Source organism: Cebidichthys violaceus, unplaced genomic scaffold (genome assembly GCF_023349555.1).
Source record: "Cebidichthys violaceus isolate CVI_PGR_0920_01 unplaced genomic scaffold, fCebVio1.0.p SCAF_32, whole genome shotgun sequence".
NCBI classification, from domain to species: Eukaryota; Metazoa; Chordata; class Actinopteri; order Perciformes; family Stichaeidae; genus Cebidichthys; species Cebidichthys violaceus.
Genome location: NW_027176506.1, coordinates 1,993,574 through 2,065,662, shown reverse-complemented (window position 1 = coordinate 2,065,662; position 72,089 = coordinate 1,993,574). Strand labels below are relative to the sequence as shown.

The 72,089-nt window shown below is 42.3% G+C and overlaps 1 long non-coding RNA gene, 1 other non-coding gene and 2 pseudogenes across 2 annotated transcripts; all 4 read right to left on the bottom strand.

The window, feature by feature from the left end:
- Nucleotides 1–46,385: 46,385 nt before the first annotated feature.
- Nucleotides 46,386–55,499, bottom strand: LOC137882511 (endoplasmic reticulum junction formation protein lunapark-B-like; annotated as a pseudogene).
- Nucleotides 55,500–55,525: 26 nt separating this feature from the next.
- Nucleotides 55,526–57,655, bottom strand: LOC137882510 (uncharacterized). The gene is made up of 3 exons (XR_011103958.1): nt 56,443–57,655; nt 56,231–56,348; nt 55,526–55,855 (listed from the first exon to the last, which is right to left on the bottom strand). It is a non-coding gene; the product is annotated as an uncharacterized lncRNA (long non-coding RNA).
- Nucleotides 57,656–60,071: 2,416 nt separating this feature from the next.
- LOC137883050 (U2 spliceosomal RNA) lies at nt 60,072–60,277 on the bottom strand (annotated as a pseudogene).
- Nucleotides 60,278–69,716: 9,439 nt separating this feature from the next.
- On the bottom strand, nt 69,717–69,831 carry LOC137882656 (U5 spliceosomal RNA). The gene has a single exon (XR_011104085.1). It is a non-coding gene; the product is annotated as a U5 spliceosomal RNA (small nuclear RNA).
- Between the last annotated feature and the right edge of the window lie 2,258 nt (nt 69,832–72,089).

The following is a 72,089-nucleotide window of genomic DNA, read 5'->3' as shown; positions in this document are numbered from 1 at the left end:
AGAGATGTAAGAGACTTATTAGAGCAGCATTATAATAAGGAATTGCAGTAATCTAGTCTAGAAGTAACACATGCATGAACTAGTTCTTCTGCATCGCTTTGAGACAGGAAGTGCCTGATTTTTTAAATGTTACGTAGGTGAAAAATGGCAGTCCTTGAGGTGTTCTGGGCCAAGTAGAATAACTTCAGTTTTGTCTGAGTTTAACATCAGGAAGTTGCAGTCATCCAGGTTTTTATGTCCTTAAGACATGCTTGAAGTTTAGAGAGCTGGTTGGTTTCATCTTGTTTGATCGATAGATACAATTGAGTATCATCTGCATAACAATGAAAGTTTATGGAGTTTTTTCTGATAACATTGCCTAAAGGAAGCATATATAAGGTGAATAGAATTGGTCCAAGCACAGAACCTTGTGGAACTCCATGACCAACGTTGGTCTTCATCGAGGTTTCATCGTTTACAAACTGAGATCGATCTGATGAATAGGACTTAAACCAGCTTAGTGCGGTTCCTTTAATGCAAATCAAATGTTCTAATCTCTGTAACAGGATGTAATGGTCAATGGTGTCGAACGCAGCAGTAAGGTCTAACAAGACAAGAAGAGAGACAAGTCCATCATTTCATAATAGACAAGCTTATTATTCAAGAATAAAACATGTATAACTGTTGTTATGAATTGCATACTAATGAGTGTTAATGTAGGAACAATGCTTTATAAATGATGAATTAAGTGTTTACTCATACTTAACCATAATGTGTAGTTATTATAAAGTGTTACCGATCTCGGATCTGTAAAAAAGCAAGGTTCAAAGAGCTTAGCGCCTTCACTGTCCTCAACAATCTGTAGCAATAACACTCATTGGACTCATGTTCTTGTGGCTTCTGATTGTATTGTGTTCCTTGAGGCTGGTTTTTTTCATGATTAATGCTCCTTAATTGTTCTTATGTGAGTACAGGCTATAGATACAACTTTCTTCTAACAGAGGACAATAAATTCTATCAATCTTGAAGATAATGAAAGACAAGTGAGTCACTCTGCCATGCGTCAGACACCTGACTCACTTTGACTGTCACTCCAGTCTATTGTTTGACATCATTGTAGTCCTTTCACTTGTCTCTCTTTCTCTGTCCTCCTCTGCCAGTCCTTTTCTTCCTCTCGTCATTTTTCTCCCTATCTGTTGTCAGTCAGTCTTTCTTTTCCAATCTGCGACACTGAAAGCATTTGACAGAAGCTGGCATGACATCATTCCCCTGTTTCCTTGCGTTTGTCTCTCTTTTCACTGTCAGGCTCTTTTAATCTACTCTGTCTTTATGGTTCCTCCCTTTGTCTCTTATTCTCCTCTTTATCTGTAATCTCTTGAAGTGATAATAGTTAATAACAGAGTCATCTATTACCAGTAACATGGATTTGAGTGCTCTTGCTCAGTCAGGAACTTGACTGTTCACTTTTTGATATGCTTGAACTCTTTGAAAGGCTTATTTTGGTAGTTTCTAGAAGAGGTGCATCTAGGTGAGCCATGCCACTTCAAATACTTAGCTATGATTTGCTCATGGCCATGCTAGAAGTGAGACCAGTAATTTAGCATATACAATCTCAATACTGAGAGCACAGGAACAAATATGTTCAATTCCCAACCTGTCACATCCTTGGCATCACTGTTTAACGCATTGGATGCGGAATTCTACTCCACAAAAAGTCACTACATATTTAGAATCAGGCAGGCAAACTCTATGCAATAATTATAAGATCAGTGTATAGCGGCTGTGGCTCAGGTAGGGTCCCTAACTCCTAACCCATCCACTAATTGGAAGATCAGTGCTTCCCGACTCCACGAGCTTGCATGTTGAAGTGTCCTTGGGCAAGATACTGAAACCCAAATTGCTCCTGAAGGCTGTGAGTGAATGAGCATTAGTTTAGATCCTGATGAGCATTTGGCACCTTGCAAGGCAGCCACTGTCATCAGTGTATGAATGTGTGTGAATGGATGAATGATGACTTGTGAAATGGGAAAAGTGTTCTCCAAGGGACCAGAATTCACTCACAAGGGTCAAACTAGTAGATTAGAGATTAGAATGACTGATCGTTTTCACAACAATACCAAAAAAGGTAATGTTGGCTTAGTATATAAGATAATAGCTAACATTTCAGGTCACTGGACCTTGTACATTGTATACTGTTCTTTATTCATTTAGCTAAACAGCATGATAACAATACGCCATTAAAACTTGAAAAACCAGCAGATCAAATTAAAGTGATGATTTAGGTCAGTCATTGTCCTTCTGGTAAACTAAAGATTCTTCAGGAAAAGGCATAGTTGTAATTGGTAGGTGTGTTAAAGTCAACAGCCAGCAACTGACAAACAAAACAAAGTGGAGGGCAGCCAGAGAAATCAGACTATTCCTTTTCGTCATCAAAACTACGGTCTATACCATGGCTACGCCCTTGTTTGTTATGCTGTGAGGAGCTGCAGCTCTATCAGCAATTTCAAAACCAACTGGAAAAGTCTTGTAAATAATGTATATTTCAAATTCTCCTTAGAACCCTAGAATATGTGGCACCATCCCTAGCCGCTAGTCTTTTCCTGTTTCTGTCTCTCTTGGCTCTTGCTTTCTCATTTATCAGAAACCATTTCCTCTCTCCAGCCATGCTTTCAGAATGATGTGCAGCAGTTATCAATCTGTCTTTCTCTCTGAGTGGGCCCCATATAATGTGAGAAGTAGTTATCAATCTGTCTGCAACTCTCTGAATAATATGAAAATGAATGCTCTCAGTTAAATAGTTGCTATTACGTTCTCACTTCAGCAGGTTCGGACCGAAGTCATCACAAGAAATACTTTCAGAAACAAAGCCGGGTGGCCCATAAATTAAAAAAGTTTAAAAAGACGTCTTCAGCTCATCTTTCCCTGTTTCTAAATTAAAGACATTTCATAGTGACCGTAATTTGTCACATATCCATTTAGGGCAGCAACAATTCACCATTCAGTGTCTCTGAAATTTGCAAAGGCTTGTGGGAAAGTGTTATCATTGTCTCAGACTCTTGACTTAAATCACTTGTGTTACAATTTTGTTATCAATCATTTTGTAAGTGTAAATGTCAGGGTTTTTTTTCATCTGGGAAAAGCGATGTTGATTAATGTGACTGTGAGGCATTGAACATGTACATGTAGTACGGTTCTGAGGCCTCTACTACGAAGCAGGACTTGTGGAGTAACTTCAGGGTTGACCCTGGGTTATCAGTTCTATGACGGTGGGTCACTTCCCGGATTACATTGCATTATGCTCATTTTTCAGGAGGTGTGCAGCGCGTCTCTGTTGTTCTCTGTGAGCTGTCCAAAACAGCTCAAGTCCATCAAAGTCCTGCATTCAAAATCTTACTTAAGTAAAAGTACAAAAGTAGCCTCAACATACACATAAAGCACCAAAAGTTCAAGTATACACATTATGCAAAACAGTCCATTTCAGCATATGCATTATTTACAGAATAATGTATATAATATTATTGAAATATCATTTTAATGTTAAACCTGGTAAATGTGGAGCATTTTCTTACTATGTACACTGCCAGGTAGCAGTCGAAACAGTGGAACAAACACAGGAGAGCGGTGTTCGTGTCCCGTGTGAAACTAAAAGTAAACACACAGGCTACGGAAAGCTGGGTCCTGTCCTACAAGGAGAGCTCAACATACCCAGGGTAGCTTTACATTATCTGGCTTAACTAACCCTAACAACTGCTAAGTGCTTCTAAGAAGCTGGTTATCAACTTGTTAAATCAACCAGGGTTTTTAATCTGTCTGTGAGGGCCTTCACATAAAGGGACATCTGACCAATCACAAACATGGACCGGTCTGCTGTCAGCTGAGCGTCACATTTTACAAACAAAGAGAAAACTATTATATTAGATAAGTACGAAGAAGTCACACACATAACTCAGGCTGAAAGTAACAGTTTAAACATGAATAGATTTAAAAAGCTGTGCCTACGGTGTGTGAATGTTGTATGAATGTTAGTTAGTCATCAGTGTATGAATGGGTGTGAATGGGTGAATGATGACATATAGTGTTAAAGAGCTTTGAATGGTCGGAAGACTAGAAAAGAGAGAAACCAGTACAGTCCATTCACTATTTAACCATTTACAGCGACCGGCTCCTCTGCAGACGGCACGGAGTCAAACAGCTACAATAATGGAGGTTACAATGACTTGTATTATAATGCGTTCAACCTTCATGTAGTGAAAATGAGTATTGGGTGATGGTAAATTCTAACACTATCATAATGCAAGTGTAACTTTGTACAGTCCATTTATCATTTTACCATGTATTCTAATGGTTTTGTCTGAGTTCCACATCAGGAAGTTGCAGGTCATCCAGGTTTTTATGTCCTTAAGGATGCTTGAAGTTTAGCAAACTGGTTGGTTTCGTATGGCTTAATCAATAGATATAATTGGGTATCATCTGGGTAACAATGATATTTTTATTGAATAGCACAGAACCTTTATGGAACTCCATGACTAACTTTAACGTGCATAAAGGGTAATAAGACAATTAGCCTCGATGTTTTTGGATAAAGAAGATGCAAGATTTTGGGTAATCCCTGGTAGTCATGGTTTACCAGCATAGCAGACATTTACAGGCTTCTTTCAATCTTACTGGATAAATAACATGGATCATGACACAGTTAGTGTGATGTTAATTGTGAGTTCTGATATGATGAAATAAACTCGTAAGACACTATTAATTCTAATCAAAGTGCCATGTTGATTGTCATTCCAAACAAAATGGACTGATCAATAAATCATTTAAAACATATTGTCATGTGATCAGTCTTTGTGTTTGTTTGACCCATCCATTCTGCAGCAGAGGGATTTACATTGGAGTTTTAGTTGAAAGCCAGTGTGTCTCACAGACGGTAAAGGGTGCCTTGTGCATCGTGTCAGATCCTGAGGTCTTTGGAATGACACCGGACTTTGTTCCAATGAGAAGTTGTGTCCTGCTCTGGTACTTGCACGTGCCTGTGTTGTTGCAGAGAGTGGAGTTTTCTTTACCTTAGAGGCAAAGCAGCATGGCATCAACCATACAGGCACAACCAAACGTGCTGGGCAACACCCGCCGCAAAAAATCTTTCAATGTAGAAACACTCTGCAGTTCTGATACAAAATGATGCCGTTGTAGCAGCTACACTAACCACTTTAGGAGCGACCATAAGTGTTCTGAACAAACAGTCGCCTCTCTGTGTCGTCCCACCGATTGGTCCGGCCACTGGCTGGCTGGACACAAACTTGAAGCCTGAAAAGCTGGATATTCTTGTGATCTCTGATCCCACAATTCTTGCGTGATCCAGTGAGAACCCAGCTGCCGTGCTTGGTAAGCATCATCTTAATTTCCAGCTGCTTTCCACAACCCATTGTTCATTTGTCTTCAATGATTTTTTTATGAATTCCATTTGTTGATGTATAATTTGCAGGGCTCCCTCCTTGTACCAGTCAGTTGTGACTCAACCTATCAGCCAATGTATTTATCCACATGGCAAAGTATGCTGCCAAAACTGCATTTGGTTGTGCAACCTTGTGTTGTACAGTGATAATAAATGAGCCTTGAACCTTGAAATAACATTCCTGAACCCTTGAATCAAAGACAAGTGATAACCAGCAATAAACTAAATGTTACTCACCCCTGATACTCTTCGTCTGTTGGATTCATTTCAGTACTGTACAAATATGGTTAGGACTGGACTGATGTCCTTTATTTGCCAGAGTATGTTGCACATACAAGGAATGAGACCGTTGTAATAGTATTTCTAACTCACTTAGACCAAATGATTGTGAATTTACAGGGTTCATATTTGACATCTTCCTACGTATATCTGGTTAATGATGCTGTGCAGTTCAATTGAGGATGTTTTTTTTAAAAGGTCAAAAACATATGTAGGAAATGATTTTGAGGAATCATTTTAAAGGTTTACGCCGATTCAATTGAAGATTTCAAACTAATCCGTCTGATGTGGTGAGGCCAGTTATTCTCCAAGGTGTCAGTCCAGAAGGTGTTGTTAGTGCTTCCCAGAGTACAGTCAGGCACTGCCACCAAGTGGTACAGCTCTGTAGCATCACACACAGGATCCATCTGTCCACACCTGCACACACACACACACACAGGATCCATCTGCCCACACCACACACACACACATTTTCTGAGGCATTTCTCTTGTTCTGGATCTTGAGGTCTGCAGTAAATCACTGTGGATCTGTGGAGTGTGGAGTGTCTTGTCCAGTAAAAATACATGAGCAGTTAATAAAAGTATAGGTACTTAAAGTTGAACAATATTGGATATATCAGCAATGAATCAAATGACTATGTGTATAATGTGTGTATAATGTGAAAGGTGTTGCTTGTAGTGGTGAACCCACAGATGATTGCTGAACTTCCCCTCAGTTCTACGTGGCTTTTTAGTTTGTTTAGTACTCTGCTCTTCTCAGTTCTGGGATCAGCTATCAAAGCTCGGATAAATCCACTGAACACTACCTGCTCAGCACCAAACAGCACCGACACGGTTAGACATTAGGGGGAATTGAACCAGAGGTCCCGCGATACGATATTATCACGATACTGCAATAAGCTGAGTATTGCGACAACATATATTGCGATATATTGCAATTTACTACCTTTTTTCAACTGCAAATTATTCAGATTCAGATTCAACTTTATTGTCATTGTACAGAGTACAGGTACTAATACAACGAAAAGCAGTTTTAGCGTCTGACCAGAGATGCAAAAAGAAGCATTAAGGTGCAGTGGAATGTGCTAAATAGCAGATAGATAAATAACAGTATAGATACAGATAAATTATGAAAAGAAAAATAACAATATGAGTAATATAACAATATGGACAGCAATTGTAAACAAATTATGTTTTATTTATTTATGTCTGTTCATCTCACTTCAATCATTTTTATTGCCGCAAAATGGGATTGTCAAGCAGACAGACTGACCAACACTGTCATAAAAACCTGTCATAAATGTTGCACCTGACAAACTGTTTGTATTACAGTCTACATAGTCCAACTTAACTGAATGCAAACGTGTGAGGACTGCTGTACTATGACAGGTGTTAACAATGCAACTTGTACAAAAAATGCAGCACAAGAATGGGGGATTGCCGGCAAAAACCTGGTGGTTGTAAACGACAATGCTTCTAATGTGGGCGTTGCCATTCAGTTAGCGGGATACCTGCATGTGAATTGTTTCGCTCACCCGCTCAATCTGGTACTAAAAAGTTTATATAATAGAAGATCGATACTTGGCTTCCGTGTATCGATACAATATCGCCACGCAAAATATCACGATACTATGCTGTATCAATTTTTTCCCCCACCCCTATTAGACACACTAGCAGAAGAACATAATGAAGCAAGGATGACAAATATTAGTTTTCTGGTTAAAAAAACACAATTTACCAGTAGACTCACACCATCATTTCCTAAAGAAGTCTCCTTTTTTAATTCCAATGTAACACAAGTGCATTCCTAGAAGAGGAAGCTGCAGCCACTTTAAGACAGTGAATCTATACACTGTTCATTTTGTTTTATTTCATTATAGTTATGATATATGGTAGCTCTGTCTTTCAACCACAGACACACACACACACACACACACACACACACACACACACACACACACACACACACACACACACACACACACACACACACACAAGGCATTTGAGGCCATTCATGCCACAGGTTCTGAAAGCTGGAGCTGAGGCTTAAATTTCAAAATAAAAGTTAATATTATTTCTGATCATTATCCTATTCTTCTGATTTCCAGAATCATAAGTAGGGGTTAGGTCTGTTCATAGGTATCTTGCTCAAGAACACATTGACACCCTCTCTGGAGGAGTCGCCGATCCAACCAGGAACCCTCTGATTGCAGTGCCACCCCATCAGATGACCATATCAACAGTTCTATCAACTCAGATCTTCTCTAAACTGGACCAGCATGGAGACAATGTTCAGAGAGACTTGAAAAATGAAATGATGAAGACAATACTAGAATATTTCTTGCCTTGCTGGTACCTCTATGAGTCAGGTGGTCCAGGTAACCTTCTGCAAACAGTGCTATAGTTCTGCGTTCCTTCTGAGCAGTTCAAGGAGTTTGCAGGAGAATTTATTGATGCTAACAGAGACGGGTGCAGCCGTCTTTTTGGCCAGATGAGACATGAATAAAAGTCAATAGAGAAAGTATCTGGTAAGAAAGGCTTTCACTGGAAGATTTTTTAGCTCAAAGCTCAGAATTTGCAGAGCAGCAGTAGGTGTAGTTACCCCAAGAGTCCTGTGAGTCTTAGCAGGACTCAGTATGGTTTTATCAACAGTGATGGAGGAGTCAACAGATGGCTGGATCAGTGGTAGTAGTTACCACGGGCCCCAGAGCATGCTGTGTGTATGTGCCTGTGCCTGTGTGTGTGTGTGTGTGTGTGTGTGTGTGTGTGTGTGTGAGAAAGACAAAGAGAGAGCGAGAGAGGGCGGGGCAAATAAGGTTGCATTACAGTATTAAAATAAATAATACCAAAGAAAAATAAAAATAAAAACATTTTGTTTTCACGGTTCACTAATATTTTGTCCAGTTTTTTGGAGGACGCACAAAAAAACATGAATGTCGTGCAAACATGTTTAGATTATTATATATTTTTGAGTCATTATAATAATTGGATTATTGGTCGATTGATCTTTATTGAGACAATAAATCTCTTGGATGATGTTGGTTGATCTTCTGAATGGCTGACATACTGAAACATAGAAAGTGAATTTAACAGAAGCTCCATTTCACTGCTGCTGAAGTTCTTCTTCTTCTCACAGCCTTTTTTTGGTGGCATGTCCCAGGCTTGTGACAGAGTATTTGCACTCGACACAACAGCTGACTTTATATAATGTTTAGGGGGCGTTACCTATGTTAATAATAAACAATCAGGTTCAGGTTATCCAGGTTATGATCTGTTTCAACATGTCAATGTCCCCGTGATCACGTGGGACTCATCATTCAGTACACCTGGTGAGAGCACATTTAGATGGTTAAGAATGTTTGATGCATCTGGAGTTGATTTATCTTTCTCTGGACAGAAAGAAAGAGAAAATATGAAAGAAACTTAAAAGAATATTGCCGCATGAGACCCACAGTGTTTACCCTTCTTCCATTTCCACTCTACCTTCCTACACTGTCTTGTTATATTTCTTTAAGCGTGGTAGGAGGAATATGTCAACTTTTTACATCTGATTATTCAAAATATTTGTGCAAGAGTTATTAAAAACACTCCAGCTCCTCTAGAGTGAGGCTCTGGTGTTCATGGGCACTGAAAATGGGAGTGAGACAGTAAAAGCTTGAAACAAAGGAGGTGGATTGGATTAATAGATTATTTCTTTGTTTGCATTGTCAGAAATGGCACATGTGAGGAATTTAAAGTTGAAAGGCAATGTTAGTATGTTTAATAAGCACACCTAGTGGTGGATGAATGTTATAACATGTTTATTTGCAGAAGTGTTAAATCATAAAGGTATAATCATTCTATGTATTAAACTAAAAGTATAGTTGCTGAATGTTTTGAGGGAGAGAGGGACCTTTGAGACAGGCTTTTCAGATCTGAAAACGACTGTATGGTAATGAGATGAGTTGCGAGAGGCCGGCTTTAGGAATGTGAGAAGGTGTGAACCTGCGGGGGATGGAAGCGTGCTGGCCGAAGGAAGATGACCTACCAGGACAAAGGTGTCAAAGGCCAGGAGGGACTAATCGGATTACAGCCAATCACTGAGCTGATCGATAGGCAGAGGAATGTAACTTTGGGGGGACAAGAGAACTGTAAATGCGAGGAGAGGATCAGACCTCCTCCTGGCCATGGGGTAGACATAGAGTCTGTCGCGTGGACCGGACGGGGCCTCACTTTCATGAAATTGATATGTTTGTTTTGTTATTAGTAGTGTATTCGGTTTGTAACTGTTATTAAATATCTTTTGATTTGATTTTAACTTGGACCAGCTGATTTTTTTGGCCCTGCTCTGTTGACAAAAGACGCAGCAGTAGGAGCTATGCGCCCTTCCTTTGTCTAAGAGAGTTGAGACCCTAACACACATTAGACTACTATGTCATATTTCGACTAGTTGGTACATCGGTGTGTATTTATTTGTCTTTGTGGACTATTATGACCTTACACTAGAACACTTTTAAAGCTATTTAAAGTTACTGTGAGGAGTTTTAACTGGACATGAAACAGCATCGGTTTAATCCTGATAACTCTATGAGCTACATCAGGAAACGAGAGCATCAGAGAGAACATTGACTAGTTCTATAACGTTATGCTTAAAGGAACAGTGTGTAGGATTTAGGGGGATTTATTGGCAGAAAGGGTATATAATATCCACAGCTAGGTTTTCTCAGGAGATAGAGTGGTTGTCCACTTGTCGGTAGATCGGCGGTTCAATACCTGGCTCCTCCAGTCCGCATGTTGAAGTGTCTTTGGGTAAGATGCTGAACTCCAAATTGCTGCCCTACTGGTGTACATTTACATGTACTGGTGTACATCTCATCAGTACACCCTGCTGGTGTAATGATGAGAGGTTTCCTGCTCGGAAACACAACCACTTTTGTCTACAGGATCCGACAAAATCAACAACAAGCTAACGTTCCTCGTACTAGCTTTACAAAATCGTTTTCTACATTTGAAAGTTAGTGGTAGAGTGGAGACACAATTAAGATATGGCCTTCGAAGATGATGCACTCAGCACAGCAGAGTACTGTGTAATAGGGCAGTGGTACAGTACAAGTACAATAGTGCAGTCACATCCATCTCCTATATATCTGCATGCACTGCACTTCTAACAATGTATCTTAAAAATGAAAGGTTTGAGTGATTCTAACTTACACTTACACTCTGGGTATAATAGCAAAAGTAAAAGTGAGTTGTTCCAGCTTCATATTGGTTCCAACAATGGAGGACAAAAATCTCTCAATCTGACTCCACCTGTCTGTGACACGACCTGTGTGTGTGTGTGTGTGTGTGTGTGTGTGTGTGTGTGTGTGTGTGTGTGTGTGTGTGTGACACACTGTACTGGCAAAACTCCTAAATGTGATTGTCCCTTTAACCCCTTTGTGTTTTGTCCTATACGGTTTTGCCACTATGTGGAGTTCAGGTGCCTTACGTCAGACTCGCAGCCTTTCCTAAAAGAATCCCCAGAAGGACCTGATGGTTCACTATTGCTTTTCTTTTACTGCAACATAAACAAAAAAGGGAACATAAGATGCTGCTTTTTTGGGGGGGTTTCTGCTTCAGTGTTTCTGATGCCTTTCAATCAGCTGCTCCTGTCACCGGCTGACGTCAAAAACACTATTTGCCGTCACCCGTTTTCTCTTCCTCTCTATGCGCCATAACCCCCATCTTATAGGCTGCCCTCCCCACCTGTGGGCGGGGCACACTTGCTTTCAACAAAAAGAAAAGAAAAAGATCAGTAATTAAAATACATAGACATCAACTTAAATGCAGCTCCTACACACGTGTTAAATGATATGATGCATGTTTGTTACACAGTTAACTTACTGTAATTTACTTTTTTTAGATTGGTTATTGCTGTTAACTTTTATTCTTGTTAAATTTGTGAGTCTGTTTTATCAACATTGATATCACCGTGTATAAATAGGATGTCTAAGCTAAAGAGATCTGTGAACTTTAACCCAATTTCTCTTCTTCTCGCTAATTCCTTCCGTTTCCATTTAAACTCATCCTTTAAGGTTGAATGAATTAATCAATGGCTTTTTAAATACAGGTGCGAAATATGGCTCGCATATGGGCGAGAGGCCGGTTTCCTAGCAAACTGGATGAAAAGAAGCACTGTGTGAATAATGTTTTCTGTCAGAGATACTTGAACTCTGTCATTTTGGGCAGTCACTCACTCCCATCTAGGGGTGAGCAATCCTCCACTCTCTGGTTGTGAACCACGGCTTCGTACTTGTAGGTGCTATCTGTAATACTGAATCAAGTTTGTGCACACAGTGTAGTGTAAACATTTGTTTTGACAGTGCAAACAGAGTATAAAGTGTATCAGTAAAGTCAGTAGAATTTTCAGCAGCTTCATGGGGGGGGGGGTGCTAGCTTTTTATGACTGGGTTGCAGCTACAGTGGTGTGTTTGTACAGTTCTGTACCTTCTCCCTGATGGCAGGGGGACAAACGGACTGTGACCTGGGTGGGTTGGGTCCTTGCTGATGTTGCTAGCCTTCTTGTGTAGACGGCTAGCATATATCGTATCCAGAGTCGGGAGCTTGGTTCCTACGATCCTCTGCGCTGTTTTAATTACCCGGGCCAGGTCTCTCCGGTTCTCTGCAGTTTGGCTGGTGTACCACACGGTGGCACAGTGGCAGAAAATTGTCTGTATGATGCTCCTGTAGAAGTTGACTAGGAGCTGAGAGGGGAGTTTGGCTTTTTTGTGTTAAGGGCCCATGTCAGATCCTTTGTGATGTGGATTCCCAGGAATTTGATTTCACTTACACTCTCCACCTCCTCACCGTTTATGTGGAGAGGGGGAGGTGTGGTCTTTCAGGTTCTCCTAAAGTCCACGATGATCTCTTTGGTTTTTGTTGTGTTAAGGACCAGGTTATTGTCAGTACACCACTCAACCAGATGTTGTACCTCCTCTCTAATGCGCCTACTCGTTGTTTGATATCAGTCCTACTATAGTGGTGTCATCAGCGAACTTCACTATAGTGTTAGAGGAGTGGATGGGTGTGCAGTCATGGGTGTAAAGGGTGAAAAGGGCCGGACTGAGCAAACAGCCCTACGGAGCTCCTGTGTTCAGGATGAGGGTGGAGGATGTGCGGTTTGTGGTCTGTTTGTGAGGAAGTCCATAATCTATGAGCAGAGTGTAGTAGATAATCCAAGGTTATTGAGTTTGGTTACCAGTTTATGGGGGACTATTGTGTTGAAAGCGGAGCTGAAATCAACAAATAGCATCCTGGCGTAAGTGTTTGAATGCTCCAGATGGGACAGGAATGTGTGAAGTGCTATTGAGACAGCATCCTCCATTACATTACAGGCTTTTATCCAAAGCGACTTACAATAAGTGCATTCAACAATGGTAATCAAAAATGGTAGTGGATTTGAGGCATGTGGGGACCACAGACTGTTGCAGTGAGAGGTTAAAGATGTTGGTAAACACCCCTGCTAGTTGGTCGGCACATGATTTCAGTGTACGGCCTGATACCCTGTCTGGTCCTGCTGCTTTGGTGATGTCAATCTTCATCAGAATGGATCTCACCTGGTGGCGCTGTAGGACGAGTACCAAACTACCAAACGAGACAGAGAGACATAGAGAGACAGACAGACAGAGAGAGAAAGGCAGTGAGAGACAAACAGACAGACAGAGACAGTCAAACAGAAAGAGACAGACACAGACACAGAAAGAGATAGACAAAAACAGAAAGAGACAGAGACAAAGAGACAGACAGAGAGAGACACACAGACAGAGAGATACTGTCTGCGGCGCATTGCGACATGATCCCACATCTTAAGTCTCAGAAAAAGTCTTCCTGAACTCGGAGGTGGCAGAGGTCGCAGGAATCCATTGGACCTGTTTTCATGGATCAAGGCAGAACACCTTCTCATCTTGTTGTATGTTTCCATACTCCATCTCCGCTGCACACATGTTCTGGTTTCTCTCCCAGGTCGCATGTATCTCACTTTAGGCCAGAAAACAGGGTTAGAAAGGCAGTTCCTATTTATAAGACCTCTGCACTCACCAAAGAACTGACGACTGGGCTCTTTGCTTGGCCTCCTGTGGTATACTGGCACGGACTCGGGCAACAGTTCTGCTGATGCTGGCTCTGTGTCCTTAACCTGCTGATGCCATCCTGGCGTGATGGGTGTTGTTTCAGCTGGAATCGGTCTCTTTGTAAAGAGACAGAAAGACACAGAGACAGACAGAAAGAGATACAGAAAGAGAGACAGATACAGACAGAGAGGGAGAGACAGAGACAGAGTGACAGAAAGAGAGACAGACACAAATAGAGACAGAAAGACAGACAGATACAGAAAGAGACAGATACAGACAGATACCGAAAGAGAGACAGATACAGAAAGATACAGACAGATACAGAAAGAAAATCAGATACTGAAAGATACAGACAGATACAGAAAGAAAGGCAGATACAGAAAGATACAGACAGACAAACACAGAAAGAGAGACAGAAAGAGAGACCGATACAGACAGAGAAGGACAGACAGAGAGTGAGAGACAGAAAGAGAGACAGACACAGATAGAGATTTGATTTTTGATTTTTACAAAAACACTTTATTTACATATTGTTTAAATTGTTACAGTCACAAGACGTCTCAAATGTAAATAAATACAAAAAATAAATTAAAAAACTGTTTTCTTTTGTTTTTAAAATACATCAGTCAAGTAAAAAGTGTGAAAAGGACAGCTGGTCGTTAAGAACCTCACACAGTGTGTTTTTAAAACACCAACGCTCTTTAAAAGACTCGAAATCGGAGACCTGTCGATAAAATCCAAACTCAAGCCGGAGTCTTGACCGGAGGTTCGTCTTCCACACTGCCGCCGCTTCCTGCCCCACCCCCTGCTCCACCTTCCTCTTTCTGCTGGTGTAAATGGCCAGTTTGGCTTGGGCTGAGAGGAAGTTGAGGAGCTGCCACTTGATTTTAAAATTTTTGTTGTAGCCAGCTCCCAAGATAAAAATCCTCTCAGTAAAAACAACGTTAAAACGTGTAAAAACCGATGTTAAAAGAGAGAAGAGACTGGTGAGTCTCTTGCACTCAGTAAAAACGTGGAAAATTGTCTCACGTACTCCGCAAAATGGACACCCGCTAAGAACAGTTGGATTAATAACAGAAATAAAAGCATTGGAAGCGACGGCACCGTGCAAGATTCTCCACTGGAGGTCGCCTGTCCGTTTTTTGAGGGGGGCTTTGTATAAAATCCTCCACTGTGGGCTGGGTCCTTCCTGTCCCCATCTCTTGGTCCACACAGTTGGAGGTCTGCCGCTCAGTCCGGCCTGGTGGATGCACTTCACGCAGTTGCGGTACAGAGTCTCTTTGTCCGCTCTTGTTATTGTTAGTTTTTCTGCGTGGATGACTCTCAGAAGGGGGCCGGTCCTGGGCTCAGGATGATGTCCGGGTAGGGGTCTGCAGCGTCCGGGCTGGTCCTGGTCTGGTCACCCATCAGGAGGTCTTTTTCTTTTTATGTCAGCCTCTTGGACCAGAGCTCCAGGATCCTCCTTCCCACCCGGAGAGACTGCAGCCCCAGCAGAGAACCCAGGGCCTGGGTGTTGGTCAGTGCCGGCCCCGCTGCATCCACCAGCTGCTGCAGGGTCAAGGTTCCAGACTGGATCAGCGCCGCCATCAGGCCGTGCGTGGTGTGGTTGCTGACGTCCAGCCTGGCTCCATTGACCAGTGGTTCTCTCAACAACCAGTGCAGAGAGTTGGCTTTCGGGCACCTTTTTTGGTTAAAAAGGGCCCATGACTTAAAGACGCCCTGGTAAAAAGGAGGCAACATAGTTAGTTTTAAAAATTTAGGATCTGTTAAAAACAGAGCATCATCCAACCCCAGGTTATTGGCACGCCTCAGGATGCTGCTGGCCACATCTCTCCACACCAGATCTGCCGGGCCTGTGAGGTACCTTTGAATAAACTGTAGTCTAAAAGTGGCAGTCCGGCTGGCCAGGTGGACAAGGCCCTGTCCCCCCTCCTCCCTGGCTAAAAACAGCACCCCCTGTGGCACCCAGTGTAGACCCCCCCAGAGGAAGTCCACCATCTTCCTCTGGATTTCCGCAAGTAATCCTAAGGGGGGGTCCACACAGGCTAACCGGTGCCACAACTGGGATGCTACCAAGTTGTTTAAAACCAGCACTCTCCCTCTAAGCGACATCTGGGGGAGCAGCCATTTCCATTTTTTAAGTTTTTCTTCGACCTTTTCTGTGACGGTCTCCCAGTTCTTCTTCACTATATGGTCTGCTCCCAAAAACACCCCTAGGTACTTTAGACCTCCTCTTTTCCATTCCAGGTTTTGGGGGAGAACTGGGAGACCGCCGCGCCACTCACCGACAGCGAGGGCTTCACTCTTCCCCCAGTTGACCCTCGCTGCCGATGCCGAGCTAAAATCCTGTATAATGCCTGCTAAAATGTTGACCTCACTTTGGTTTTTAATAAAAAATATAATATCGTCGGCATAAGCAGATAAAATCATTTCTTTATTAAAACCCGGATAAAACAAACCCTGAGTGCTGGAGCGTATCTTGTGGAGGAGAGGTTCAAGGGAGAGAGCGTAGAGCATCCCAGACAGAGCACAGCCCTGCCGGACCCCTCTACACACTCTAAAAGGAGCACTCAGACTGCCGTTGATTTTCAGCACACTCTCAACATCCCTGTACAGCACCTTGATCTTAGCTACGAAGCCCGCGCTGAACCCAAACTTCTCCATCACGTTCCACAAGAAGCTGTGCTCAACGCGGTCAAAAGCCTTTTCCTGGTCTAGGGAAATCAAACCAGCGTCTACACCTAATGAACTAGAGACATCCAAAACATCTCGAATTAGGTGGACGTTGTCCACCATGGACCTGCCAGGGACGCAGTAGGTCTGGTCCCGGTGATAACCTGCTCCATAACTCTCCCCAGCCTGGAGGCCAATACTTTGGACAGGAGTTTGTAATCCACACAGAGCAAGGACACAGGGCGCCAATTTTTGATGTCCTGCAGATTTCCTTTTTTGGGCAGCAATGTGAGGACTGCCCTCCTGCAGGACACTGGCATGGAACCAGAGGCCAGACACTCATTAAAAACCTCAGAGACATCCTCGCAGAGGATGTCCCAGTAGGCCTTATAAAATTCAACTGTAAGGCCATCAATGCCAGGAGCCCGCCGCCCCTGCATGCTTTGCAGGGCGGTCAGCAGCTCCTGCATCTGGAGGGGGCCCTCGAGCTGTGAGTTGGCCTCTTCAGAGACCTGGGGCAGTCCTCCACAGAAACTCTCCAGGAGAGCTGGCTCTTCCTGGTATTCTGTGGAGTACAATTGTTGATAAAAGCTCACAGCTCGCCCTCGTATCTGGCTTGGTTCCGCCAGTTCCTGCCCTGTGTCAGACAGCAGCGCGTGGATTACTTTCCCCTGCCCGTTCTTTTTCTCCAGACTGAAGAAATAGCTAGAGGGAGCATCCATCTCTGTGATGTTCAGGAACCGGGACCTGACCAGGGCGCCCTGCACCTTACTATCCAGCAGGTTGGCTAAAGCCATTTTTTTCTCTTTGAGATTTTCAATATAACCTCGATCTCCTGTGGACTCACTTAAATGTTCCAGTTCCACTATGTCGGTCTCCAGATCTTTCATAGATCTGGTGCTATCCCGTGTGACATTTAAAGTGTGCTGTTGACACAGTAGTCTTATTTGTGTCTTACCATGGTCCCACCACTGTCTAAGATTACTAAACTCACCCTTCCTCTGTCTAAAAGCACCCCAAAAATAAATAAAAACCTCTCTAAAACTCTTATCAAATGTTAAAACAGAATTAAAATGCCAATAAGCACTTCTGGGTAAAATGTTCCTGATAAGAACATGAGCTAAAACCAGAGAATGATCACTAAAACCAGTAGGCATAATAGCACAACTCTTAAAAATGCTAAAATGATGCTTAAAACAATAAATACGATCTAACCTGGCTGAGGAGACCCTGCTCTCTCTGAGGTGGGACCAGGTGTACTGTCTGGAGTCTGGGTGCATCCTCCTCCACACGTCCACCAGGCCGTGAGAGCGGACCAGCTGCTTCAAGGCGTGCTGAGAGGCCGGATGAGGCTCTGCGTGATTACGATCTAAAATTGCATCTTCTGTGCAGTTAAAATCCCCCCCCAAGAATAAAAAATCCTCCGTGGAGCAACCATTTAAAACGTCATTCACTTTGAGTAAAAACTGCTTCCTCTCTGCGCCGGATGTTGGAGCATAAACGTTGATAAAAACAGCAGAAAATGTGTCGAACCGAGCTTTGACTAAAAGAAGCCTCCCCTCGATAAAATGCTGGACCTCCAGTGCGTTGGGTTTAAAAGCCTATGAGAAGAGGAAGCCCACTCCTGCGCTAAGGGAGGTGTTGTGGCTTAAAATGACTTCCCCTTCCCACTCCCTCCTCCAGTCAGACTCATTGTTAAAATCACTGTGCGTCTCCTGTAGGAAGAGAACGTCTATCTTTTTCATTTTGGATGTTTCATAGATAGACGTTCTCTTCCAGACGTCTCTGGCACCGTTGACGTTAGAAAGGCCCACTTTAAAAACATCCATGGTGGATAAAATTAAAGTAAAAACCAAACAATAAAACAGTAACTTAGATAAAATAACCCAAGCTGTCCTTTCCATCACTGCTCAGCTGACGCTTTGCCTTAAGCACTAGTTTTTTAAGTCTAAAAGCCTCCTGGTCTGTGAGGCCAGACTCCTCCCTCTGGCTCATGTGGAGTCTGGCCGAGGCAATAAAAAGACCGAGGTCTGGGAAGTGCTCACCCACCTTTACCCCGTGCTGGTTTTTTGTTTGGGCTAAAAACAACTTTAATTTTTCTGACGTGAACATCTTTTTCTTTTGACTGCTGCTAAAAACCGGGACATCGCTACTATCAGACACACACTCATCATTCGCACTCTCATCAGTCACACCCACACTCATCGCCACCGCCCTGCTTGACCTCCTGCGCTTTGTTGTACTTTTTGTTTTACCCTTATTTATTTCCTCCATCTCCGCCTCCTCCACCTGCTCACTCCACAGCGCACTGCGCTCCCCTCCGTCTTTTCTTTTCTCTTTTTTTCCCCCTGCTTCACCTGCCTTCTCCTCCATGCCCCCCTCACCTGCCTTCTCCTCCATGACCCCCTCACCTGCCTTCTCCTCCATGCCCCCCTCACCTGCCTTCTCCTCCGCGACCCCCTCACCTGCCTCCTCCTCCACCTGCATCCCACACACACCGCTCACACCACCCCCCACCTCCTTCTCCCCCACCCCACCCAGAACACCTTCTCCTCCCAGAACAACCCCCTCACCCACCACCCCCTCTTTACACGCAATACCCTCACCCAAACCCCCCTTTTCACCCGTAGCTACCTCCACCCTCGGTGCATCAACTGAACTCACCCCGTGTGTTGGTTCGGCCACAGCGGCGGGTCTCCGCGGAGAGATCCGCGGAGTCGCGATCGGCCGCACGATGGGGGCGGCCACCCCCGCGGCGGGGACCCCGCTCGCGAGCGGGGTCCCCGCCGCGCCAGCGCCTCCCCAGGCGGGAGCCCTCGGCCGCTCCGGTACTGGTGGAGCGGCGGGGGCCCCCGCGTCAGCAGCCGCAGGCGCTCCCGGGCCAGGCGGAGCCGGCTCGCTCCGCTCCGGACAGGCCCTCACCGAGTGTCCCTCCTCTCCACAACCGAAGCACTTCATGCCCGCTGAAGTGGCGTATATGGTGTAGTCATAATCATCTACTTTAACAACGAAACGGAGGTTGAGCTCCTCGTTCCGGTTGTTCAGTATCATATAGAGCTGTCTACGATGAGACACCACGTGCTTCAGCAATGGAGACTTACACTCAGACAACATCCTGCGGATCGGGGACGCCACCTTCCCGTGTCTGGACAGCTCTCTGCTGAGGAACTCGTCGGTGATGAAGGGGGGGACGTTCGAGAGGACTACCTTGGTAGCGGGTTGGCATAAAGGCAGTACCTGCACGAAACAGTTGTTTACGGTGATGCCCGTCTCGACCACCGAGTTCACCTTCTCCACCCGGTCCAGGAACACAACCACGGCTCTGTTCATGCGTGCGGCCGACACGACGCCGCCGTGGCCGACCTTTTCCCCCACAGCGAGGCCGATGTCCTCCACGCTGCAGGGGAACGTGGCACACACCTTAACCCCGTGCTTGCGGGTGAGGTGCTTGTAGCACCCGCTAGCCATGGCGTCCGCCACGCTACCGGCAGACGCCGGTGAGAAAAGAAAAAAATAAAATAAACCCACAAAATACCCCAACACTAAACTATAAACTACTGTGAAACTGTGATTATTAAACTATGTGAAAAATATAACATTAACAAGAAAACACTACGACGCACACGCTCTGCCACCACCACCTGCTCTCAGCTCGCACACTCAGAGAGAGAGAGAGAGAGAGAGAGAGAGAGACAGATAGACACAAAAAGAAAGACAGAAAGAGAGACAGATACAGACTGATACAGACAGAGACAGATACAGAGAGAGAGACAGATACATTAAGATACAAAAATAGACACAGATAAAAAGAGACAGAAAGAGAGACAGATACAGAAAGATTCAGAAAGACACAGAAAGAGAGACGGATACACACAGACAGATATAGACAGAGAGACATATATAGACATATACAGAAAGAGAGAGAGATACAGATAGACACAGAAAGAGAGACAGAAACAGACTGATACAGACAGAGAGACAGATACAGAGAGAGAGACAGATACATTAAGATACAAAAATGGACACAGATAAAGAGAGACAGAAAGAGAGACAGATACAGACAGATTCAGAAAGACACAGAAAGAGAGACGGATACACAAAGACAGATATAGAAAGAGAGACAGATACAGAAAGAGAGACAGATACAGACAGACACAGAAAGAGAGACATAAAGAGACAGATACAGAAAGAGAGACAGACACAGAAAGACACAGACAGGCATACACAGAAAGAAAGACAAAAGAGAGAAAGATATAGACAGAGACAGATACAGACAGATACAGAAAGAAAGACATATACAGACAGATACAGAAAGAGATATATACGGAGAGATACAGAAAGAGACAGATACAGACAGATACAGAAAGAGATATATACGGAGAGATACAGAAAGAGACAGATACAGACAGATACAAAAAAAGAAAGAAAGAGAGACAGATATAGACAGATACAGAAAGAGAGACAGATACAGAAAGAGGGACAGATAAAGACATATACAGAAAGAGAGACAGATGCAGAAAGAGGGACAGATGCAGAAAGAGAGACAGATGCAGAAAGAGAGACAGATGCAGAAAGAGAGACAGATACAGAAAGAGAGACAGATACAAACAGATAAAGAAAGAGAGACAGAAACAGAAAGATATGAAAAGATACAGACAGACACAGAAAGAGAGAGAGAGAAAGAGAGACAGATTCATAAAGATACAGAAATAGACATACAGACACAGAAAGAGACGGAAAGAGAGACAGATACAGACAGATGCAGAAAGAGAGACAGATACAGACATATGCAGAAACAGAGACAGATACAGACATATGCTAAAACAGAGACAGATACAGACAGATTCAGAAAGACGCAGAAAGAGAGACAGATTCAGACAGACACAGAAAGAGAGACAGATTCAGACAGACACAGAAAGAGAGACTGATACAGAAATAGAGACGGATACAGAAAGAGAGACAGATACAGACAGATTCAGAAAGAGAGACAAATACAGACAGATAAGAAAGAGAAACAGATACAGACAGAGAGACAGATCCAGAAAGATACTGAAAGATACAGACAGACACAGACAGACAGACAGACAGACAGACAGACACAAAAAGAGAGACAGAAAGAAAGACAGATACAGACAGATACAGAAAGAGACACAGAAACAGACAGATACAGAGAGACAGATACAGACAGATACAGGCAGATACAGAGAGAGAGACAGATACAGTAAGGGAGACCTATACAGACAGATCGGAAAGAGAGACATATACAGACAGATTCAGATAAAAAGAGATACAGACAGATACAGAAAGAGAGACAGATACAGACAGATTCAAAAAGATATAGAAAGAGAGACAGATACAGAAAGATACTGAAAGATACAAACAGACACAGACAGACAGACACAAAAAGAGAGAGAGAAAGAAAGACAGATACAGACAGATACAGAAAGAGAGAGAGAGAGATACAGAAAGGGAAACGGATATAGACAGATATAGAGAGAGACAGATACAGACAGATACAGAAAGAGAGACAGAAACAGACAGATGCAGAAAGAGAGACATATACAGACAGAAACAGAAAGATACAGAAAGAGAGACAGATACAGAAAGAGAGACAAATACAGTCAGATATTGAAAGATACAGACAGACACAGACAGACACAAAAAGAGAGACAGATACAGACAGATACAGAAAGAGAGACAGATACAGACAGATACAGAAAGAGAGACAGATATAGACAGATACAGAAAGAGAGACAGATACAGACAGATAAGAAAGAGACAGATCCAGAAAGATACAGACAGACAGACAGACACAAAAAGAGAGACAGAAAGAAAGACAAATACAGACAGATACAGAAAGAGAGACAGATACAGACAGATACAGAAAGAGAGACAGATATAGACAGATACAGAAAGAGAGACAGATACAGACAGATAAGAAAGAGAGACAGATCCAGAAAGATACTGAAAGATACAGACAGACACAGACAGACAGACAGACACAAAAAGAGAGACAGAAAGAAAGACAAATACAGACAGATACAGAAAGAGAGACAGATACAGACAGATACAGAAAGACAGACAGATAAAGACAGAAACAAAAAGAGAGACAGACAGAAAGACACACAGACAGACAGAGAAAGAGACAGACAGAGACAGACAGACACAGAAAAAGACAGACAACAAGAAAAAGACAGAGACAGACAGGAAGAGACAGACAGAAAGAAACAGACAGAAAGAGACCGAAAGAGACAGACAGACAGACAGACAGACAGAGACAGACAGACAGACATAGACAGAAATAAAGAGACAGAGAGACAGAAATAGACAGAGAGACAGACAGAAAGACACAGAAACAGACAGAGACAGACACAGACAGAAAGAGAGAGACAGACAGAGAGCGACAGACAGAAACAGAGACAGAAAGATAGACAGAGAGAAAGAAAGACAATAATTTGATTTAGGTATAAGAATGAATTAATTCACTGACAATAACCTTAATAGACAAGAATGTAGCCAGAGGTTTTGTGTGTTTTGAGTTAGATTTGTGGTTGTCATCACAGACACACTGCAATGATCCCAGTAACTAGTTATCTATAGCCAAACATCCCCATTCAACAACAAATCATGCCCGATTAGGAGATTACACAACTTCAAGGGGAAAGTGAACGAATGAGGCAATTTGAGGATAACTGGCTACCTATTTTGTTTTCTTTTGCTCAAATGCATTCTGACAGTGTGACCGATTAACTTTCCTCAACAGCCTGTCACAAAACATTTGGTCAAAAGCTTATTTCCGACCCACAATATCATCATGGACTCAAATACAACAAGAAATAATCGCCACACTTTTGTGCTACGATGCTAATTTACTGAGTCATATTACAACAAAACTACAAGGTGTGTCTACTGCGATTACATGAACAAAGGTGATGCGATAGTCCACTTGTAGTACACAGTATACTACAGTAATTAAATCAAGAGAAACTAAATACTTTTCATCATAATAGATCGTTTGACATGAGCCAAAGTACAGTGCAGAAGCAAGAAAAACAGTTAGTGCTATAAGTAATACGAATACAATAAGTGCAACAAGCTAGTATGAATACAATAAGTGCAACAAGCTAGTATGAATACAATAAGTGCAACAAGCTAGTATGAATACAATAAGTGCTGAGTGGAAGGCTCAGGGTAGCACTTCCTGAAGAAGCAAAATATAGAAAAACATACCTACTCAATTTAAGTGGCATGACATTATGCTCACAACATTTACAGGTTTACTCAAAATACCATTGCGAGTGAAGACCGTCCGATTTCGGCATTTTACAAAAAATAAATAATGATGTAACTAAACGGCTCTTTGCTCCTTCTAAGAAAACACTATTGACATCAGTAATTTCTTTCCATCGTGCTATTTCATGTCTTTCACAGAGGTTTGAATTATCATCGGGAGTTATTAACATGCAGATCATTTAAGCAAAAAGTGCACCATATTCTGGAGCCTCCGTGTAAAACGGTGATGTACATCCCAACGTGACGTCGGCCACTATTGGAACCCAGTTCCACCGATAACAGTTTGTAAAATGTCCTGTGAGCATCATTTAATGGCCGACCGCTACTCCGTACCAGTCACGATTAAAGAGCAGACGTCATGACAGTTTCACAGCACGACTGATGTTAACTCATTGATGTTATGTTAATTGAAGTTCAATATAGGATATATTATATTCATTTATAGCAAATTACAACATCAACAAATAGGCAAACAGGCCCATTCATTTGAGAAAAAGCAATCTATGGTATAAAAACATTGATTATGTAGCCACTATCCACGGTCCAGAAATAAACAAGGCAGGTCTGAAAACATCGTCAGTAATACAAATGTAACGACCAAACTATGTGAAATAAAAACAGACAATATTCTCTTTTCAATTACCAAAACACTATAGACACAAGGTTTCTATCACATGCAGACAGCAAGTCACAAGCATTTACAAGATGTCATGGCAGCCAACATAATGCAAAACAACCAGGAATTTGGGTCATAGACCAAAGCCTCTTCTCACATGAATTCAGCCAGAATGTTTATGAGAAAAAGAAGCAACAAGGTGAAAGAGAGCTAATGATGAAAGGCATGGCAGCCATGTCTGCCTTTGCACTGCAGCACCAGGATCATTACAACCAGATCTGCTCGGTGATGGCACGGCGGCCACAAAACACAAGTACAATGCAAATCAAATCAATTGCTCTTACTGTTCGTAGCTCTCCTTCTGCGTTCAGGCTGTAAAGAGGACGTCCATGGCACTTCACAATGTAGGAGGTGAAGAGGATTTCAAGTCTTCAATGCTTCACTCCTGCTGCAGAACCAGGGTCACAACAAAAATACCGGCTCCTTGATGGCACGGCGGCCAAAAAGAACACAAACAGAACAACCAGGCACGTGCACAGACATTTTGGGGGGCAGGTGCTCAAACCAAAAAAAAGGGCACCCATCGACAAAATTATTTATGAAATTAAAAATAATAATAATAAATAAATAAATAAAAAACACAGTAGGATATTTTCAACTGATATATTTATTGTTGTTAACAAACAAACTCAAATTATCAAATTGAATAAATAAATGAATAACAGGCAAAAACAGACAAAACAAGGCCATATTGAGCCAAATGCAATCAAAAAATTAAAAATAAAAACTCGCTAGATTAGACAGCTAGCTTACATTTTCCTTATGAATAAAGATGATTGGCTACATACTACATACTGATCAACATACTTTAGAAATTGTCTAAACGGCATTTATACAACAACACAAAGAAGATGCCTGCCTGTATATCTCTCCCTCTCTCTCTTCATTAAACATGACTAATGTCAGTAAACAGCTGGACAAGGCTTTGAAATCACGGATTTCGTGAGTTTTTTGTTTGTTTATTTTTTTAGGAAACGTCGGACCAGTTGTGACGTAATGTTTTCAGCGGCGCTAATGTTGTGGTTAATTTATCACCAAACAACGTCGGGGGATTGAACAAACACCGTCGTTACCTGTTTGTCTGATGCTGCGGGTCAGAGAAGAAGTAGGCTGCACCCGTTTGGCCTGGCGCTCAGCACTGCAGGAGCACTAAGTGGAGGGGGGCGGGGCGCGCGGCGGGGGCTTGTGAGCACCGCGGAGCATGTCGGGGCGAAATTCTCACAAGAACTCAAATAAATGCCCCGTCAGATATCAAAACACATTTGGGGGGAATTGATGACAGAGAGAGTAATTTTTATTCTTAAATACTGATGAATGAAGAAAAAATTGGGCTCCAGTAGAAGGGGCACTTTTCTCATTCAGGGCAAAAGGGCAGGTGCTTGAGCACCACTAGGGGTCTATCTGTGCACGTGCCTGAGCACAACACAAATAAACAATGAGATGGCACAGCGGCCAGGTAACACAAGCAACACTACGCAACTGAATTCAGTTTTATCAGCACATGAGTAGACCAAATGATGAAGTGGAGTCATCAATAACACCAGTCTCTTGTATGTAAAATCTTTTGGGGGGGTAGGCTGACCAGACTATACGACCAGAGTCACAACCAACATATCGGCTCAGAGATGACATCATCAGAGCTGACACAAGCAGTCTTTAGCTAGTCCAACCAGTCTGTTCAGAATAAAACCAGGTGGCACAAACGGAAAGTAACGGTACCGGTGTGCGAGATTAAGTGGTTTTGGATTAACTGGTTTATGTTCGAGTGCGTGAAGCAGACGTGTCGTAGGAGTGGCCTTTCAGGACCCACGTTGAATAAACAAGAAACAAACATGTCAATCCCCTCTCCTCTCTCTTTCACATAGTTTCTACGGTTTGTTTTGAAAGAATATAAACGGAACTGTTTGCTGGAAAATCTACTACTCGTTCTGAGACCGATAGAGCTGTCCGTGCTTTCATACAGTCTGTGAGTGAAACACACTGAGTTCAAACACCGCGTACAGATGACTGTCAGCTGTGATCCACACAGATCAACTTGAGATTCAACTTCTGTAGGCTATCTCACAACGCTTATGTTTTATATTAAAGACTACGGACGTTCATCTTCTGTTAACGATGCTCTACACTGTGCAGCACACATTCATCCACATCGGACATTACTGTTAACTCTCGTTGTGTTACTGTGAGGGTCCGAAATGTAATAACTACCCGCAGGGGTTAGGGTGTCTGTTGAAACATTAATATGGAGAGGCTGGTTGGAGCATTTAGGATTTCGACAGCATTACCACGACCAATTATCCATCTTCATTACGAAAATACGATTTGTTGTCTGGTGAGATAAAAACAGTAGGAATGTGGACCCAACAGGAGTCAAACCTCTGATCATGACCGACAGTCATCTGAACTACCACTGAACTAAGAAGCAAAGACAGCATGTCAATGTACTCATCGTGAAACATTCACATTATCACACAGTATCGCCACTCATCTTCATGAACTGAGTATCCTTCTGCAGTAGGAGCTGGCTCAAATCGTGGCAGCGGCAGCTAGTAGAGGCACTTCCTGTGGCGAGCTCAGCTGCCGCGGCAAGTCGTGGCAGCTGCCACGACTTTGTGGCAGCTGCCACTGTTTGCCACTGTTTGTGGCAGCTGCCACAACTTGTTGCGACAGTTTTCACAGTTTGTTGGAGCTGCCACTGCTTGCTGCGGCAGCTGCCACAGTTTGGGAGAGGTGCCGCGGCAGTTTAGCCTTTATTTGTTGTTATTTGACAATATGTGACAATACATTAAGGTCCTTAAAGGTATGACTGTTGGTTGTTGTAATTGGTTTAATAAAAAAATGACGATTTGTAATAGTATCGCTACTCATTTCTATTAAGCTAACATAGGCTAACGTCAGTTGGTACTTGTTGGTACTCTGTTTGTCCTGTCTGTCTCAACAGGACAGTAGTTTGAATAACCTGATCACATGAAGCTTGATCTACATCATTCCATCTATTGTAAACCACAGATGACCAATCACAGATATAGACCCCAAACATCTATATACTAGTTTAGTGTTTAGTTTAAACAGTTTGGGGAAAGGTGCCACGACTGTTTGGGCGATGGTTTATTTTTTTTATTGAACAATAAACAACAAACAATTTCACAGATTGTCAATAAAAACACAGCAAAATACAAACATTCAAACTAAGTGAAAAGCTGTGAAAAGTTATATAAAGAACAAAATGCTATTGAGCTATGTATTCGTGGCAGCAAAAAAAAACAACCTTCGTGTGTATCACATGTAGAATAATTATTGTTCCTCAAACCTTGAAAAAACGTTCAATTTTTTTTTGTCAACAACTTCGGTGCAGAATTTGTCGTAGTCCTTCTGTTTTTGAAAAACAAAATTGAAAAGCTCTGCTGGAGACTCTTCACTGGGCTCATCTTCCCAGTTGTGCAGCTCCTGGAGGGTTCCCTGTTGTTCCTCTTCATCCATGGAAAGGACGGCGGGAAGTTTAAGCCCTCCATCAAATTGCGTCTTGCGACACCAGTCAGCTGCAGCCAGGCTGTCTCTCATAAGAACATTTACCTGCAGTAAAGAATAAAGTGTACTCAAAGTATTTATTGTATATTGGTGTCGTAACAAATGAATCCTTCAAACTTGTACAGCATTTACAGTACCTCATTAACAAATAGATATTTTGTAACAACAAATGTTGTCTTTGTCAAATAAATAAGCAACAACGAACAAACAACAAACAAACTGTAACGCTGGATGGGTTCCATCGAGAGCCTTCCAAATTGAATGGCAGTATATAATAAGATTTACCTGTATTTTCTTATGTAAATTAATACTGACAACAAATATTTGCCACAAATTCTAGCCAGAGCTTGATCCATTCGCATAATTAAGTACCACTCTTATTAGATATCCAGTGAGTTCACAAAAGCTTCTTAATTTAAGTAGTGAAGTGATTCTATATTGTCTTATGATCATGCAACAGACAATACCTTCATGATGGATTTTATGTGAAAGGCTAAATGACATTCATTCATTTATATTTACAGTTTTAGTATTTCATGTTATTACATTTTTTTATTGTTTATCAGGCAGCCCAAAATCTATTATTTCTTATTTTTGTAAAAAAATCTATAATCGGTTTATATTCAGCTTCATTGTTATTCCTGTACATGCATGCAATGCATATGTATGAAGTTCTGATGTTTGTGAATGTACTGCATGGTTTCCGCCATCAGGTGTCGCCCTTGAGCATATAAGTTCATAAAAAGTTCTTTCAGCAAAACATAGAATTTGTCTTGTGGATTAAATCAAATATACTCTGCTTTGTTGTTTAATGCAGAAATAAAGTCACTGTAAATCAAACTGCGTATCAGCATCTGTGTCTCTGACTGCAAAGATTTGAACATTTCTTACCTCTTCTGTGCTTTCTCTGTCACTTATTGACATCTCTGGAGCACTGAATAAAAAATATATATGATCTGTAAATGAACCACTGCCACATTCAGTCATTACAGTGATGTCAACTTGACATGCAAAACCACTCTTAGCCAGGACTGAGATAATGGATTTAGTGATGTTGCACGTATGCATGCTCACCCACAATTCAAACCCACGTCATGTAGTCTACCTTTTCTTCATAGACGTGTTCTCCAGCAGCACAGATTCTGCCTGGTATCTACACATGTTGCTGGTCCTTTGCAACCACTGAATCAAAACCTACAAAAATATATCAATAATAATAATTATAAAGTATGTTAAATACATTTGACAGTTTTTACCAAATGCTAATTATCAGTCTTCTATACATTTATTTTTCATTTAAATTGATACTTACCTGTACCAGTTCACCCAGTTAAGTTAGCACATTTATACTAAGTCATTTCCCAGTTGTAGTTTTGGTTTATATTCTCCAAATGGTGTTTTCAAATGTCTATTGACGCTTGTATCTCTTAGAGGCCTATGCCATTAATAACTCACTCATTTTCTGCTGTAAACGTAATTCTTAAACGAATTGTTTGGTACACATCCTCAATAGCTCACCTCTGGCAAAATGACCTCTGTGATGAATAGCTGCTTCTCAGCTTCAGTTCCAGGCACTGACAGTATTCTTTCCAGACGTTGGATAATCTGTTCTGTCTGGGAAAACAAGTAAATAAGAAACAAGTAAAACACTTTTTTGTATACCATCCTGAAAGAGGAGAAAAACAAAACATCATGGTAACATTTTCTCTATCAATCTATTCATACCTTTCCCACCCCTTGTTGTGTGTACAAATAAGACAAAAAGAGTGCACTCTACCTTCATGTCACTGAATAAAGTGAAATGTTCACTGTAATGTTTTCGGAGGGCTGCATCCAATCCTCTGTGTTTCCACAGATACATTCTGTTGGAGAGAAAATGCCCACTCTGCAGGTTTCTTTCCAAGTCCTGAAATATTAGATGTATATGTAGTTGTATGTATAATTAGTGAATACCATTTTCATGTGAAAAAACTTTGTACGTACAGCTCACTGGAGAAAATGTACAATATATGTTATTACCTTTATCTCTTCGTCCTTCAGAATTTCTTCTGCTTTAACAGACTCCAAGATGTTGTCTCTGTTTAAGACAGAAGCATTGCCTAAGTTGGAAAATCTTTACATGTTGTACTTTTACAACATACATCTTTATTTACCATGTATCAAATTTTACATTGGTTATACTGTATCTATAACTAGGCTGTTGCCAGTATGTACTGTAAGTAGCTAAAGGCTATGAATGTTGTTTGGGTAATCGTATATTTCTTTGTCATTAACAAAGTCTTTTTTTCGTTATCTATTTAGTTGTTTGTTAATTTTACAATGTTATTATGTGTTAACTGTAGTGATCCATAAATTATGTTAAATATATGATACTTTAATATAGAACATAAAACCGAAAATTATTGGAGACACTAAGGGAAATTCTTCCCGCTAGTTTATATCAAACACAACTAAAACAATTATCACTTTTATATCAATCAACGAATGAATGAGATTATTCTTACACATCTGGGACAATGTTGCATCCACAAAAGAAATCCTTTGATGTCCAGTCACCTTCCACACCAGCACACATAAAATGCAGCCAATTTTTGCAAGTTGAGCATTGAACCCATTGGTACTTCTTTATGTGGTCATGGAAAACCTTATGAAAAAACAGAGGTGGGACAACTTCCAATATTCCACAATAATTTGTAATTACTATCAGGTTCGTCAATTGCAAATATTCAAAAATGTATTTTCCCTCGAATCATAAGTTACTTACATAAAACTGAACTTGTCAACTGTGTTGTGTGTGTGAAGTGCTATATAAATAATGTAGAGTTGAGTTACCACTCATGTTGTACATACCTGGTTGTCCCAGTTGCTCGCTGGAACAAACATGACTTTTTTTTCGAGGCCAGGCAATGGCTGCTGGAGTCTGTCTTTTTTCCTTCGGCTTCGTGTAGTCTACTTTCACTGATTTTCATCTTCATCATTTCTTCCGCAGTAAGTGGGAATTCCTGTGTAACAAAAACCTTTGGTGTAATCACAGCATTTCACTTATTACCATTATATATTTTAAGATAATAAGGGATCTATTGGTCTAACCTCAGCATTCACATTTTTAATCATGTGGGTTGCATGGTGCAGACGAAGAGTCCTGCATTGGTTGAGAGTGAGAGCCTCCTCAGTGACCTCAAGATTTTCCACTTCATTTTCAGCGGCTCTAGTTGGAAACAATTGACTTTAATCAACCCCACAGACCACACATGCCCTGAACAGGAAGACAAGCAGCTCACAGAACAGGCAACTCACAGAGCACACAAAAACTCCACAATTAACACAGTCCTGCTGCTTCCACTGTGGAGGACATGTCACAGTCCAACCTTGAAGGCCACCAGAACATCTCAAGGCATTTCTACAAAAGAAAAAAGTGACAATAGTTTTTTATGATCATAGTGTCATATATCACCTTACCAAGATATGATAAATGCTGAATGTTACGTGACTCTCCCTTTACCTGAGGAGGTCCATGTCAGGATCATTGATCTTAGGGTAAAGCATCAGTGAATCATAGATCCGGATCTCTTTGGCTTTGAAGTCAAACACCTACAAGGAAAATAAATCTGTCAAAACTACATTCCAAAACACATGAAAACCTTTAGCTCGACTGACATATAACTTAAAAGTAGTTCATTGTCTAAGTTGGATTTTGCTGTTTCTGCATAATTTAATGTAATAATAATAATAATAATATTAACTTTATTTATATAGCACCTACAAAGTGTTTTGATGGACAAAACAGGAAAAGCAAGTCAATAAAACAATGGAAAGCTCAACAGTGAGGCCCAACAAAGCAAGACAAACTGATGTAAGAGTTAAACCAGGAAAAAACAGTACAATAGATAGAATGGAAAAAAAACAATCTATACGACAAAAATATACAAAAAATGAAATAAGTAAAATAAAATAATTTAGTAAAATCAACAGGTCGTTCCAAAGCCGAGGGGGCCTAAAGCCAAAAGCACGGCCACCTTTAGTTTTCAGCCTCGACTTTGGAACAGCCAGGAGGGCCCCACCTGAGGATCTAAGGCTGCGAGCTGGCTCATAGGGGGTCAACATTTCCTTTATATAAGTTGGGGCCAGACCCATACGTGCTGTATAAGTGATGTAAAATCAATTCTAAAACGAACAGGGAGCCAGTGGAGAGAAGCCAGGATTGGTGTGATGTGATGTTGTCTGTTAGAACCAGTGAGAAGCCGAGCTGCTGCGTTCTGAACTAGTTGGAGGCCAGAGAGTGACTTTTGGTTGGTGCCAGAGAGAAGGGAGTTACAGTAATCAAGTCTTGAAAAGATGAATGCATGAATGACTTTTTCCAGGTCAGGGTGAGAGAGGATTCTTTTGATTTTGGAGATGGTTCTAATTTGAAGGAAACATTTTTTTGATTTTGGTTTGAAGCTTAAATCGGAATCAAATGGTACTCCTAAGTTTCTGGTAGTGGACTTTATGTTAACAGACAATGTAGACTGCTGAACAAAACCACAGTCACCAAAAATGTAATACAGACATGTTTACCTGTCCAGTTCTGTAAAAGACAAACGATGGAATAAAACCTTAAAATTTATGGTTGCTCACCCAAAGAATAAAATGATTCCCCGTCTCGGGAGTGGCATGACCCACAACCCTTGGGAGAAATATCTTGTCTGAGACCTATAGCACAACAATAATATCAGGTATTACAACACAGTCCATGTTAAGAGCAGATGTGTTTTGTTAATTTCTACACTGTCTTCTATTATGCAAAAAAAAAAGTAATAAAAGGACCTACAGGGAGGCGTTTGACAACCTGGTCACTGACTGCTCCACTGTTTGTCCATTCTCGGTGCCACAAGATAAAATCAAAGGTACCCAAAGCACCACACTATAACAGAGAACATATAATGAATATTTGTGTGAACCTTGACATGCATTAAAAATCATAAATGAAGGAAATTGAAATCTGTTACCTTGTTTTCTTAAACCAGCTGTGCTACTCGATAGTTGACAGCCTGAAATTCAAAAGGCGTGTTTTAATACAACATAATAAAACCATTTGTGCTTTACAATACTGCTGTAACTGTCATTACAGTTCAGTTAATTTCAGATTACTTCTTAACCAAGATCATTTATCTCCACTTACATCATCAGTCATCCACGGCATTACAATTGAGAACTGTCCCAACAATTCCGGTGGGCAAACACTGCGCATGTCTTTAACTGAAATTGGATATCGTCTTGATATGTGAGTCAGGGTTTCAGTCTCATCACGACATCCTGTGAACAGCTCCTTGAGTTTTTCCTTAATACACACATATTAACAAAATCATAACTGTGTCATTTATAACGTGATTTAAGACAAATGTGAAATAGCACAGATCTTGACTAATTACCTTGTCCTTTTCACTGACAGCATATGAGTGTGCTGCGAATGAGGACTTAATGTGGTCTGGTTTGATGTTTCTGCTGTGATTGCCCACTAAACTAGGCAGAGGATTTGCCTTTCCCTCTGACAAAAGAAAATCAAGGATTAATAATTATAATCCGCAGAAACTATGATTTTATGTCCACCAGTTTGGGCCACACAGACAGGATTAGGTTATTGCCTTTTTCACCTCAGTTTTTGGGAGAATGTTTCCAACTCTGGTGTGCTCTCCCATCCACGGTGCCAAAGTGGAGTGGTGAACAGATGTGCTGTATGGGTTTGCCACAGATGACCCTATTTGTAAAACATATAACATTATAAATTAATTTGTTCAAAGGTTTAGTTAGTGTCACGAAGGGAGCTCTTGAGGAGGACTCGGACGCAGAGTAGAGGTTCAGCTGACAATCTTTTATTTCCAACAAAAATACACAGGGAAATCCCTGGAAACAAAAAACTCCTCCGAAGAGGGATGAACGGGGAAATGCTCTGGCTAAACTAATGGAGCTGGGCAATATTAAACCTCTCTTAGCGAGGAAAGAAGAAAATAACAAAGTAGAACTAAAAATGCTCTGATTTAACTCAAGACCTGCAAAGTCAAAACGGCAAAAGCCAAACCAAAAATCTCTTCTCGAGGAAGGTATTAAACTACAAGTAAAATGCTCTGATTTAACTCGAAGAGCTGAATACTCGAAAAGGCAAAAATGCAAAACCAAAATCTCTCTTACCGAGGAAACAAGAAAATAATCAGACACTAACAAAAAGGCTCTGAAATAATTCTAAGGGCTGTGAAGCAATAAACGGCACAAGGCCAACCAAGGACTCAATAACAAGGTTCGGGACAGACAAAACTATGACTTGGACTTGATACTAGTGCAAGACGAAAGGACATGACACACTGGCACAGGACAAGGGGAGACGCAGACTATAAGTACACATGAGGGAAGTGGGGGAACAGGTGGACACAATCAGGAATCAGGGAAGACAATCAGACTGGTGACACATGAGGAAGGGCAAGGAACCTGAAACGAGAGGAGAGTTAATTTCCAAAATAAAACAGGAAGTCACAAAACAAACGTGGAGACAGGACAAAAAACAGCTTGACATACAGGTGTGACAGTTAGTGTAGCATAGCATTGTTTGAAAGTGTATGATTGATACCATTGTGCGTTAACTTTAAAAAATGTTTACACATTTATAATATAGATTGCTTTCACAATGTAATCCAAACCTGATACAAGGCCTTCTGCTATTTGTGACCTGTCTAGATCCGACCATGCCTTTACAACATCCACTTCAAGGTCTTTCTCCGATATGGTTTCTGGATCAGGCCTTTTAAATGTCCCAACTGCAAATTCATTTGTTAACACAATTACAAAGGCATGACAAACACTCAACCTTTCACAGAGAAACATCCCTTAACCTCTACCTACAAATCTGTAATTCCAACAAGATGGAAAATATTCCATAACAAGATTTTGAAGGACGTCATTAAATATAGAATACTTGCACATCTAACATCCCTGATACAGTCACACATTTGTATCTGTAAGAATTTTCATCAATATTGGAATTTTACTATAAAGATATTACAGAAATCTAAAATATTCTTACGTGGGACATCAAAGGCCAGTTTCCAATTTGCATCTGCTACTACGACAGCTGGGTGGTATCCACACTGGTAGCAGTAGAAGTCAAACTGTAAGTTTGTCAATGAGAGGAAGTGATGGAATGCTCTCCTCACTATTTGGTGATGGTACCGGTTGTCATTGAAGAATGACAGAGTGTCCAACATGCGTCCACTGGTTGTCTTGTTCTGTAATTTAACAACATAGTAAAGTGATATCCATGAGCAATATATAATTTACATAGTTTATTATGCTTAACCTTTTTCTGATAAATAATTGCTAGACTTTGATTGAAGTACACAAAGCATTATTGGCTGCCTTACCGCCAAACCAGACAGCAGAAGCTCACACAATGGCAGTGTTAGGATGACCCGTTTGTTAAAGTTGTGGAATCCAGAAGAATATTCCTGGAATCTCACAATATTCGCACACGTTGGGCACTCTTTGGCAGCAACTGAGACACCTAATTGGAAAAGTACACGTAAAAGTTGTATTATATATACACAAAACCTTCAGTTCGTTATCGTCATATCTGTTATTGAGGCCAGATATAAATGTGATCTTATGAGGGGTACATCCATGCAAGAAATAGACTAATTTAAGGACTTTATTTAATGATTTACCTTTTTGGACATAGCTTATCCCATACACCATTGCTTGGGTTGTCACAATTTTGGAGGGATTAAGTGCTGGAGGGGTGGGCCCTGGACAGTAGGGGCAGGTGTTTTCAGAGGGGATGAAACATTGGGGTGGCTGTTCCTCCTGAGTCCTCAGCTTCACCGGTAAGTCTTGCAGGCATGGGATGCGCTTTTTTGTTGCCAGGTACTCAGTCATTAAACACATGTTTTGAGTGTTCAGGTTGTGTGGCTCACACGTGACAGTGGTTTCAACCATGTGGGTTTCCAAGTCATCAATGTCCTCGACTTGGATATCAGAGGATGCTAGGGTGCCTGGGGACTGCTGGAAAATCCACCACATTCCCATCATACGATGGATGCAACGGTGCGATCTTCCAGTTCCCCGACACTGACAGTTCCACTGTCCACCCACTGAATCAAATGTCACTCTCGTCCTCCCAAAGTGACACCAGTTGTCCATTTCATTTGTGAATACTGAAAAGAAGTACCACCGTTGAGAGTATCCCTCATCTCCAAAAAAAACAGGAAAAACACTGTCCACTCCATTATTGTTGGCAGCAATGTTCAGCTTTTCACATTTGTCACCCCACTCGGACGTCATCAACCCTTTGCTAACCATGTCCTGCAGTGAGGTAGATGTGAGGACTGCTGGCTTAGCATAGGGTTTGGCCGTCTTCGTTCTTTCGAGGTGAACGCATTCCTTTTCAGGATTTCCTGACGACCAAGCAATCTGCATGAATGTGCGGCACTTCTCTACCTCACAGTCAAGTTGAGGTGGATATGTCGATTTGACGACATGAATTGGAAAAACCGGACTATGTTGATATTTTGGAGTGACGTATATTCCATTTTTTATGTCGATACATATCATTGGTGTAGTTTCTAGATTATGTACCTCTCTGATATGCCTTCTTAAGTTTTTTGGTGCACTGAGTGTTGCTGGGCAATACGGACAGGCACAATGGTCAGGGTTTGAGTCCAACTTCTTTGCGGAGTCATCTGTGTCTGCTTTTCTTTTTAAAGTGCTTGGCTTCTCTGCAAAAACAAAAACAAGAACCTTTATCCCAGCTTTCAATGTAAAACATTTAAACATTGATTAAAGGCTTTAAATAATTCTCTACCCCACACCCCACTGTGGGTGTGGGGTACATTCTGTTTAGCCACACAATGGAAACTGCAATCATTGACATTGCTAGTGAATACACAACATTGATGACCAATGACCACCTGACACACCGAATTCAGTCAAATGACAGTACAGCTATTATAAGGGACATAATTCAATTTGATATTTTCACATCCTTGATCAGAATGTAGTTATGAGTCTAATGTGTAATCTGAAAATATGGAATACAATATCTCAGCAGTCTGTTTGTGCCACCTGCAAGGCATACAGCCTACAGAGCAATTATAGGCCAGTAACATTTATTTGATTGTTTGATGTTTGTGTCCCAGTGCGCTAGATATGAAATACATAGATTATTTTCATCGACAGCAATATTGTGGCAAACTGTATGTGTCATTTTATATGTTATACCACAGCTTAAGGACAACGCAGGAGCATATCCTCCTGGAGAACTAATTGTGGGACTATAGCACTATTCCAAGACTGTTCATCAGATATGAAAGAAAGCCAAAAGTAAGAAAAATAATGATTGCCATGTATTACCTTGCTTTTTGTCTGATGCAATACCTGCAGGAGATAGAAGTTGTTAAAATGTTGCACTAGCATTAGATAATTGTAATGGTCATTCCATGAAAGTTCACTTAATAAAACTAAAACATGCACCCCAATATCAGAACAAAATAAAACAATCTGATTCACTAAAGTGAAAATTATAGCTGGACCAATACCAGTGCAAATATCCTATGAGCACTGACGAACTTTAATTACCAAAATGTGAGGGCTAAGTGATAATAAATTAATGGGTGACGGTGCAAGGGCTTAAAAATCCTTGTGAAAAATACAAGTCCTTTGGGAAATCACATGGCCAGTCCAAAACATTTCTGTGGGCAGTACAGCACAATAATTATATATAGTATTCTTTGAGAAAATATGATTATTTCAATTGTCAGGTGTTTCTTGAATTGTGATATGTTTATGCTTATTATTTTTCCCAATGCTCAACATATTATGTTATAAACTGTTATAAAGCTGTCCCTCTCTCCACACACACACACACACACACACACACACACACACACACACACACACACACACACACACACACACACACACACACACACACAGAGGAGTTGATTATATTTATCTCCATGGATTTACTGCTTGGTGATGTTGGTTAACATCAGATTAAGATGTATGTAATGCCACAGCAGAACACCTACCATGTGTGCCTTTTAAATGCTTTATGAAGTTGCCTGAACGTGCAAAAATTCTAAATTTACAGAATGGGCAATGGTAGTGGCTTCTGGATGCTTGCTCGCTGTCTTTGCAGAAGCAGGCCACCACAAATTTCTCTGAAAGACAAATAAAATAAATTGGTAAAATGCATTACAATCTCCAAATAAAACAATTAAATTACATCATACACTTTGCTATAGATCAGCTGTACTCCATACCTTGATTGTTTTCCACAAAAAAAACTGCACCTCTGAGACGCTTATTGTGAAGGTGATGCTTATTTGCGAGTTCCTTTTCTTGACAGAATACACACTGAGAACCAGCACAGGCCAATAATGATGCGACATCGGAGAAGGTCTGGTGTGAACCTGCGAAGAACAACAGCATCAACACCCTTCCCTCACTCCTTAAACTTCTGAGCTTAAGTTAGTTGGTAGCCCATATTGTAAATAAATCTGCCTGATGATTTTAACATTGTGTATAATTTATTTTAGTTCTTCCTTTCATTTTGGCTACTTTTAAAACTTTGATTTAGGCTATTATTTTTTAGCCCTTCTCACCTTCCATTTTTCATACTCGTTTTAGATGCAAAGCCACCATCTCAAGAGTCTGCGGATACAGTCAAGAAGATGGTCAAATAGAAATGACGACAGATGAATACAATAACACTTGTAATAGTAGCAACAAAAAAATCCTGAACTAGCTACTTATTATGCATATCAAACAAATATATTATTAATACCAAATGTTTATTTGTTATTTCGGTGGATTGTACCGTTAGCGCAAGACAGCGGCCATTATTGTCAAGCCAGGCTGGCAGAGTAAACAAACGTAGGCTAGACTCTAAAAATAAGTTTTAGATAATAATTGTACGTGCCATTATAAGAAGCACTAAATGAGTAACGTAATAGTCATTTTAATCATGAGCATGTCAATTAAAATTAACAAAATGAACATGCATTCAAAAAGTAGCGGCAGACTTAGTCTGATTACCTTACACGGTCTCTCCAGTCGTTAGGTATAGGCTCTTGGTGGTCATGTGTTTACGCTCTGCAGGGTTGCCAGGTATGGAAGGTAATTTAAATATTGCAGCCTCAAATCAACCAAAAATGTGGCAGGAAAAAGGGTTGTGTTATACCATAATAATCATTTTTGGAAATTAGTAACAATTTCCAACATTTTTAAAGCCTACGATTCTCACAAAAATGTAATGTAGTAGGCTACATACCATTACTTTGATCCTCCGTCTTAAATTTGAGCTTTGTTTCTCTTCAATTCAATTCAATTTCAATCTCCCCTGCCACCTCTTTATCATAAATGCTGACCCCACAAAATCGGAATACTGTCTTCGGTGTGACAATTCGTAGCCTACATATAATGTATTTACGACTATAGAGCCAAACATATTGCCTGCTTTTCACTCAAGTCATATTATAACATAAGTGTTGCGCCTTCACACAATAAACATGTTTGGAAAGGCTTTAATGGATAAAACAATGCACAACATTTTTAATCAGGGCATTCAATTATCCAAACTACTCGGAAAAACACAAATTTGGCAACAGTTTAAATATTCATTCAGTAAATTATGTTTGTCACAAAACATAGCTCATGGATATCTAATATTATTGAATCTCTTTATCCACTTTAATTTCAGAGACTGTATCAGATGATTGGGTATGTACGGGCTATTTCTTTCACCAGGGCAAGGTTGTGATTCGATCCACATCTACTGTCCACAAGTGTCCTTGAAGGAGTGTTGGAGGGAGACACTGAGCCCCATTAAAAGCCCATTGGTAGTAACGTCCAAATGGGGGACCCTCGGGCTTAAGAAGATTTAAAGCAGGGGCCAATTAAAAAAATAACTTAATAATGTCAGAGAACTCACCACACCTGTTGATACAGTAAATATTAAAAAAAGATTATGTTATTGTAAACAAATGTCATTATCTACATACAGTCATAAAAAGACAATGACAAACAAGCATAACAAAATGTGGAACATGAACTAATAATGTTTGCTTTCATATTATTTACATGGTGGCACATATACGTTATAAAAATGTTACTCGTGCATCTAAAATTTAATTTTCTATGTATTGGCAATAGCAATTTGTACCAATATGAAGGATGATGCCAAAGCTTGCTCCAAAAAATACTGCTGGTGTTTCTTCTGTATGTGCTCTGGTAAATAAGTCAGTGGTGTTGCAATTTATATATAGCTTCATCCAGGACTTTTTAAAACAGGCATTGTTGTAATAAAGAGGCAGCAGGCAGTACTGGGTCTTTTGTTATTTTGTAATGATCTGTGGCGATAAATACAAATGCACAAAGCATCAACTGTGTGTGTGTGTGTGTGTGTGTGTGTGTGTGTGTGTGTGTTACAAACTTAGCTCAATACTTGTTTTTTTGGAACTCTTAATTACAATATGATACAATCGAATAGCTAATCTGACACAAAAAAGATCAATTGTGAAGGCTACACCATATGAATAACATTAAAATATTTAAGTATAACCAACTATGAATAGTCAAACATAATAAATATTAGATTTGGTTGGAGAATTATGAATGATAAGTTAAATTAGACAATGAGACAATGATATTTGATTCGATATAGATATTCGATAAACAGAAAACCAATCTTTAATTTCTTTAACCAATATTAAAACAGAAAATGACAATTTGAATTCACATGATTTAGATGCACTAAATTTAGGGAACATAATCAGGCAGTGCTATAGTGTCACCATGGAAACTACACCAGTAGACTAAACTGGGGTGTATGATTGGCTATGCTAACGAATTTCATTGCACAATGTATTTATCAATTCACAAAAATATATTTTCGAAAAACAAACAGAGGAAAACATCTCTATACCTGTGGTGATAATTAAAAAATATGTATGTGCCTTGCATTTGTTTACGCCTGACAGAAGTGCTCACTTAAAGGTGTACTCCCTCTTGTGGCCAAATGGGTCAATAACGCTTGTCTTCAATATGTACTATTCCTGGGTGCAGAAAACTGGAGCAGTCACTATTTTGTAAACTACAACACCACATGAACAATACATATTTTGGAAAACAGTATACAGTTTAGGTCATGCTATGGAGCTTTAATGAGATGAAATAAAATGAAACCAAATAACATATGTTGTGGTGGCTTCTTGCCATTAACTTTGAAGTCCTTGTCCTAACATATACATTTATTTGTTTATTTATTTCAGGGACAATGCACTCCAATCAATAATAAAACTGTGAGCCAGAGTTAGCCAGAGAGGCTAGTTTTCATCTGCTGTCCCCGGCCAGATATTTGAAGGCTGCCTAAAAATTACAAAATTTCAAATAAAAATGGAATTAAAATTCATAGATAGACAGTAACGTATAGACAAAACCAATACACATATAAGCAAAAGCAAAGTGTACAACACTAGAGCAGAGCAGACATAACAGGCTGCAGCATGCGTCAGGTAGAACAAACCCACCTACAGTACAAGCACATATATAACACTGAGACACATAACACATCAAAAATAGAAAATAGCAACAGTGAACAAGACAAATGCACATATAGGCAAAACAAGCAGACAGGACAGACAGTACATCAATGCTTGCACACCTGATTGGCAACAAGCCATTCCTTAAGGCTGTGTTTGAATGTTTTGTACATGTTTTGTGTGTGTATATGTGGTGGCAGAGCATTCCACGAGTGAGCTGCCTTCACAGAGAATGTAGATATGCTAATAGAGCTTGACCTATGTGAAATGACACAATCACCTCTTGAAGCAGATCTAGTGAGTCTGCTACTTTGAGCGCTTTGTTTAATAAAATCACTAAGTGGAGGTGGGGCCATACCATGTAAAATTTTAAAAACCAGACACACATCAGTGAATTTAATGAGGTTCTCCCAACTCAAGATATGTGTTTGATGAGGATATTGCAGTGATGGTAACTTCTGGGTTTTTAGAGCTTGTTTATGGAGAATATGAATAGATGTTAATGTTGTGCTGCTGGCTTGTGCCCAGCTGGTTGAGCAGTAGGTCAGATGGGGGACAATCATCGCATTAAAATACAGTTTCGCAGCCTGCATGGTTAGACTGTTTCTTATATATCTGAAATTCATGAGATTACATTTTAAGACCTTTGTCACATGTTTTACCTGCTTTTTATTAAAAGAGAGATTAGAATAAATAAAAATTCCTAAATATTTAAAATCTGACACTACCTGTAGTTTATATGATTTATATATTTGTATTATAGTATATATATATATATAAACATATCCAAGTCAATAGGTGATATGGGTTGTCATTATTGTAAACAACACAATGCATCTTATCCATATTTACAATTTGCATTTCTTCAGTCTGCTGACTGAGTGTTTATCGTTGCCATGGGCAACAAGTACCAACTGACGTTAGCCTATGTTAGCTTAATAAAAACGAGTAGCGATACTATTACAAATCGTCATTTTTTTATTAAACCATTTACAACGACCAACAGTCATACATTTAAGGACCTTAATGTATTGTCACATATTGTCAAATAACGAAAAATAAAGGCTAAACTGCCGCGGCACCTCTCCCAAACTGTGGCAGCTGCCAAAGCAAGTAGTGGCAGCTCCAACAAACTGTGAAAACTGTCGCAACAACAAGCTGCGGCAGCTGCAACGAACAGTGGCAAACAGTGGCAGCTGCCACAAAGTCGTGGCAGCTGCCGCAACTTGCTGCGGCATCTGAGCTTGCCACAGGAAGTGCCTCTACTCGCTGCCGCTGCCACGATTTGAGCTTGTCCTTTCTCTCCTTCTGTCACGTTAACGTTAGTGCACGTAGCTCACCATAGGGACATGTTGCCTAGGCAATTACGTATTTAATTTTGGTGGGTTTAAATGATGCAAGAAGAAAAGACAGCCAGTAGACTATATTGTAGATATATTACTATTTTGGCAAGGTTGCTATATCATATACGTAATCTGCTCAAGTTACGATTTTATTATTGTGAAGCATTTACTAATGTGAAAGTTTCACGATCTTGAGGTCATTATGCTAATGTTGGGCTAATAAAGTTAGCAAAAGACACCTAATTTTTCTACATAACACTACAGTCACAACAACCATATCGGCTCAGAGATGACACAAAGCAGCACAACTCAAATAAGAAGTAGTTATATCAGCTCTTACTGTTCGTAGCTCTCCTTCTGCGTCCTCAGCTAGCTTCAAAAGTCTGAAGACCAGATGAAAACCGTGGCTTAAATAAGTCCAATTAATTAGCTAACTAGCATTAGCAGTGTTGACAAAAAACGAAGTTTGCTTCATAACTGAATCTCCTCAGCTGGTGTTATCTCTGAAGCTCCTCTCTTGAAATGAAGCCCTTTAGCTCAGTCCTGCAGAACAAAGGACTCGAGTCCTCATGACTCGACGTTCTAGCGCGATATGACATCACTGACGGCCCGTCAATCAAACCTGTCAAGGTGGCAAGGTGACGTCAGCAGCACTTACTTGAGCAATTTGCCAATCAAATGAAAATAAAAATAAACAAATGTGTCCACCTGCTCTGAGCATGCGCATTGCTGTTTTCCAACACTACCGGTACTTGACTTTGCGAGCCAAGCCAAACTTAATACACCATTTTAAAGATCCAGTCACTTATCTTATGTTGTATATGAATGATAAAGTACAACTGAGGATGTTTTATGTCATGCATTAATCCAGAATTATCCACGTTTTTTTGCACAGCAGCTAGAGCTTGACCATTGCTTCTAATTATTTCTAACATTAACATTAGCAGTTACAACCTGGCATATATTTTAAAATGAAGGCGTCTGTGACTATCTCCAAAACCTTTTTACTTTGAATATGTGGTGTCAAAAAACGTATGATTCACATTCCAGATTGCCTCGACCATTATTATAATAGGATGTTTGCCTCTAATTGTGCTTTTTTATTGTTAAAATGCCACAGATTGTCCATAAAAACACAAAATAAATGGTTATAGGCCTGCAGATTATATTTTGTCCTGAAGTCTCTCATGAAAATCTTAAGCCTATGACTGTTTTTGTTTATTCTTTGTCTTTTTCTGCTTCTATCAGGATGAAGTTAACCAGATTGTGACCAGTAATGTTGGTCTCAAACAGGTAAATGTGACCCAAAATATATGCCAACTACACATTTAGAAAATTCAAAAGACTATGCTCAGAGGGTACGCCACATTGCAAGTATGTCGATTTAACAGGATTTGGAATAGATCTTTTTATATGTACAGCCAGTGAAGCGTGAGCGGCACCTGCCCCGTTTCTAGGCGGGGAAGTCGTTCGCACCTAACACGGTGGTCACTCCGTCGGCTGTCCCACCTGCAAGGATATACGTTCCTTTTTGAGGTGCTGGAACAATACCTTCGGCCTTTTATCTCACCCCGTCGCTAAATTGTTAGGATTTCGGATTAATTGTCTTCTTGAAATTCTTTTACGGCTAAAGCCCTAGGCGTTCTCAATGGGATGCAACCCTAGCACCCTGTATGTAATAGTTATGTACTTCGTCTGTACTTTACTATTGCCTATTGTGAACATTCTCACCATTTTATGACTAACACTGCCAAGTCTTCACTCAGGGTACTTACCTTAAGCTCCTCTGCATGCTTCAGTCCTCACTTCTGATCACATCATCAACGGACAGGGGGTTAAATTGTTTTAAAGGACCAGAATACTTTGGTTTCAGTCTCTTACAAAATGTAAGGCCGGATTTTTATTTAGGTTTTTCTCACAACAATCTCATACAACAATTTCAAGTCAATGAAACAGTTTCTGTGGTACAAGAAATAAGTCTAACACTCCTTCTATATGGAGTTTTCCTCTTTATCAGTTCTCACTGATTTTGCTATGAGGAATAATCCAGTCACTTTCTAAGGGGGTAAGACCCCCAAGTCCAGTTGGGGGGGAAAAAGCCCAAACTCACAGATTCTCTGTTCCTTTTTATGCTGCTAAAAAGCTCCACCTCCTTCAGGCTCATGAGTAACTCACACACAAGTCCTCCCCTCTTTTAGAGCTAACACAGAACGTAACTGGTTTGATCCTGTTCACAAGAGGAAGCATACGTTTTAGAGTGACTATTCTAATAAAGACACATATACAGTTTATATGGTTCATCACATCTATCAAAAAGTAAAGCAAGTTATAGGTTTAATCATTTCTATCAAAAAGTAAAACGGTTTATAGGTTCAATGGTTATACGTTGATTGAAAAGGTTTACACGTTATAACAGTTATACTTTTATACTTTCATACTTTTCTACGATCTCTCAACACCAGTCAATGTTTACGGTTATTTTAAGGGAATTACAGTAATGCTCACCTTTGATTATCAACAAAAGAGTGTTTCTACGCACAAATTTCCATAGAAATTAATGCTATTAAAGTTTTTACCATGTGACACCCAAAACAGTTACTCAATTATTATAATTGAGAATCTGCTGTTTAATTTACATATAGATCTAGTTGCAACTGGTAACCCATTATCATGTATTTATTTATTATTGGTGAATATGTTACACAAATAGTATCTGTTGAGTTGAACTGTGGGCCACGCCCCTTACAGCCTGAGAGCACCAGGTGAGATTGATCAGCTAATTAACTGGCTTTGCAGTCACACACTCACAGAATCACGGCAGAGCAGCACTGAGAATCTGGGAGGAAGCAACAGAAGTGACTGAAACAGTGTTTGTGCAAACCAAAGCTCGTTTTGAACAAGGAAGAAGCAGCCGGTGAGCTATCATGCATTGTAACGGTTGTAGCCCGTTGTTTGTAGCCATTGACTGAGATGAACTGATTAAGAACTGCAAATACTGATGGTTAAAAGCATGTTAGGTAAATAGTTAAAATGCTGTCATGGTATTTAAATAATTAAAAGTGGATTTGCTATGTATTTACAAGGTTAATTTTTGGGTATTTAATTTAAGTCATTTAAGTATTGTAGTCTGTTAACTGCATGTGGTTATCTTGCTTTTCATTTTCTTAAGTGGTGTTTTGTTTGTATTTAAAGGTTTTTCACCTGGTTACTTGATCACTGCATCAAACTTCTAAAATAAAAGAAAGAAGGAAAAGAAAGCAAAAGTGTGATCAATGAGTGGAATCCTGTGAAGTCTTCCTGAAATTGGCTGTCCTTTTCAAGTGGGGGAGTTTGCACATTGAAACCTCGCAAAAGTGAGGGACCACTTGACAGTATCACAAATGAATGATATTTGTGGTTTCAACTAGTTGAAACCACAAATGAATGATATTTGTGGTTTCAACTAGTTGAAATAGAAAGAAGGGTTTATGACATGGTGACTGCTGGAGGTTACAACATTTTTATTTCTTCTGCTGTGATATATACAGTACATGACAACTTGTATTTTCACAATGTATTCATTCTGGGAATAAAAACAACTAAACTTGGCTTCATCAGTACATTAGTAGACACAATGATCTCAAGTTGTTATGATGTGGTGTGTATACGGACCCAAATGCAGACACAGGACAGCAGAGTTCTTTCTCAAAAACAGGGTGTTTTAATTAACTCAGGCAGGTCAAAACACAGGAAACAAAATAAAAGAGAAAGTTCTGAGGCGGCCCGGTTCCTATAGCGACGAATTGTTCCTCCTCTCTCACCTCTGAATCCCAAAGTGAGAGAGTGCCGCTCCCGCGCTGAGTGACAGGGAAAACAAACCGGCAGGATACAGTCACGTGAAAGCAGAGGCGCGTCCACGCGCTCCGCTTAGGTCTGAGCCGGAAAATGGCTATGCTGCGTTCGCGGCTTGCAGGCAGGCAGGCAGGCAGGCAGGATTCAGTCCCGGGAAGAAACGGAGGTGCGTCTGCGCGCTCCGTCCTTGTCCAAGCCGGAAAGTGGCTATGCCGCGTACGTGGCTTGCAGACAGGCAGGCAGGTTCGACTGTGTGACACCCGAGGCTCGACACAGGAATAGGCAAGACATCACAGTTGATCTCCGTGGAACGAACTGGAGTTCTTCTTCGACCAGGTGAAACCCGAGGCTCGACACTGGACGGCAGGTAACTTGCAGACAAAACGAGGAGTTAGCTCTGGAACTTCAGAGTGAAAACGATCAGACTTATGGGGCGGAATACCAGGTAGGGTAACGGACGGACCGACAGCTGGGACGAGAATGACCGGAGTATTTATGTCGGCTGGAGTTGATCACAGGAGATGAGGCACAGCTGTGCCTACGGAGAGAGGAAGGAAGGAAGTAGGCGGGACTCTAAGGAGGACACTACTGAGGGACACGGAACAAAACACAAGCACGTGGCAAAACAAACAGACAGGGGAACGACAGCCCACATGAGGAGAGGTGATCGGGGAAAACAGGGAAACACACCTGGGTGTTTTTCACCAAATCCTCACACAAGTTTCTCTGATTTTCACCCCAGCAATGGCTCCATGTGAACCTGATGAATTCAGATGAATATGGAGGCATCAGGAAGATCAGAGTCCCTTCAACCGACATATGGAAACCAGACCTGGTGCTGTACAACAAGTACACACACACACACACACACACACACACACACACACACACACACACACACACACACACACACACACACACACACACACACACACACACACAGACAAACACCTGTTCGTCCAAATGCCTCGCATGCTTCTCTCATACTCTCCCTCTGTCCCTGTCTTCCTCAGCGCTGACGGCGACTTTGCCATCATCCACGAAACCAAAGTCCTGTTGGAGCACACTGGAATGAAAACGTGGAACCCTCCGGCCATCTTCAAGAGCTACTGCGAGATCATCGTCCTCCATTTCCTGCTCGACCTGCAGCGTGAAGCTGGGGACCTTCAAGAACCACAACGATGGGCTTCCTAACCCTAACCCGTTGGCTGAAGGGGAACCGATAAATCTAGCAGAGCAAAACTAAACTACAGATGCAAAGTAAACCGATATGAACAAGAGTCGGACAAGTTTTTAAATATCAAATATGAGTTCTGAGGGGTCTTTGGACTCTGCTGGATCTGGAAACTGGGAGCTGGACCCTTGGCTAGAGGCAAGATCACACCATTACACCCACTGGTCACTATAACACAACACGGTTAGTGTGCTCAAGGTTCCTTTGTAAAAATGACACTAGCATTTAACTGGTACGCCACTCTGCAAGCTGCTTTCTTCTGCTGACTAGTTTGTGTTGCATCACCATGACAACAACCATGGGTGACAGTGGCTAAGTGGAGACCAGGGCTGCCCTTCAATCAGAGGGTCAGCGGTTCGATCCCTGGCCCCTGCTCCACTAGCTTCATGTCAATGTGTCCTTGAGCAAGACACTTAACCCGAAAAAAAATTAAAAATAATACATAGATAGATACTGTAAGTCGCTTTGGATAAAAGCGTCTGCTAAATGACTAATGTAACAAACGATTGCCTGCACCTAGAACAAACCAATTCCATTGTGTCAACTGATTTCATCTGGTAAAAATATGAATAGAAGATATTGAGAGATTACCTCATGTCAGTTGTGTTTCTCAACCCTAACGTTACAGTTTCTTAAAGACTTGGTTGCTTTCTGGAGCAGAGAGGATGGTGATATTTGAAGGTGGTGGAGGTGTCTCACCTCTGCTGGCGCCTTGCTCACTAACAACTACATAAAGGGTAGAAGTGGACATCAACGTTGGGAAAAGAATCAAACACAAACTAATGAGAAAAGGTCAACTAGAGCAGTGCACTAAGCCTTTAACACGAGTCAGTGACATTAAGATGCACAGAACGGGGAGAAGACCTCGCCTTGCTGGCTGCTCATCTGTGTGTTGTTTCCCAGTACTTCCAGAGGGGGGCGCACTCTCCTCTGTGTCTGTCCCAGAACGCGGCGTTGGTCCAGGGGAACGCGATTCTGCTCGCAGCCTCCTCTCATAGCTGAACTCTGGGAGCCTGAGGGCACGTTTTCCTGGTCGGATTCAGGAAGTAGCAGTACGCACAACGGAACGCTAAGCAGGTGGAAGATAGGAAACAAGAAAGAGAGAGATTAGAGGGAGAGATTGTAAAAAAAAATGTACACTGTGTTCCCTCTTAGTGGAGAGTCCTTCTCATTAAATGTAATGGTGCGTTTCTGTTCTGACCGAGATATTCAAACTCTTCTTTCAGAGCCATGCCGTTATGAGAACAACACTGCTGGCAGACCAAAGCGTATCTAAAGGAAGGAAGGAAGGAAGGAGGGACAGAGGCAGACGCTGTTTGATTAAATACTTTTGCAATGTTAATTTCATTCAAGGAGCTATTTAGCAAAAGTTAATTTCCATTAATCTTCCTCGTCTACTTTGGTCAGTGAGGACCTCTGATGACCCCAGGAGACATGTACTTTAGTCCTCAATCATAGGTAAACAGAGCTCAAGAGGTGCAGCTAACTAGCACATTAGGGGTTTGATCAAGGGCTCCACACAAGTCCTGAAGGCAGGAGAAGTATATGTATCATTCTGCTGCTATAGATTCACAATCTTATCGGTTTGTGCGGGTAGAGGAGGTCTGACAATGACTGAACACCACTCCCTTGTGGGGAATCTGCAGACTGCTAAATAACAGAAGGGTCTTCACCTGTTCTGTGGTCCGTCCCCAACCAGGTCTTCAATGACTCGGTCCACAGCTCCCCTGTCTTTGGGCAGGATGGGTCTTGCCAATGGAGGACCCGGTGGGTGCATGCCTTTCAGAAAACAGATGGGAATGAGTACACACACAAAAAGGAGAATGCATTGATCTTTTAAATTCAGATATTAGACATTTCATACAGATTCAAGGTTTTACATTTGAGTTCACAGACTTGCTGATCTCTGTTGGCCTCAGTACAATGTGCAGAGTTGGAGCCTAGATTCACTACACGGGTCTTACAAAACCCAAACTAAGACTGTAGAAACCAGCCACAGCACTGTTTATTTTATGACAAGATGCAATCGCATGCTTTTCAACCGACCTACTCCTGGTAGAGGAGAGCAGGGGGTCCTGGGTCTTGCCCCCTTGAAGACGGAGGCAGACCGAGCAGATCTCTCCGGTGATCCTCCTGGAGCTGAGAGAGGGAATGTTCTGTAAGGAGAGCAACACGGGATAAAGACACAGACGCATGTCTACAACAACTGGGCTTTCTGTTCGTTCCAGTTGCCTTTGACTTAGTGCTTATCTGCACACCTATAGCCTGAGCTCCATCAGAAGCCACTGAACAAACTTTAAACGTTCATCTTTCCGTTGTGTATTGATGTGCGTCATACCTTGTCCTGGCCTAGGAGTCATCTGAGGACGCAGCAGGACTCCAGCAATCCCCGCCTGTCCTACTAGTTCTCACTAAAACTCTTTTTCTTCACCTATACTGCTGTGTCCGTGTCTGCTTCTGGGTCCAGGATAACCGGCCGTAACACTTAGCCTGAATCATTTTGTAACGAGCAAAACCTAAATGATAAGAAGGGAAACTACACTAAGGAAACATTAGGAGGCAGCTGCAATGAACATGTAGCAATTATTGTGGCAATACACATTACTTTGCATATTGTTAAAAAAAATTAAAAATAATTACATTTTGGATTTTAACATTTTGAACAGTCAACACTCCCTAACCAGTGGCAGACCGGGGTGGTGGTTCCCCTGTTCAAAAAGGGGGACCAGAGGGTGTGTGCCAATTACCGAGGTATCACACTACTCAGCCTCCCTGGTAAAGTCTACTCCAAGGTGCTGGAAAGGAGGGTTCGGCCAATAGTCGAACCTCGGATTGAAGAGGAACAATGCGGATTCCGTCCTGGCCGTGGAACAACGGTCCAGCTCTTCACTCTCGCAAGGATCCTGGAGGGGGCTTGGGAATACGCCCATCCGGTCTACATGTGTTTTGTGGACCTGGAGAAGGCGTATGACCGGGTCCCCCGGGAGATACTGTGGGAGGTGCTGCGGGAGTATGGGGTGAGGGGGCCACTTCTGGGGGCCATCCAATCCCTGTATGCCCAAAGCGAGAGCTGTGTCCGGGTTCTCGGTAGTAAGTCGGACTCGTTTCCGGTGAGGGTTGGCCTCCGCCAGGGCTGCGCTTTGTCACCAATCCTGTTTGTGGTATTCATGGCCAGGATATTGAGGCGTAGTCGTGGGGAGGAGTGTTTACAGTTCGGTGGGCTGAGGATTGCATCGCTGCTTTTTGCAGATGATGTGGTCCTGATGTCTTCATCGGGCTGTGACCTCCAGCACTCACTGGATCGGTTCGTGTGAAGCGGTTTGGGATGAGGATCAGCACCTCTAAATCTGAGGCCATGGTTCTCAGCAGGAAACCGGTGGATTGCCCACTCCGGGTAGGGAATGAGTCCTTACCCCAAGTGAAGGAGTTCAAGTACCTTGGGGTCTTGTTCGCGAGTGAGGGAACAATGGAACGTGAGATTGGCCGGAGAATCGGAGAAGCTGGGGCGGTATTGCAGTCGCTTTACCGCACCGTTGTGACGAAAAGAGAGCTGAGCCGCAAGGCAAAGCTCTCTATCTACCGGGCAATCTTCGTTTCTACCCTCACCTATGGTCATGTGGACTGGGTCATGACCGAAAGAATTAGATCGCGGGTACAAGCGGCCGAAATGGGTTTCCTCAGGAGGGTGGCTGGCATCTCCCTTAGAGATAGGGTGAGAAGTTCGGTCATCCGTGAGGGACTCTGAGTAGAGCCGCTGCTTCTTTGCGTGGAACGGAGCCAGTTGAGGTGGTTCGGGCATCTGGTGAGGATGCCACCTGGGCGCCTCCCTAGGGAGGTGTTCCAGGCACGACCAGCTGGGAGGAGACCCCGAGGGAGGCCCAGGACCAGGTGGAGGGACTATATCTCCAAACTGGCCTGGGAGCGCCTCAGGATCCCCCAGTCAGAGCTGGCTGATGTGGCCCGGGAAAGGGAAGTTTGGGGTCCCCTGCTGGGGCTGTTGCCCCCGCGACCCGATCCCGGATAAGCAGACGAAGATGAATAAATGAACACTCCCTAACCTAATGGCATCCAAACTCTCTTTAAACAAGTCAGTAAAAGCCACATATATTAAATGTTGAGTGTTTTGTAAACCTTTAAATCTTCCAATTCATCATCTAAAAAGGAGACAATAACAGTGTTGTGAGTTTAAGTCTGCAAAAAAACAAAAAACCAACAACAAAAAAACGAGAGGTAATACAAACTATATACTAAATACTAAGTCAAAGAGTCATTTGGTAAGTCACAACATTAACCAGACCATGAAACAGAGGTGTTGTGTGTTCGCTGGATGGACAGACGGACAACTTCCTGTTTCTCTCAGTGCGTTTGAAAAGAGAAAGACCAACAACTTCCTGATGAACCAAACCCTGAGGACGAGGGAGAAAAAGAGAAGCACATGTTCTTAATAATCAGCTTCAGAGTCAAACTTTACAACTAACATTAAGTCACTTTGCACACTGTACAGTTTGTCAAAGAAAACAGCATGCATTGAAGGAACAGGGTACTAAAGTAATAGTTTGAGATGGTTGTGAGGGAGATTATGAATGAACTCACAGCACAGGGTATATGAAGAAAGGCAGGGCCATGGCTATTCTCTGAAACCATTGTTCAGGTAGGTAGAGCCACAACCAGCGAGGTCATTCGGTACCACACACACACACACACACACACACACACACACACACACACACACACACACACACACACACACACACACACACACACACACAGTGAGGGAGAGGAAAATGCAATTCAAGCACATCTGGGATGTTTTGCTGACTCTACCTTCTGCAGACGTTGGTTTTTGGCTCTGAACTCCTCCAGCTCTTTAATCTCCTACAAGGGAAACATGGAGGTTTAAAGGTTATTCAAGCAGTGTGCAAAGAAGCTCAAATAATCAGACGTCAAGGTTAGAGTTCACTAATTGAGAGTTAGCAGAAATCTGTTTTCGGTAACTTTAAGTTCTATTTGTTCTTGGATTTCATTTGGGATACTCAAATATGAGTTTCAGGTTGATATGCCCCATCTTCAATAAAATACAGAGCTTTCTCATGAAGCAGGTTTGAGGACATTCCTGCACCATGTTCAGTGTGATCATCCTGTAATTCAATCATCCTGCTTGGGAGAAAGGCCCCTGATGTATTGTAGAACTATATAGATACACACACACACACACACACACACACACACACACACACACACACACACACACACACACACACACACTGTGAGAAACCAAAATGCAAACTGGGCATGCATGGACCGCTCAACTGTACTCATGATCTAAAGAAGAACACAGAGAAACTGAGTGACTAAGAAAGACAAAAACAGATCCAGGGTTTAGTCGGTACCTTGTGGATGTTCTCCAGCTGCTCCACTGTGGTTGGCTTTGTCTGGATTGAGGATGAAGATCAGAAAGTCATCATCGGGTTCATCAGACAAAGGTATCACAGTCAACAGCTGACTGATGTGTCAGTAATCAATCAACCCTGTCACTGTACACACATGTACTTGGGACTAATCAAGGGTCACTTCCTGCTTCACTGAAATATCTTGGCTGACTGTCAAAAGAAAATGTCACTTCACATTTCTCTACATCTGTGCATATTCCTCTCATTCTACTTCTGAAGATGTATGATTTCAAAAACCAAGGGTTGCACTTTCTATTGCTCCACTCTGTCTGTCTGTCTGTCCCTTTGACTTCTCTAGTACGTCTAAAAATAGCACTTGAACTTCATCAAGCTCGGGTGCAGGGTTCACTGTGTCCACAGTTAACAACCAAATCATCTCTAATACTTTCATCACTTGAACATCACTAAAGTCCACTATGACTCAGTGTTCAACTTATTTGTTGTCTCACTGTTCAAGGCTTGTGAAGTCAAATCTATCCATTCATAATCGTTTGATGAATACTGGTTGACGTACTGCACAACTTGGCCTCATGCTAGATTTCAGCGCTCTTAAATCTTTGCAATGAAAGACAACACTATTAATGTTGGTCCCAGCGCTCTCCCTGAAGAGATCAGAGCAACAACATCAGATTTGCCATCTTCTTAAAAAAGACTTTCTTTAAGATTTGATGAAGCCTGTATTAGTCTGGTCTCATAATTGTTGTTGGTTTCTTGCATTCTGTTCATATTGTGTCGTGTTAATAACTCCTTGATTTCACTTAAAGCTGAAGTGTTTTTTAAATGTCTTCTTACCCTCATCTGATATTAGAGCCGTATCTGTCGATTACAGTCGTCTCCTCTTTGGTTCACTATTGAACACAAAGTGTCTGTTAAAACACAATCCTGGCTACAGTTAAAACAATGTATGCTGCTGATGTTAAACACCACGTCAGCCCTGCTTTGACATTAAACACTTGCATCATGGAGGATTCAGCAAGCTGCTGATAGAGAAGCTGTTCAGTGGCTGCCATTGTTGTTGTGGATTTACTGAATCAATCTTTGCCCATGGCTGCTCACAGAACAAACAGACGTAGTTCATAAACAAACAACATAATGTGTGGAGACCTCTGTGAGATGTCTCCTGGCTAGATGGATCTCATGGAGCTGGTCAGGCTCGTGGTAACAGCAGGTTCATTCCACATCTGCATTTATGACAAAGGACAACATAGAAGGACGGTCATCTCGCAGACAACAACGCGTGCTGTGAGGCATTTTAAGTTTTAAAGCATTCCTAGTGCTGGATATTATGTGTCACAGTGTGTTTACTTAGGAAGTGTTAAACCAAAGAGTGTGGTCATTGAATGTATATTGAGTGTCTGTGATGGGGGTTTGAGGAATGTCAGAAGGTGTAAACCAGCGGGGGAAGAGGGTAGTTCACTGAGGTGTCTGCCCAGGACAATGGGTCAGGATCCAAGGAGGAGCCCATTGGACTTCAGCCAATCATGGAGCTGATCAATAGGTTGAGGAATGTAACTCTGGGGGGGCAAAGGAGCTGTTTGTCCCCTGAGAGAATCAGACTTCCTTCGTACCATGGGGCAGATACATCAATCTGTCCTGTGGTATGAACGAGGTCTCATATTTCTTCGGTAGTGTAATTTGGTTTGTGATTGTTTTGGCTTCTGTTAACAATATTAAATACTTTTGATTTTGACCTGGACCTGCTGACTCCTGCCCTGCTTGCTGATGGAACAAAGAGTGCAAAGGGGGGGGGGGCTGCTGCTTCTTCTCTTCAGTGGCCTTCTTCTCCACTATGGCCTTCTTCCTCTCTGTTTGAGAAATTTCTGAACATTACAGTGCTCCGTCTAGTAACGAATCCTCCATCGCTTTGAGGATGTTCTGTGATAGTGTAGGAAGCGGACCCAAACGCACACTCACAGCAGGATGAATCCAGCCAGGGGTTTTATTTCTCACGTGCAGAATCAATACAGATCAACACGCTAAACAGCGGCACAGTGTCCAGTGGACCAAAGTCTCTCCTTCGGACTCGGGGAGGAAACCGAACTCTCACCGGGGAAAGGTCCGGACGGGATCGCTCGAGGCCGTGGACACGGAAGACAACCGGTGCCAGAAGACCTCCAATGGGCGGGACGGCTCGACCACGTGGAAACGCGGGATCACCAGGACGTCGGCAGGCGTCCACCGAGGTACGACGCCAGACGGCAGACGGCCTCTTCCACAGGTGACTCCCGAGGATCTACTCTGAGTGGCAGGAGTGCTGAAGACAGCCAGAAAGTCAGGACAGGATCTTCACTGAAACAATATTCAGACTTACGTGACTAGGTAGCGGACTGGAGAACGGACTGACGACGTGCCGGAGGAACACCGGGGCGATTTAAGCCAGCTTGAGATGATCACCGGAATGCACAACAGCTGAGCCTACAGAGAGGGGGCGTGGTAGTGGGCGGAACTCGGGGGGTGGAAACTGCAGGCTGACACAAAAAACAAAACACAAGTACATGGCACACAATAACTCACCAGAAAGGGGAATGAGAACACACACGAGGAGAGGTGATTGGGGGAAACAGAGGAGCACACACACTAGCAGCAGACAGGAATCTTAACAGTGGATTACACAGTTTGAAATAGACTGATACAGTGATCGTATAGTGGGCTTAAATTCATGTCAATAAAATAGATGAAATAGAACAGAAACTGTCTCTCTCTTAAATGGATGAGAAGAAATACAAAAAAATATATAACCAAAAATATATGTATAACTGAGTAAAGGTGTAGACTATAGAAAATACTCAATCTGCATGTTTAAAATATGACCACACTCTACAGAACAACATAGTGTAACATACCTGCATGTATGACAAAGGACCACACAGCAGAACGGTCATCTTGTGGACAACAGCGCATGCTCCGTCTAGACAGACGGCATCGCGTTAGTGTTAGCTAGCTGTACCGGAGACATTTTTACTGCAATAAAACACATACAAAACGTACCGTTAACTTAATGGGCTTTATGGAGAATATAATCTAAGACAAATAATATCCTCTACCAAACTCTCACCGGGGAAAGGTCCGGACGGGATCGCTCGAGGCCGTGGACACGGCAGACAACCAGCGCCAGAAGACCTCCAATGGGCGGGACAGCTCGACTGAGTGGAAACCCGCAGTTCCCCTGTCTGTCTGTGAGTCTGTCTGTCTTTCTGTCTGTCTGTTTGTGAGTCTGTCTGTGAGTCTGTCTGTTTGTGAGTTTGTCTTTCAGTGAGTTTGTCTGTGAGTCTGTCTTTCAGTGAGTCTGTCTGTCTATGAGTCTGTCTGTCTGTGAATCTGTCTGTCTATGAGTCTGTCCCTGAGTTTGTCTGTGAGTCTGTCTGTCTATGAGACTGTCTGTGAGTTTGTCTGTGAGTCTGTCTGTGAGTCTGTCTTTCTGTGAGTCTGTCTGTGATTCTGTCTGTCTGTGAGTCTGTCGTTCTGTGAGTCTGTCTGTCTGTGAGTCTGTCTGTCTGTGAGTTTGTGAGTCTGTCTGTCTGTGAGTCTGTCTGTCTGTCTTGAAGTTGCCGGTGGACCCTCATCTACCTGCTTGTCTCTTATTGTTGTTTAGCTGTGTCAAACTGATTTATATATTATCATACTCTACATGATTTTATGTTTTGTGCCTCTGACATGGATGTTTTTAATGTCTAACAATGCAGCATCATCTTGTCTTTAGACCATGTTTCTATTTCTCATAGTGATCTCTCATTGTATTTACTTTGTGTGTGTTGAATCTGAGAGCCTCTGTGTTGCATGTCTTGTTAGTACTTGGTGTAGCGGACCCCAGCCGGACAATGGTGAAGTGTACTGATGTTTCCAGAGACCTTTATTTATGCTCAACCGTCATCCTTATGTTGATGAACACAAATTTACTTTTTTTTCCTTCACAACCAATCTCCAGAAAACACGTAAGAGCTACGGAACAGATAGAACATAAATGAGGTTTTACGAGTTCAGACATTCCTTAAATACAGTTAAATATACATGGGAGCATTTATTAAACATTTTCTCTCATATATATACTTTTCAAAAGCACGTGTAAAAACCGAAATCTAGCATTAGCTTAAATTACAGTTAGTCATTTACCCTGTTACGCTAACATTAGCATCTAGTTGAAACAGTAATACATCAAACACACAATAAACGCACAATACCTTGTTCCTGTTCCAGCTAGGTGCTTAACCGTTAATTAATAAACTATTGCAGAGGAATTATATCTTATAAGACTTTTCTTTTAGTCTGCACCGTCAATTACCTTACTTTTCTAAATCCGAAGTCAAGCTACTATACTCTCTGACGCGATTTCTATCTGCTTCCGGTTTTGCCAGAAGGACTTCAAAATAAAGGATCCAAAACGTAAAAAGACACTTACAAAATAAAGGCTAGCAGGAAGTGATTAACTTAGGTAACAAAGAAAAAGGTTTGTAGGAAATATTCACCTTACATGAACAGAACCTCTTGACAATGTAGTATAAGATGATACTACCTATATTTATATTCTCACTTCTTTCATTGTTTGTGCACGCTTTGTAAAGGGTCAATATTGCATAACTTTGTAAATGTAATCTTATGGTCAGTTTTTAGGTTTACTTTGTAACATCTCCCAGGACTACAGATGATAAATAGCCTCTTGGCTAACTCATTTACAGCGCATTTACAGCAATGTTTTTTTATTAATGTGCACTGTCCCTTATCAAATAAACCAATAAATGAATTAATTATAATTCATGTTTCCAGCTAGCGTGAATGCTAACGTTGATGGAGCTATAGCTAACGTTAGCTGGTCTATGGAAACATTACGATATACAATCATCACTGTGCCAGATGGAGAGGCCAGTACACTTTACAAATATCTTTGGTGAGAGTCAAAGTAAACCATACCTAAAGTGTAACTTAGCTTTAGCTTAAGCATATGTTAACGCAGTGGTTCCCAAACTTTTCTGTCAAGTTCCCCTTTGATGATATAGGAACAATGTAAGCTCTCCACCACACCACGGGTCATGCCTTTGTTTTGAATTAATTGCATTATAATTAGTGCTGGGCAAGTTAACGCATTATTATCGCATTAACGCATTAATTAATTAACACTGACAATTATTTTATCACGCAATAACACAGTTTTTTTATTATTATTTTGAAAGTCCGTTGCTCACTGGCAGTTGATGCAGTGTGTGGAGAAGTAGAGATAAACTAAAGACAAGCTAACAGACGCCACAGAGAAGTGGAGAGAGACAAACTGCAGGTAACCAGTAACTAATGCTGTCAACTACACGTGGAGCAGTTAATGTACATAACTATGAACTACATGCAATAATGACGACACGTGACGTCATCCAACGGACACGTGCGTGTTTATTTAACGTCGCGTGATTCAAATGAAGCACCGGGTCCGGTCATAGCTCGTTGTTCTTTCGTTACGTGTCCGTAAAGTAACGTCCAGACAGAGTATATGTAACGTTAACCGGCCGCTGGTCAGCCTCTATATTCACCGTACAGCAGTGAACAATCACTCATATATTTAAATGCACGTTTGTGTTAACTTGTGATACTTTCAGCCACAAAAACACAACAAAGTCGGACATGAATGAACCCGTATGAACAATAAAACTAATTTAATTCATTGTTGACCGCTTGGGTCTACTTTCTGTTCCAGAGTCACAACTAAACATGGAGAAGCAGCGTTCAGTTCTTCTGCTCCACATATCTGGAACAAAGTCCCAGAAAGCTGCAGGTCTGCTGAGACCCTCAGCTCCTTTAAATCAAGACTGAAGACTTTTCTTTAATTGAACTGAGATCGTAGAAAGATATGAAAGCATTAAAGTAAAATCATCACAAGACATATTTTGTTCACTTTTTATAATTGTCATAAAGACATATTTTGTTCACTTTTATAATCGTCACAGAGACATATTTTGTTCACTTTTTATAAATTGTCACAAAGATATATTTTGTTCACTTTTTTATAACTGTCACAATATATAAACTGTTTTATTTCATGATAGAAGTGATAGAAACATTTAGCCTGCCTAGACACTTTAAAATAACACGGTCACTTGAGCCTCGTGTAGTGCTTTGGTTCAATCTGGACCAAACTAGTTACAACCAGTTGTATTCTGTTGCTGACTCTGCTCCAAGATGTTTCCTGTATTTGCGTATCCTACTGGCGGAAGGATCTTCGGAACACATTTCTCCCACAAAGAAGGGAAAACATCGGTGAGGAGAACACACAATCATTTTAGGCCCATCCAAAAGGCCACACCCACTTCTCTCGGCGAACCCGGGCAATTTGCATTTCTCAACACACAGCTTCACAGCATACAACAGACACTTCTGCACAGCTACGCTTGCACTTTTCTGGACAATCTGCAAAAGAAAAAGAGGCTACAAAATCACCCACAATCTGACTCAGAGGACAGAAATTAGCATTCAGAGCTGGGAATTTCCCCAAGCAGTCAGGGCTGATGTATACAGTGATTTGAGGCTGGGAGCACAGTGTTGTTCCACAAAGGGCCTCAGTAAGGAGTAAACAGGGCCTTTGTTTGCCACAAGTCCCAGCCTCGAAGACAGACAGCGACTGTGACTCGCGTTGTTCATTCCAGAGTCAAATCAATCAACAGACTGATCCATTTGGATTGGTGTTTGGTTGTCCACAAGGCATTTGAAGAGTCCACCGTTCCCGGCAATGCTGCAATACTGGGTCAATGCGTGGAGTGAACGGAGCAAGCCCCTTTTTCATCTCCCAATGCTAAAAATCTGCTTCATACATTATCCTCATATAAAGGACATATCAGATATTAAACTGATAAGAACAGATACTACAGATTTTTTCTTTTTTTTCTTTTTCTTTTTATTAACAAAAAATCTTTACTCAAAATTCATACACTATCAAACAAACATTCAGCTTTAACATTTGTCCAACAAGAGACTCAATTCAATCTGACAATCTCATGCAAATAACCAAAAGTTTGTCATAAAAAATAAAAATAAAAAACACGGTATAATATACTTATGCATTACCCTCAGGATTTACCATTCACCACCCAAAGCCTCCTTTCCACCTTTCCAAGGCAGCATGCTTCCCCCACTTCCTGATGTCCCTTTCAATCCTCTCTTCCAATCCGCTCGTGAGGGGTGTTTTCTCCGGTGTTCGCGGAGTGATCTCTGCCAGTCGCTGCCGGTTATCTTTGGTTTTGGTTCTCTTTAGTTTCGCTGACAACACCCACACTTCACTACACACGCATCCACGTTGACAATACTGACGGACACACCTCATAGACCTAACTATTTATTTATTTAGTAAAAATAATTACTTTTCTTCACCATCATCTGTTGTCCTTGCCGTATTTGTCATGGCCTAGGAACCGTTATGACTTTTTACCCGTTTGTGCTGTGAGTTAGGGAAGAGTTGGGAAGGTGTAGTTTTGTGCCTTTGGGCATTTGGTACCTATCGTGCGTTTTTGTAATTTGTTTGTTGGCGGCGTTTGGGTCAACTAAACGGTAAAAAGCTGTCTGAAGGTTGGTTTTCATCGTAACTTACGTTTGTGCGTGTTGAGTTGAACTGTGGGCCATGCCCTTTCCAGCCTGAGAGCACCAGGTGAGATTGATCCGCTAATTAACTGGCTTTGCAGTCACACACTCACAGAATCACGGCAGAGTAGCACTGGGAGTCTGGGAGTAAGCAACAGAAGTGACTGAAACAGTGTTTTGTGCAAACCAAAGCTTATTTTGAACAAGGAAGAAGCAGCCGGTGAGCTATCATGCATTTGTAACTGTTGTAACTGTTGTAGCTCATTGTTTTGTAGGCATTGACTTAGATGAACTGATTAAGTACTGCAAATACTGATGGTTAAAAGCATGTTGGGTAAATATAGTTAAAATGCTGTCATGGTATTTTAATTAAAAATGTGATCTATTTATCATGTGATTTAAGTGTAATTAAAACTGTGAAGAACCATGTGAGCTAAGTACAATTTAAAAAGTGATGCATTTGGAAGATTTATCCTTTTAAAAAGCTGCTGATTTATTGTACTGTTAAAATGATGAAATCATGATCAAATTCAGCTGAAAATGTATTTACTGTATTTAATTAATTTACTCACAATATTGGAAATGGATTATTTTCTATGTATTTACAAGGTTCATTTTTGGGTATTTAATTTAAATAATTTAAGTATTGTAGTCTGTTCACTGCATGTGGTTATCTTGCTTTTCATTTTCTTAAGTGGTGTTTTGTTTGTATTTAAAGGTTTTTCCACCTGGTTACTTGATCACTGCATCAAACTTCTAAAATAAAAGAAAGAAGGAAAAGAGCAAAAGTGTGATCAATGAGTGGAATCCTGTGAAGTCTTCCTGAAATTGACTGTCCTTTTCAAGTGGGGGAGTTTGCACATTGAAACCTCGCAAAAGTGAGGGACCACTTGACAGTGCGTACAGATTTATAGTTGATGCGCGTGTGCGTAAAAGTTTGTTTGGACCGCTTTTAGCACGCTTCCTTTGTTCCTTTGTTTACTTGTGCCACTGGTAAACTTAGCTGCTCATGTGAGTAGTGATTCGAGGGAAAGGACAACGGTTTTGGCATAGATCTACTGGGTAAGTTACGTTCATATTTATTTGGTGGTCTTTTCTTATCTGGACTTGGTGGAGAGAGGAGGTTCGTGGTGTTTATGCTGAAGCGGGCCCAGATGACTCTTGCAGGTTGCTCTGTGCGTAATTCTATCAAAGTGGTGCGGAGTGTTCCCTGTTAGACTGTAGCGACGTTCCCCTTTGGGTTCGTTGAGCTGGTTTTGTGTAGTGCTGTGGCGAACATGGTTGAAGCTTGCTTGGGAGCATGTCCGTGGTTTCAGAGGAGTTGCTAGCTTGCTAGTTGCTCTGCTAAACCAGCGGTCTGAAGTGCATAAATACCCACCGCAAGTAGCTGCATGAAGACTAGGGATGAGCTTAGTTAGCTGGGTTGGTCTTCAGATAGTGGGGATACTCCAAACCGAGGTGAGGATTATTCCTCATTGCGTACAAGGGTGAACTTTGTGATGTTTGTCTGGTTCGGCTGTGTGCGTAAACGTGGGTAGCTGTAAATAGTTGAAATGTCTGAGGTTGAGGCGTTCATTGCCGCTCCATCTCAGGAGTCCCTGGATACATGCACAAGAGAGCAGTTGCTCTTGATTGCAGATCATTATTCAGTGGTAGTTGTGGGAGATAAACGTGTTAAGGAAAACATTAAATATGCTATAATGTCAAAATTGACTGAGATAGGAATTATGTCTGGGTAAACAAGAGTCTTCTTCAATTTCTACCGCTGTATCTTTTCAGACTCAGGGACTATCGTTTGAACAACAGAAGGAGATTTTGCTGTTGCAGATGGAGCATGACAAAATTAAACATGAATCGGAGATGCATCATGACAAAATTAAACTTGAATTGGAAATTCAAAAACAGATAGAAATGGAGAGAATCCGCCAGCAATCAGAGATGGCAAAGATAGAGCTGGAGAGATATCGTTTGTCTCTGGTCAGAGATGGCATGTTATCCGGTGAGGATCAGGGCGCACAGGTGCGCCCTGATCCTCCTTGATGCTTGATGTTAGTAATTTGCGCTGGTTGCCACCGTTTAATGAAAGGGATCCAGACACTTTCTTTTTGCTGTTTGAGCGTGTACCTAAGGGTAGAAAGTGGCCCGATGCAGACTGTGCTCTTATGCTTCAGTGTGTCCTTTCAGGGAAAGCACAGGAAGCTTATTCCTCGTTGAGTCTGGAGGAGAGCTCTAGCTACTCTAACATAAAGTCTGCGGTGCTTAAGGTGTATAAGCTGGTGCCCGAGGCGTATCGCCAACGTTTTAGGTCCTTGGAGAGGAAAAGTGGTCAAACGTATGTGGAGCTGGTTGAGAGCTGTCGGCTCACTTTAAGCGATGGTTAACTGCTCTGGACATAGATACTTTTGAAGATCTGTGTGAGTTGATGATTTTGGAGCAGTTTAAAAATGTTCTTCCAGATCGTATTGCGACATATATCATTGAACGAAGAAGCACGACTGCTGCTGATGCGGCCGTGTCAGCTGATGGGTATATGCTGCTTCATAAGAGCAGTTTCAAAGAGGGCTCTGTGGCTTGCGATGTTGTTGGTGTACAGCGAAGTGGTTCTGACACGGTTTTGCAGGAGACGTGTTCAAGGAAGGTGGGAGTTTTTAAAACTGACTTCAGAACTGGTGTCAGATTTGACAATAGTAATACCTGGAACTATTGTCGGGAGGAACATTGGAAAGCAGAGTGTCCTGCGTTACAGGCTAAATTAAGGGAGGTGAGAACTAATGTTAGGCCTGCTGCTTTTGCTGCTACAGTTAAAGACCGCCGTGTTGCTGATGAGCTTACATCTCACTCTTGTGACCTGGGTGTTTTGGCAGCCTATGCTCCTTTCATTCGAGGTGGATTTGTGTCGCTTTTGGGAAGTGAGGTGAAGGTCCCGATTAAAATCTTGAGGGATACAGGTGCCTATGACTCGTATATTGTTGACTCTGTTTTGCCTTTGTCTGAAGAGACTGACACTGGGGACTGTGTTCTCAGTCGTGGGATGGGATTGAAGATCCTCCCTGTTCCTTTGCACAAGATGGTGCTTGACTGTGAGCTGGTTAAGGGTGAGATAGCTGTTGGTGTGCGTCCGGCGTTGCCTATTGAAGGGATACATTTTATTTTGGGCAACGGCTTGGCTGGGAGCAGAGTTTGGACTGACACTCCTCCCGCACCGGTGGGTCGATGTTGTCCAGTTGATTCGGCATCTGACGAGAGCTCCAGAGTGTTGCCCGAGATCTTTTCATCCTGTGTATTTACATGCGCTATGAGCAAATCAAACCCTGACATGTCATCTGACAACAAGGTTAAGGTAGTTTTGGAGGTCTCATCTCTGTCTGAGCTTCCTGTGTCACTGTCACACAGTGAGGTAGTAGAGGAGCAATGCGAGGATTCTTCTTTGAAAGACCTATTTGAGCGAGTTTTGCCAGTTTCTGAGATAAATAGTGCGGTTAATGGCTACTTCTTGCAGGAGGTGTTGTTTAGGAAATGTTAAGTTTCGTCCTTGTTTTGGAAGTGGCACATGACAAATGTGGACACTTTGGGGTCCAGAAAACATACCTTAACATTCTGAAACATTTCTTTTGGCCGTGTGTCAAAAGGGATGTGGCTGCATACATTAAAACATGTCATGTATGCCAGTTAATGGGAAAACCAAATCAGAAGATCAAGCCTGCGCCACTGCAGCCTATTCCTGCTCTGAGTGAACCATTTACACACCTCATTGTGGACTGTGTGGGTCTGTTGCCATGTTCCAAGTCTGGTTGTAAATATTTGCTCACAGTGATGTGTCAAACCACCAGGTACCCGGCTGCTTATCCTTTGAGATCAATCACAACTAAGGCTGTGGTTAATGCATTGTCACAATTCATTTCTATATTTGGCATTCCGAAGGTGGTCCAGAGTGACCAAGGGTCTAACTTCTCATCACATATGTTTGGGCAGGTGTTGAAGTTGTTGTGCGTTAAACAAAACCAGTCATCTGCTTATCATGCGCAAAGCCAAGGAGCCTTGGAAAGGTTCCACCAGACCCTTAAGTCTCTTCTACGTGGATTTTGTACAGAGCTGGATAGAGACTGGGAAGAGGGGCTTCCATGGTTGATGTTGGCTGCGAGGGAGGCTGTACAGGAGAGAACAGGTTTTAGCCCAAATGAGTTAGTCTTTGGACATTCTGTGCGTGGTCCCTTAGCAGTACTTAAAGATGGCTGTGTGGATACTAAGTTGCCAGTGAGACTAGTGGACTATGTGAATGGTTTTAGACATCATTTGTTTGTAGCTGGAAGTATGGCATAGGAAAGGTTGTCTGTGTCGCAGATTAAAATGAAGAAGTTGTATGATCGACGTACAGAGCGACATGAGTTCAGTCCGGGAGACCAGGTTCTAGCGTTTATGCCTATTGTTGGTTAGTACACAGGTTCATACACAGTCACTGAGAAAATAAAGTGATGCCTTTTGGGTTGAAGAATGCCCCTGCAACATTTCAGCAGTTGATGAATCGTGTAGTGTCCGGATTAAAAGGTTGTGCGGTTTATCTGGAAGATTTGGTCATTTACAGTGATACTTGGCATTCGCATCTTCAGCGCATCCACGCATTGTTTGATCGTTTGGCAGAAGCGTGGCTCACCATTAATTTGGCAAATGTGACTTTGCAAAGGCTACAGTGACATACCTCGGTCGTGTGGTGGGACAGGGTCGTGTAGCCCCAGTTCAGGCCAAGGTCTTGACAATAGCCAAATACTCGCAACCCATGACAAAAAAGGAGTTGCAAAGGTTTTTGGGTTTAGTGGGGTACTACAGGAGTTTTTGTAAGAACTTTTCGACTATTGTGTGTCCCCTCACTGAACTGCTCAAGGCAAGGGTGGAATTTGCTTGGTCGTCTGAATGTCAAGGAGCTTTTGATAGTGTGAAGTCTCTGTTATGCTCTTCTCCCGTGCTGGCTGCTCCTTGTTTTGATAGAGCGTTCATGCTCCAAGTAGATGCCAGCCAGGTGGGAGCAGGTGCCGTCTTGCTTCGGGATGACGACCAGGGATTGGTGAGGCCAGTTAGTTTTTTCTCAAAGAAGTTTAACAAGTACCAGGGAAATTACTCTGTTATTGAGAAGGAGGCTTTGTCGCTTATTTGGGTCCTACAACATTTTAATGTATATGTAGGAACTGGGGGGCGGATTTTGGTGTATACAGATCACAATCTGTTGACCTTTTTGCACTCCATCAGATGCCCAAACCAGAGGCTGACTCGATGGTCGTTGGTCCTTCAGGTTTACAACCTCGACATTAAACATATTAAAGGAAAAGACAATGTTATTGCTGATGCGTTGTCACGTGCACCGTTGCATTGAGTAGCAAAATGCCGGTGATCCCTTGGGACACAGGGAGAGCATAAAGGCCCTGCTTTAGCGTTGCTCGTGAGGGGTGTTTTCTCCGGTGTACGCGGAGTGATCCCTGACAGTCGCTGCCGGTTATCTTTGGTTTTGGTTCTCTTTAGTTTCGCTGACAACACCCACACTTCACTACACACGCATCCATGTTGACATTACTAACGAACACACCTCATAGAGCTAACTATTTATTTATTTAGTAAAATTAAATACTTTTCTTTACCATCATCTGTTGTTCTTGCAGTATTTGTCATGGCCTAGGAGCCGGGTTATGACAACGAGCGCCCTGCTACCCCGAATGTTTGGTCAACATGGACGACGTTGACCAAACGATGACCAAGCAATGCCCAGGCAATCCACTAAGACCTATGCCAGGAGTTTGTAGTCAACACACAGCATGGTCAGTGGTCGCCAGTTCCCTAGGTCGGTGCGGTCCCCCTTCTTATAAAGAAGGGAGATAACTCCGGTGGCGGCAGCCCCTCCCATTGCACCTGTGCGGAGTATTGCGGACAACACCTCCAGCACTACCGGCCCAAGTATATCCCAAAACTTGAGATAAAACTCTGCCGGAAGCCCGTCGATGCCCGGCACCTTCCTTCTCTTCATTTTCTGGAGGGCCCCCTCAATCTCTATTAGGGTGAGTGGGGCCTCCAAAGCCTGTGTTATATCCTTCGGCACCCGCTGGGTCAGAACATCCAGGAATGCCTCCCCTCCTCCTACCTCTATTTCTTTCTCCCTAGACCTTGTGCGATAGTAGTCAGTGGCAGCCTGCACCATCTCTACCCCTTCTGACACCAACCTGCCCTGCTTGTCCCTTACCCCGGTCACTACCTGTTTTGCCCTATCAGCCCGTACTGAGCTGAAAAAAAGTTTTATCCGCTCTTAAGCAACCTCCCACCACTCAATTTATCCAGCACACAATGATCTTAGTCCTTTCAGGCCCTTTAAAAAACGAACGAAAATTTTGGTTGAAAACCTCCTCCTCCAGGATGCTGATGTTGATGATGATGGCGCCAGTACCCAGTCCCAAATGCTGGTCCATCTGAGTGCACTACAAATGGCAGCCCGTCATGATCAGAAAAGAACACAGGGAGCAGCAGTCTGCCTGCCAATAGCCTCAAAGATTTAGAAAGAAAACATTTAACTATGCCCCCAGAGTTGCACCATGTGGGACCTGTTACCTGTGGCCTGACCTCCCTCGCCCCATCTACCAGGCTGTGTTTAGCCATGAGGTTGGAAATAAAGCTATCACTGGTATCTCCCCCCTTGCCCAACTCAACATTAAAATCACCCCCTATCACTACCTGCTTATTGGTGGCCAGGTGCGGCTCCAATTGGCCAACCATGTCTTGCCTTTCTGTTGGAGTTTGTGGTCCATAGACCACAATAACCCGAAGCGTGGCTGTCCCCCATGAGATGTCTGCGCCCATTATCCTCCCCTGAACAATAGCAAAGGAAGACTCCACCGTGATCTCTTGAAACCCGAATAAAATACCAACCCCAGTAGAGTCCCCCCCCCCCCCTACGCTCCAAACAGAGTCCCCTTTTGTCCACTCCCTCGATAAAATCCCCACGTCCCCCCAATCCCGTAAATGTACCTCCTGCAGAAAACAAAAGGCAACCTGGTGTGAGTCCACAAAATCAAAAACAGCCCTTCTTTTAAAGAACCCATTGTATGTCCTAAATAATAATTCCTGAGGCCGGTTCCCACTACCCCGAATGTGACACCTTTTCCATCTCGTCAGACCAGGAAAAGGGTACCGCATTTGGAGACGTTGTTGGTCTGCTAAGCCCCTCATACGCATCGTCCCCTAAAGGGGACGGCAGCATGAGCAGGCTTGGGGGGAGATCGAAGGCCCAAACCTTCTGTTAGTGTGGCAGCTGCCTCCCTCAAAGCCTGCTCCTCCATCCCTTCTTCACCCTTTTGACTCGTGTCCCCAACTTCCTGCTCCTGGGCCCCTCGTTCCTCCACTTTGTCGGCAGCGCTTATATGCTGTTCTGTTACCTCTCCCCTCTATCCCCTCCTTTTGGGTCTGTCCTCCCTTACTCTCCCCCCTCAGCTTTTTGCTGTATGCCCCCTTCCCACGCTCTCCAAACTCTGTCAGGAGTCCTGTTCCAAAAACCTACTAGCCTTTCCGTGCCCTTTGCTTTGACGTGGAAGGAACAGGATCAGAAAAGAATTCAGAAAATTTGTCCGTGCTGTCCGTGGCTGCCTAGGCCACTCCGCCTGTTCCGGCGGAGCCCTCCACCTGGAGCACTGCCTCCCCTTTGCTCCCCGAAGTGTCAGCTCCGGAGCCCACCTGTACCGGCCTACCCCCTCCATTCTGTCCACGTCTAGGTCCCCTACTCAGCTCGCCAGCCTCAGTAGGTTTGGCGGCCTCCGCGAAAGTTTTCTTGCGGCTAGGGCAGCCTCGGTAAAGGTGGTCCGTTCCACCGCATCCATTACAAGTCCTCGGCTCTGTGCAGTCTTTGACCATGTGCCCTGTCCGTCCGCAGAAACGACACCTTGTTTCCGCACAGCCTGCCTCTGTGTGTCCTGCCTGCCTCAACTTCCTGCAGAAAGCAGATTGCCGTGGGTAGAACAGGTATCCGCGATCGCCCCCCAGGCTGAAAAAGGCCGGTGGGTGCTTCAGGCCTCCTGGGCCTTCTGTGTCAGGATATAGCAAAACCTGGAACTGCCGGCGTCCCGTCCAAAAACCCAGGGGGTCCTTTATGTGTCTTGCACCCGTCATCACCTCACCATACTGCCCCAGAAAAGCAGCTGGTTCTGAGTCATTTACAAAGGGGTTATACATATGCACAGTTATTGTTCGGAAGTTCAGTCTATCAAGGTTCAATACTTTGTAGCCGGCTAGCGGCCTTACCCCTGCTTCTGATCGGCAGACTTCCGCCACTCTGCCGTAAATGTCCTCGTTCTTCAGCGTGACGTCGAACGCCTTCTCTTGCTGGTTCCGCTGGATGCGTTGAACCTCCTCCACCTTTAGATGTAGCTGCCAGATTATAACTCGTCTGCCGAAAAAGTCTCTAGAATACAGCTCCTCTTTTCCTGTAGTCGCAGCGTGTATCTCAGCCCGACCCTTGGAATCGACTGATCTCCTTCGCCCGTTGCTGCCATTGTTGTGTCGTTGTGCGCTGTCTCTGTGCTGTATCCTTCGGCTAAAACACTTGATCTTAGCCTAAAGGCCGAGAAGCGATGAACCCCAACTGTTTGCTTCCTGAGGCAACCTCCTGACACATTTCTCCCTTGTCATGGTGCAGTTCATTCAATGGGGCATGGCAGTGGCTGCTGCTTTGCACACCCGTCCAAACCCTCCATAGTCAAGCACCTTGGTCTAGTTAAGGACAGCTTTCTTTCTTTTCACAAGTGTACAAGGCTCAGCCAAACGGCAAAGCCTGCCAAAAATAAGATTACCTCATTGGTGTTCCTCTCCACGGAAGTCATTAGTAAAAGGCGAAAGACTTGTGCGTTACGAAGAGAAACCAAAGTAAGTACAGCACTCTTGTCGAGAGCAGCTGAAGACCCTAGTCGTCCCAGTCAAAAACGCTCATGATAAGCCTGAGTTGTCGTGCCCTGTTCCAAATCCAAAGCCACACCCCTGCCCACATCTTAAAGAGGGCAATATTCTCCAATGTACTATTTCCTCCCCTCCAATCAAAAGTACAAATCTCGCTGTGTTACTGTTTCTTCATTTCACTGTTGATTCAGAGCTGGAGATTTCACCCAGCAGTCAGGGCTGATGTATACAGTGATTTGAGGCTGGGAGCACAGTCATGGTGCAATTCTTTCAATGGGGCATAGCAGTGGCTGCTGCTTGGCCCACCTGTCCAAGCCCTCAATGGTCAAGCACCTTGGTCTAGTTAAGGACAGCTTTCTTCCTTTTCACAAATGCCCAGGGCTCGGCTACAGGAATCGTCAAGCGGAATAGCAGCATGTTGAGGTCCATGTCCGTCTACCAACCGTGTAATATTTTTTTCAACGTAAAAATCAGGGTAGAGGGCGAACGCAGTCCCCCACTACCAGAAATTATGCAGACGAGATTCCCACATTTGGGGAGTTCGCAGAGGTCGAGTTTACAGTCGTGCAAAGTCTACAGTGACTGTAGACATTTAAGCAACCTAATTGGTCAGTTCAACTGTGGACTACCAATTGGATCGGAGGACCCGACTGTAGACCACCAATCACAAGCTGACCTGCAAAAAATTTAATACATTCATTTTGAGTTGCGATTCTACCCACAGCGGTGACCTTTCAGTAATTCTGGTAAGACTGAAATATTTGTGTCTCTATAATTATGAATGAAAATCACTGTTTATACTGCCCAATTGTCTTTTGGTCGTTTGGAAAAATGTCGGACATAGTGTTAACGTTAGCTAGCTACGACTTCCTTCAACAGGTTAGGTGACTTTGCCACTAGTTCACGGTTAGCAGCTCTTGATAACATCGCTTCGAAATGATAGATTGTATTACTGTCAATATCCCTTTTATCTTGTGTTAACCCTTACATACTGTTCACATCCGAAGACAACACAACTCAAGTGTTCGGCCGGGTTAGGTAACGTAACTTACGTGTTGAGCTAAGGCTAGTTAACGGTCGACATCTCTCAGAAATTATAACGTACTTGTTATAACGTTACCACTACTGGAAATGATTTGACAGTATGCATTTTATCTTGTGTTAACCCGTTAACCCTTACATACGGTTCAAATCCTGATGCTCGGGTCCGGTAAGATAACGTTAACATTATCTAGCATCTCTAAATATAACCTCAATCATTATTACGAATGCTTTTGCATCCAAAAACTGCTAGTCACTCATTAATCAATAGACCAACTAACTATTAGCCAGTGTTTCAGAAGTTATGGAGACAATATTTTTGAGGGTTTAAATTTGTTCTTTTAATAATTTACCTGCTGTCATAAACATCTGCTTGCTTGGTGTTTATTAACAAAGACAAGACCATTTAAGAACTAAAATTACTTCTGTCAGCGTGTTTTTTGTCTCTGTTGCTGTGGTTATGATGGTATAGGAATATGGAATAATAGAAGATCAATATTTCTGATGTGTTACTGGCACGATGACATGCACACTCTTGAGTTTTGCCATGAGTAAAAACATGAAACTTCTCCAAAGAGAAGCTGAACAGTTGATCAAATATCAGGAGTCAGTCAGTGTTGTAGGCTCAGGAGTTATGAGATATGATGTATGAGTTAACGTTAGAAGAACTCTCCCTCAGAGATCTGTAATCTAATCTGCAATCAGGGTTTAGCAGTTGTCATCCTGCTCTTCTTCTTCCTCCTCCACTTCTTCTTCCTCCCTGGAAGTTAAGAGGATATCAATGGCCTGTTGTACGTTCATTGTTATATTAGCAATTAATATAACATAACAATATCAATATATTATAATAATAACATTCTGTTGTTGTGGTGGTGTTACTCTACAAATGTGTTGCAGCTACATTTGAAGATGGCAACCCCGTAATCCACATCATCAACCCAGATGCCCCTGGGAATCGTCAGCAGGCCGTAGTGACAGTGACCAAAGAAGCCCGTGACTACAGGGACAAGAGAGCGGTCTTCCCCAAACCTCCACAGGAGCTTCTGGACCGGACCTCTTCTCTGGCCCACGCAGAGAAGCTCCTTCGAGCAGAGGGTGTACCCTCAACATCGCGTCAGCTGTGTCTGGGAAAGCTGGTGATTCCATTTGGCCAGTATGAAAATGCACCATTCCACTGGCTTGTGGCAAATG